At 43.6% G+C, this 72,089-nt stretch overlaps 4 protein-coding genes across 8 annotated transcripts in view; 3 read left to right on the forward strand and 1 right to left on the reverse strand.

Annotated features, from left to right (window-relative positions):
- Positions 1-23,819: 23,819 nt before the first annotated feature.
- Positions 23,820-31,439, forward strand: LOC127600278 (kelch-like protein 38). Its single transcript, XM_052064733.1, is given in 6 exon segments — positions 23,820-24,682; positions 24,684-25,037; positions 25,121-25,262; positions 28,364-28,383; positions 28,385-28,467; positions 30,281-31,439. Coding segments are annotated over 6 exon segments (1,752 nt in total). The 3' UTR covers positions 30,571-31,439.
- A 13,990-nt stretch (positions 31,440-45,429) lies between these two features.
- fbxo32 (F-box protein 32) lies at positions 45,430-54,782 on the forward strand. Its single transcript, XM_052064812.1, has 9 exons — positions 45,430-45,690; positions 46,301-46,419; positions 46,625-46,674; positions 46,793-46,885; positions 51,275-51,368; positions 52,397-52,581; positions 52,698-52,880; positions 53,504-53,647; positions 53,716-54,782. The coding sequence occupies exons 1-9, from the start codon at positions 45,584-45,586 to the stop codon at positions 53,803-53,805; spliced, it is 1,065 nt and encodes a 354-aa protein (XP_051920772.1). The 5' UTR covers positions 45,430-45,583; the 3' UTR covers positions 53,806-54,782.
- Positions 54,783-55,125: 343 nt separating this feature from the next.
- prelid3a (PRELI domain containing 3A) lies at positions 55,126-60,563 on the reverse strand. Of its 4 annotated transcripts, XM_052064876.1 has the most exons (8): positions 60,380-60,558; positions 59,815-59,897; positions 59,220-59,388; positions 59,040-59,129; positions 57,080-57,153; positions 56,427-56,529; positions 56,231-56,305; positions 55,126-56,000 (listed from the first exon to the last, which is right to left on the reverse strand). In XM_052064876.1, exons 3-7 carry the CDS (start codon positions 59,355-59,357, stop codon positions 56,246-56,248), a joined length of 465 nt encoding a protein of 154 aa, XP_051920836.1. In that variant the 5' UTR covers positions 59,358-59,388; positions 59,815-59,897; positions 60,380-60,558; the 3' UTR covers positions 55,126-56,000; positions 56,231-56,245. The 4 variants fall into 4 exon arrangements, with proteins under 4 accessions (XP_051920836.1, XP_051920834.1, XP_051920833.1 ...); XM_052064874.1 differs by lacking the exon at positions 59,815-59,897 and having other exon boundaries at positions 57,080-57,150; positions 60,380-60,563; XM_052064873.1 differs by lacking the exon at positions 59,815-59,897 and having other exon boundaries at positions 60,380-60,563.
- A 3,230-nt stretch (positions 60,564-63,793) lies between these two features.
- Positions 63,794-72,089, forward strand: part of LOC127600328 (elongation of very long chain fatty acids protein 4-like) — an 11,652-nt gene continuing 3,356 nt past the window's right edge. The window contains exons 1-5 of one of the 2 annotated variants that reach the window (XM_052064825.1): positions 63,794-64,079; positions 64,874-64,950; positions 70,853-71,040; positions 71,229-71,309; positions 71,975-72,089. The exon at positions 71,975-72,089 is cut by the window's right edge and continues 57 nt beyond it. In XM_052064825.1, the coding sequence (XP_051920785.1) occupies positions 64,884-64,950; positions 70,853-71,040; positions 71,229-71,309; positions 71,975-72,089 (451 nt within the window). In that variant the 5' untranslated portion in view covers positions 63,794-64,079; positions 64,874-64,883. Of the gene's footprint in view, positions 64,080-64,568; positions 64,631-64,873; positions 64,951-70,852; positions 71,041-71,228; positions 71,310-71,974 lie in introns of those variants that run through there. The other variant, XM_052064826.1, reaches the window with a different exon arrangement.

Here is a 72,089-nt window from a genome sequence, read left to right on the forward strand (position 1 = left end):
TACATAAAATAAATGTTCCAGAAAAAAGAACTGTACACTGTACATAATGCAATATAAAATATAGATACATGTATAAACATATATGCAACTGCATGTATGCTGTGTAAGGTGGCTGTGCTATTTACAATGTATGGATGGGGTGAGTCCAGGTTTTCATGTGTGTTTATTGAGCAGCCTGACAGCAGTCGGTAAGAATGAGCGGCGGTATCTCTCCTTCTTACAGCGCGGGTGTAACAGCCTCTGGCTGAAGGAGCTACCCAGTGCTGACAGGGTGTGTATATATATATATATATATATATATATATATATATATATATATATATATATATATATATATAATTATTATTATAGCAATAATATTAAATATTATTGATAAAATAATATTAAAATAAGATTATTACATCAAAATAAATTAACTAATCAATAAGGTTTTCCTGTCATTTAAATTTAACTAGGCAGTAGCCTTTGGAAGTGCTTAAATCCTACGCCAAGCTATATACACCAATTTGTCAAATAAGACAATCTTAAAAGGATTTGAATAACTGAAAAATGAATTTGTAAAGAAAGAATACCCAGTTTCCAATCAAACAGGCAAGCAAGTGTTGTTTTGTATTATTTTGTCATTTTTGACCCGCAGCGGCTCCTCTTGTTTTATGTTGTCTTGAGAGGGAAGAAATTTTATCTGTGCTGCATGTTACACATACAGCACATTTGACAATAAAGTTGTATCCAATACAATACAATACAATCCAATAGCTCGAAAACTGGAAACATGTGTATAATTCTAAACAGATCAGTCAGAGGTGGGAGGCGAAATATGCTGCGCGCCTTATCACGAACCAATTGAGTGTATTAAAGAGGAATGTAACGACAATTTTCTGGAAACCATAAATAACATCTAAAATGTGTACGCTGGTGGAATTTCTATTCAAAGATTGCCAATCACACCCAAATAGACAACTAAACCCAACATATTCTGGAAAGATGTCTTTAAGGCATTCAGAGACCTTAATGAACCGCATATTCAACAAAACCTGATAATAACATCTTGGAGGGTATGGCAAGACCACCAATTTACTGGAGTGCTTACAGCAGCAATCGCATGAATAACAAACAGGTGGTTTAAGACGCCTACACCCCGATCCCCCTACACATAATCTGGATTCTGAAAAAATGTGAATGTGGGTGTCAATGCCTGTTTGTATATACAGTATGTTTCCTGGCGACCAGTCCAGAGCATGAACATTACCCAATGTGTGTGTTCCAACAGTTTTCACATTTGACCCTTGTATACAAATGTAAATAATATGCTGTAAACTGAACTGTAAAACAGAACAAACTGTATTGAAAGATAAAGCACCCTTTTTTCCTTGAATCAGAATTCTTCATCTTCATAAGAAATTTTGAACAGTTTTGTGCTTCCAACTTCGTTTCAACAGTTCGGGGATCGCGTTCCTTCAGTTATCAGCATGACTGGGCCTAGTATCCCAAAAGGTGTGGTTGAATCAATGTGGTGTGGAAGAGCCCTGACCTCAACTCCATCAAACACCTGGGGAATGAACTGTGGGTCACTTATGTGCATTGTGTACATTCTGCGGTTAACTCCGGGTTGTCCAGCTTGCTCATACATCACAAAAGAATTTGTGTCGGGTTAATTAAATACTCTAATTCAGGGGTGGGCAATCCTAGTCCTGGAGGGCTGCTCTCCTGCATGTTTTCCAACTCTCCCTGTTGCAACTCACCTGATTCAAATGATCAGATCATCAGCAAGCAACCTGTTCAGGGTGTACCACACCTTTCCCCCCAAATCCCTTTCATCTTACTTGAAAGAGAACATGATTCAAAATCAAATCAGTCAAATCCCAGAAAATGCAAATGTCATGAAATTATTGCATATAAATACGAATGATTGAAATTGTTTCTCAGATAACACAGTTGACCAACTTTGGCTTTTATACTACATTAGGTTCACTCCCATACCACGTGTGTGGGTGCACCTACACATTGACATGCAACCTTGCAGGCACTAAAAGTCCAAATGCCAGGGCCGGGTTTTCTTGCCAGTCCAGCCCTGGTACTGAATTATGAGCAAATCCTAAAGTTTATAAAAATGCGTGCTTATGGTGTAATTTCATAATTTATTCATGTACCTCAAATATCACACTGAGGTGTTGTTATTCTGCTATGGGCGGGAAACACAGTGTGCTGGATGTTTGTGGTGATGTGCCGATAAATGCAAGGGGTGACGAGCATTCACCCCCTCCAGGCACTTTTATCCCTGACCTGAAAGCACCAAGCACATGGCCTAACAGTAGTCAGCGCGCTTGCCTGGATAACTGATGGCTACATTACAGGTTGAAGGTTGAGTATCCAAAGGAAGTGCGTCTGGCGACACGATGCCGATTGCCGAAACAAGCCAGACCTCACCCTCGCTCGAATAAAAATATATGTTTGGGCAATACGGAAAACACACTGATTATCAGAAAAAATGTGTCCGTCTGACTTCGAGCGTCATGTCGGCTGTCATATAATAGGCTATTATTATATGAGAAGTGCTTTATGAACGTTTGTACTGTACGTCATACTCCAGTTGATTGAGAGGTCCCGCCTATAAGGGGGAGTTCCAGAAAGTGACTGCAAGTGAGCACACCGCATGTTTGATGACTCTGCCACGTTGCTATTAAAAGTCACATAAAACGTAAACCTTGTCTGCTGACCATCATTACATCGGCTAGGCTAGTTTAGCTCTTGTCATAGTTCAAAGCTTAATATGTGGCGTGGGTTGGGTCGGTGCCGCGAGTACGTGCTCGCGCTCACAGCAGAGAGCAGCAGACTATCGACTGCTGAGACGCGTTTCACTCAAGTGACGTTGCTACAGTACGTGCATATTATGGAGCAGCTTCCGGACAAATACAAATTGTCCACCGTGTAGAGCCATTTTCATCTCCTTTTGCAGAATAAGGTATTCATTAAAAGCTCCTTGTCTCACCAAGTGCCTCTCGGATTTTTGACATGTCTTATTCCATTGTGTGTGTGTCTTCTCCACAACAGGGAGAAGTTAACAGGGGAAATAGCATGCATTAAATGCAACAGACTGAAATTTAAAACACTGGAGCATCTTATTTTTCTAAATCAAAATTTGTGAAGACAAAGCCCACAAGCATCCTCATTCACATGATTTTCACATTATTGAAACACATTGAATGATACAATATGAATGCATGGATGTGAATGATATTGTCAAGGGTCAATGTCATCTTTATTGTCAAAAATGCTTTATGTATGACATGCAGCACAGATAAAATTTCTTCCTCTCAATCCTCAGTGCATACATGCATGCAAACATGCTCTGCATTAAACACACACAGCTAAGAAAGGATAGCAGCTACACTGTATAAAAAAGACATGTAATCTGAACAGTATAGACAATATAAACAGCATAAACAACAACATAAACAATGGCGCTTGTGGCTCTTGTGGGTAGAGTGAGGTAGTGCATTGTATACATGTCATCATCAAATCAGTTTGTTCAGTCTGCCAAGTGGGTTGGCTGCAGGGATTTTGAAGGTTCAGCAGGTAGCAGTGGTCAGCGACACAGTATTAGTACAGTATCCACACAGTGTGTCATTGTGTCAACACGCCTCTTGAGGCCTCATGGACCCGACCAGGTCGGGTCATTCTGTCACGTTGCAACTTGGTGGTGGACCCCAAAAAGCAGGAGGGAGGGAGGAGCAGGGTAAACTTGACGAATTGTATTTAATAAAACACAGAGAAAACTGAATCCAAAACAAACAAAGTGCTAACAACCAAAACAAATCCAAAGTAGCAAAACAAAACCATAACTGTGGCTAAAAAAAAAAAAAAAAAAAAAAAACCTAACAGGAACAGAACCATGACAGAAACAAACAGTTGCAAGCAAACAAACAATGACCCGACACTGAGTGGTTGTGCCGGCAGTCCTTTTAAACAATTACATAACGACTTAATTACCAACAGGTGTGCAGCTGCAGGGAGAGTCCTACAGCGCCACCTGTTGGTCACAAGCGAAAAACATGACGTTTTGTAGACAATTTAAAATAATTCACAGGTATTTTTGTCATGTTCCTGTGTTCTGCGCCTGAGGGTGTTGTTTTTTTTCCAGGCCCTTAGCCTGGTGGTTGGGCAGAGCCTTCAGCTCATGCCTGCTTGGCATTTTAATCAGCTGGTGATTTAGGTGCTGGAAAAATGGAAGCTAGTCACCGGAATATTGTACCTATTTTCCTACATCTGTAGTTTGATTGTGTGCTGGTTTTTGCGTGACAAATCACTTGTTCTCACATTATCTCTCACACATAAGTAATTCATCCATCCATCCATTGATGATCAGATTTGCTTATCCTCATGAAGGTCGTGGGCATGCTGATGCCTCGTGTGATGGAAAAGTGGTTATGCCTGCATGACTGTCTGTATTTTATGTTATGTGTTGTGTTTATTGTTTTACTTGATGTTAACTGTTTTGTTAAGCGCTTTGTTGCAGCTGCCGCTGTTGTGAAAGCGCTATATAAATCAGCATGTATTGTATGTATCATAGCCGCCTTCGAGCAAAAGTTTTGTTTTTTTCCAAGATGGCGCCCGAGTAGGCAACCATCGGCAAGTGCTCTTCAAAGCCTTACTTTTTATGTTGTTGACTTTTTGTTTTGTCACATGGTGTTTGTTGTTACATCGTGTGGAACTAATGTGGATTGTTTTCAGCGTTTTTTGGCCACGATATTGGTTAGTGAAGAATCTGTGCTTGGTGGTTAGTTGTACGCGTGTACCAGCACTGATTTTGATTGGGAGGAATGTCGGCACCATTTGACTGTCGGTGCTGGACAGCCCCGGAGTGCTTGTCTTTTTTTCACCTGTGATGGGCAGCGGCTGTAACAGCCCCATTTTGTTCAGTGGAGATGTCGGCGCTGTTGGACAATCTGCGTTGGTGCGGCTGGATGGATGGATGGCTGCTGAAGTTGAGGACGAGGAGAGAGGAGCGTCTGTGCGGAGCGCCGATGCGTATTTGGAACTGAGAGTCGCCGCTTAGAATTGAAACGGATTGACATGGGACAGGAGAAGTGAACCAATCTCTCTTTTTTAATCAATGGACGCTACAGCTTCTTGTTGACTTGTAGCTAGTAGCTGACGTGTCCACATTTTGAGCATGACGTCTCTTATTCACTGGTGAAAGGACACTTTGATTCTCTCCTCTTTCATCTAGAACTGCTTCAAACAACAAAGCATGAGGGAAAAGTGGTTAGGACTGCACAACTGTCCGTGTTTTATGTTATGTGTTGTGTTTATTATTTTATGTTAACTGTTTTGTAAAGCGCTTTGTTACAGCTGCAGCTGTTGTGAAAGCGCTATATAAATCAGGATGCATTGCATTGTATTGTATTGTATTGTAAAAGTTGGGGCACACCCACAGCGGTTGCCAGCCAATCGCAGGGCACACATAGGCAGACATTTGTGCCCATAACCACACCAAGGGACAATTTAGAGTGTTCCATTAGCCCGACATGTAATGTGAGTACCGGGAGAAAACCCACGCAGGGACAGGGAGAACATGCAAACGCCACACATTAGTCTGACCGTAATAGTGAAAGTGTCAGAATGGTTTAAAAAATGTAGCTCTTCATTCTACAACATTAATATTCTGTTTTGGGAAGGATAGGGCCAGGATGACCCATTTTTCACTCAAAAATTGTTACTTTTTTTTATCAAGAAAAATGAAACTAGCTTGTATCACCTTTATCAGTTTGCTTTGGAGAAATAAGTAAATAATTGTAATAATTGTAAATTTCCCCAGTGTGGGACGAATAAGGATATCTTATCTTATCTTATTAATCTTGAAGCCACTATTTTTCATCAGCAATACATCACCCCCTCATATCTTGAGTTTGACGTCAGCAAAGGAACTGAATACAATTAGCAAATTATAAAACGTTTAACTTATGTCAGAAAACTATGCTCCATCGTCACAAAAATTTCTGTGGGCATTTTCACTTTTGCCCATTTTAACCTCATAAAATATCACAACGATAAAACAGCTCACTATAATCCTTTTCTTTGATCATAATAATAAAAGACATTTATATAGCAGGCGGCCCGGTAGTCCAGTGGTTAGCACGTCGGCTTCACAGTGCAGAGGTACCGGGTTCGATTCCAGCTCCGGCCTCCCTGTGTGGAGTTTGCATGTTCTCCCCGGGCCTGCGTGGGTTTTCTCCGGGTGCTCCGGTTTCCTCCCACATTCCAAAAACATGCGCGGCAGGCTGATTGAGCACTCTAAATTGTCCCTAGGTGCGAGTGTGAGCGCGGATGGTTGTTCGTCTCTGTGTGCCCTGTGATTGGCTGGCAACCGATTCAGGGTGTCCCCCGCCTACGGCCCGGAGACAGCTGGGATAGGCTCCAGCATCCCCCGCGACCCTCGTGAGGATCAAGCGGTACGGAAAATGAATGAATGAAAGGATTTATATAGCAGCCTTCAAGAACCCAGGGACACGTTTGCGTTCTGCCCCCATTGTGTGTCGACATGTATTTGTCAAGTCATTTCCAAACTCCCAGCAAAACATTTTATCTTCCAAGTGGGAATCATTGAAACGATCGTTGCAAATTACACTGCCCTGCTTGGTTCATTCCATTTGTTTTGTACTGCTTAATTCCTTGAGTTTCATGAGTAAACGTTACCCGGCAAACAAGTAAACTATAACATTTGTCTTCCATCGTTCCTGCATGAACATCATCAGGTTTATGACTTTTGGACATGCAGTCGGCATTTTTAAAACTGCTAAATACGGTCAGAAAATAAGCCAACTTATGTGGCAACTTGAGTGGCTGGGATTGATTGGCTGTCAACCAGTTTGGGGGGTACCCCGCCTGCTGCCTGAAGACAGCTGGCCCCACCATGGCTGCGGCCCTCGTGAGCATAAGCGGATTAGAACAAGGATGGATGGATGTTCGCTACTTTGTGTCCAAACCATCAAATTCTGCACTCTCTAACTTGGTCTCCAAACATCTAACCTAGGCTGCCAATTTGATGAGCTAATTTATCATCCAACCTCATCACTCCAAAACCAAACCTCAACATCTGCATTTCAGCCACCTCCAGCTTTGTTTGCTTTTGTGTCTTCAGCGCCACTGTCTCAAATCCATACATCATGACTGACCTCACCACCGTCGAATAAAAGTTCTCCTTTGTGGCGACGGTGCACCGTGAGGCGACCACGACAGCTTGACACCCCAGGCCGCCAGAAGGTAACTTTTTCCTCCTTTTTTTTTTCTCTGTTTGTCCTTCTCCATGGTGATGCAAGCATTCTGAGGCACACTGACCCGGTCCCAGTCTGGTTCTCTCTGTTGTACTCAGATTTTTATTACTTGTTAATCCATCTCCGTAGTGATGAGCTGCATCCTTGCAGTGGCCCAGAGAGCACTCTGAGGTGGCCTGACCAGCGTGTGTATGTGTGGCCATGTGTGAAAGCTTAAATTGATGAAGCTACACTCCTCAATAAGTGCTGGAACACAACACAATTCTGTTTCTGAAATGCTTAGAAATGTCTCCAAAAATGGGTTGAATCAGTTTATTCCTCTGAGGTGGGCAACTAAGGCAAAGTTTAGTTTTCAACAATACGCAGGTGCTTGGCTGCTGCTCCGCCATGTTACCTGAATTGAGTAGCCATATAGGAATCACAAACTAGACAGGGACTAGAATTGTGAGCGTTGAATCTACATCACGTTGTGAAAATCTGATCTGCTGGTTATTTAAACCCTTCACTTTTCATAGTTTATTGCAAACAATCAAACTGTGTAGATCCTAAATGTAAACCAAGTCACAGACATATTATGAATAAAACGTTGAGGGGAAAAAATTGATTTGTACGGCATGTTCACTGAACAGAACATTTTCTCATGGATTCATATTACAAGAATCTCTGTGTCCTTTTTCTATTTTTTTACCATGTCTGATCACATTCTTTTCGGTGGTACATCTGTGCTGTATGTTGCACATAGAGGATATTTGACAATTTAAACAACAACAACAAAAAACTTGACATGATTCATTTGTTTGTTTAAAGGTACTTGCTCAAAAGATATTCTCCCAGATTTATCTTCCAAAAAACCTCCTAGTTGTTAAATTTAATCTGCTGTTTTAGCATATTGTTATTGCCAAATGAAGAAATGGGTCAGCACAAGAAGCAGAAATGTACAAATATCAACATGAACTTTGAATGTGTGTCCCACACATTGATGTTTATTCCAGAGGATGACAATGAAGAGACTGTCTGGGATGCTGTTCTTATTGTGAGGGTACATCACAAGATATGAATTATGATTGACAAAAGGGCCGCCTGCACTGAGATCAAATCCAAAATGCCACTCGAGTTTGTGACTCAGCCAGTACTATATTGAGGATGTTTTTTTTCAATTCACAAAAAATTCTGACTGATGTTCAGAATTTTTTTCTGACCTGTGTCAATTTTTAATTATTTTATTCTTAAATGCATGTCTGTAAGGTTCACCTACAGCAAAAATGATGGTTGAAGTTTTTGTACCACGGATTGACTATCAGCTGTTCAGGATATGTTTTGTTTTGGCCAAGGCCAAGGACTTGCCTCCGAGGCCAAGGACTTGAGAAATGTTCCGAGGCCAAGGCCAAGGATCAAGGACTGATTTTGAAACTGAGGCCGAGCCGAGGATATGTATAAAACAATGCTATCATACCACTTGGCAGGTCTGCATGATTTGCAACACCCCTCCATCATAACCCCTTGTACTCCCTAACACTTCAATGAAATATTTTTATTCAAAGAGTAGAACAGTCAAGGTAGATGTTATTTATACTGAGAAAAACAAAAATAAAAGCATATATTATTTTGTATTTATTTTATTTTATATTTATTTTATCATATGATAGACAGTAAATTTATGAATTAATGTTTTAGTGCAGTAGTTTCTTAATAAGTAAATCAACACTCAACAGGCATGACATGGCACGGAGGACATGTTGAGAAATGACTGCATAGAAGTCAATCACTGACTGCAGAAAAAGCAGTAATCTCTGCATTTTTATATTTTGATTGATTTTGATAATCAAGAATTCCGAAACTCAAAAGTATAATGTTTCAAGAGTCAATGTTTGAAAACTATGCATTAACAATGAACATTACATCAGCAGCTGTGTACTCCCGGTTTATTCCCAAAAATAAATTGATCAAAAACTGGTGTACTCATGTGGCATGATTTTTGCGGTCCTCGGGCCCACTTTATAACCGTGGACAAAGGATTATAGGCTCAAATCCTTCGTTGTGTCCGAGGACCGGCAACCCAAGGACCAAGGACTTGACTTCGAGGCCAGGACCAAGGACCGACCTTTGGTCCTCTAGCCGGTCCTTGGCCTCGAGGACCGGCTTGAGGACCACATCACTGGTAATATGGCACATGCTATTAGTTGTGTAAGAGCGTTTTCATTTGTCAAAAGTCAAAGCCAACTCAACATCTTCATGGAGAAAACAGTTACATTGTTACAAAGAGTTCTCAAAAGCTGTCATTCTTTCTATATATTGAGTATTAGTAATAGTTTGAAGGAAAGCAAATCAACAGCAATTCGCACACGTTATGAGAATCATTTTTTAGAACTCAAAGGAAAAAGGTGAGCTAAAGTGGAATGAAGGAAGGCAGGACAGAGGCACAATCGGGTCACCACAGGAGAAGACAAATACACTCAAGAGTTTAAGAGCGATCAACATCAAAAGGGGTTGAAGTGAGGAAACACATGAAATGTCACTAGTATCAGGACGAGAATTTAAATATATATATATATGTGCAAGAAACAAATTCCAATTTCCAAATATTGTTTCAATTGCTACGTGGTCTTTGAACCGTTTTTCTCTGGTCAGAAAACAGGCAAAGAAATCTTGCTGAAATACACACACAGATCAAATTGTTTGTAACCCCCCATCATCGGTAATAAAATACCGGTGCATACAAAACACACAAAACACAACATACCGGTAAGTACAAAACACAATGTCAAATGTTTGTTGGTTTTAGTGTGTGTTGCAAGCAGCTAAAAAATGGATGGCTGTAGTTTGGGCATCCCTAAGTTATTCCATGCCAAAAACATTTGGCCCTCCCTTACAAAAAAAAGTAGGTAATGTGAAGTACTGTATACTTGAGTATAAATATCTGAAGTTTACTCTTTCATACTAAATTGGAACAGATTAAGTTTTAAAAGTACGATACAGTAAATATTCTCTAGTACGGACTCGTGTTTGCGCTGTCCAATTTGTCCTGATAACAGAAATTCCTCATTTGGGAAATGAGCATGGTAAATGTCCTTTATGAACCTGCAAGTATGTTGACAAAATGCACGTGTAACAACACAATCAATAAAATACAAAAATATACTGTCCAAAAACTGTTTATATAACAAAAACTGCAATATAGGTGTATCCCAAAAAAATCTCAACAGTAAAATACATACAGTATTTTTTTTTTCTGTCTTGGGAAAAAAAAGTGTATTTTGGATTGTTTTGTTGGATGCATTCTTTGGTTTATGATAATGTTTGCCTGCGTGTCATACAGTATTCTTGCTAGTTGCAAGTAACTGTCCCATTGATCACTGATGTCTGGTAATTCCTGTGCATACTGAAGGATTTTTGTCGCCATTTGCATTGCTTCCTTGCTGGATGGTGGCTTGTTATCAGGAGTTGAATCGATGCCTTGTTGTTTAAAGTTTCGTAGATTTGCGTCTTTCCGACTCCAAGTGTCTGCTGGCTCTTTTTAACTTTGTGTTCAGTCTTGCTCAAACGGATGCATTTCACTCGCTGCGCTCCAGTTGTTACAGTTCTTCTACATTTCGATGCGATGATCTTCATGATGTAAGTGAATAAAGTTAAACTCTTTCGCAATTACTGTAAAACGCACGCCAATAAAAAGTCGCTTACATGTCTTCGTTTCGAATCTGATGAATGAAAATGGCGAAGCGAACAGTTTCTTCGGTCTGCTTTTAAGAAGTGCCGCGTTCTCCAGGACGTAAGTGAATAAAGTTAAAATCATTCACAATTACAGTAAAACGCACGGCAATAAAAATTCACTTACACGTCGTTGTTTAGAATCCGATGATCAAAAAACGCGAAGTGAAAACTTGTTTCAGCGTCAGTATTTTCCGTCGCATCGGGTGGGCGTGTATTTAAACTCCCCCGGCATTACACCTCCATCCGGATTACGGGTAGTGGAATTTCCGCTTACGCAACTTCCGGTAATACGTAATATCGTAGTCAAAATGTTAATGCATAGGTTTTTATTCCGGGTGAAGGATATTCCTTTCTATAGAATTCCGGGATGAGTATATTTACTGTATATGAGAAGTATCTGTCTGTGTTTTCAGTACAAGCCAAGTAAGCATACTTCTAAGCTTATAAAAATGTAGTATTTAAAAGGTACACTTAAAGTACACTGTCTCCAATTTAGAATTTAAAAAAGTGTACTTAATAGTATATTTTAATAAACTACTTTTTGCTAGGTGCTGCCCCCTAGTAGAAACGATTCTCAATTACAATTGAGAATCGTTTGGAACCCGAAACAAAAACAAGGAACCAGATTTTCTTCTTTCTACCCACATTCTTGCTGCTGGAAGCTGTAAATTTCCCCAGTGTGGGACAAATGAAGGATATCTTATCTTGTTTTTTTTTCAGTAATGGTTTTAATCCAAAAGGTAGCCATTGGCCAACCATAATCAAAGATTCCAAAAGATACACTATAAGAAACACTCTAGAAATATCAGAATAAACTGAGGAGACCATCATGAGGATTGAGCCAATTGGACATCTATTGAAGGAGCTGAAACATTTACCGGTTCCCGAAAACCTGAGACACCATTCGATTGCAGTTATTTATTTATTTTTGCACTGCTAATCCCGTTCAGGATCACAGGACAACCATTCACATTCACACTCACACCGTAACTGACTTGCAATTCAACCCATTTCCCTGCACAGCAGTCAGCAGAGTAAACTACTACATCAATGACTGAAATGTCTGATATTCATTAGTTTTTAGACATTTTCATGCTCTTTCATGCTCTCACCATGCTTAGATTCAATTGTTTCAAGTCAGGCGGCACAGTGGGTGCCTGGTTAGCACGTCCGCCTCGCAGTGCAAAGGTGCAGGGGTCGATTCTGGCCCCGGTCTTCCTGCGTTGAGTTCGGATGTTCTCCCCGTGCCTGCGTGGGTTTTCTCCGGGTACTCTGGTTTCCTCCCATATTCCAAAAAAAGGCATGGCAGGCTGATTGAACGCTCAGAATTGTCCCTGGGTGTGAGTGTGAGCGCGGATAGTTGTTCAACTGTGTGTGCCCTGCGGTTGGCTGGCAACTGGTACAGGGTGTCCCCTGCCTACTGCTCCAAGACAGTTGGGATAGGCTCCAGCACGCCCGCGACCCTCGTAAAGTTTAAGCTGTTTCGGATCATTATCCGAATGATGCATGTGTCTCACGTCATTACAGCGACCAGTGACAGCTTTTGATCTTTAATAGAAAGGTACGAACATTTTTTCTCTATTTTATTACTACCGGTAATTCATTTTTGAGATGCCATTTCCTCCTTCGTGATACATTTTCCAATACAACAGAGAAAATAAAAGACTGACAAAACAGCAGAAAATAAATGTGAAATATAAGTCATATAATTGTTAAGTCAACACCTGAAAAGTAAAACCTATGAAAGAGTAAAATATTGAAGAAACACAGAACATTCAAATAGTGCCCAAAGAAATGTGAATAGGACACAGACTGTGCACTTCCTTCTGTTGGTTCCGGTTTACATTTCAAGCATATCAGTTGATCATTTCCATACACAAACACTGGCAATTAGTGGTAAGTGTAGTTGCATAATCTAATGAGCTCAAACAATAAGAAATGTGGTCTATTTTGTTCAACGACTCAAGGAAGTTTGTAACTGTTGCAAACTGCAACCATTTCTTGCTCTCCAAATCAATTCAGTTCTATGCAGGTTGATTGTGACACGAATGGTCAACGTTGCATGGGAGTTGAATTGTTGATAACTACTAAAATATATACAATTTCTGAACAAAGTATATGACTGACTAGGATGCAGAGAGGCCAGGCAAGCTGTATACACTTATGTTCAAGTCTTGGAACCATCACATCAACGTGGACCACATTAAACCACTAACAACACATTCATATGAAAGATGGCAAATAATTCTTACATAATTACAGAATATTTCTCATCAGCAAAGTCTTTGCACCTGAGAAGATCTTTGCACCTTTGATATAATTATGCTTTTAATAAAGATATGCTCACATTTATAATAAAGAATACTTAGTGCACTGTGTGACAGTTGAGGGCTACAACCACCTTTCTGAGAAAGTGGTTGTGAAGAGATAAGGTAATAAGACAAAACAAGAGCAAGGCCGGATGTGGGTGGAGCTGTCAACACCAGCTGCAACCAACTTATTTGGTGTTTTTGTAATTATTGCACATATGTATGTAATTTTTACTCACACACACACACACACACACACGCACACACACACACACACACACACACACACACACACATAGTCAAACAAGTTCAATGTGTCTTCAACAGCCCTCACCCTTTAGGTTGGAGACAGCCATGTATTAGATTCCCAATGAGAAATAAATGAGAGGGCGAGCGGGGAGATTCTTGGGTGATGTGCTGAGAACTGAAACCTAATGCTTCTCCTTGTTCCCCCCTCGAGCAATTGGTACCAGAATCCAGAGTGTCCTCTCCTCATTGGATCTTTATTGTGAATGTCTAATTGATAACTCTGACAATTAACATTGTAATCTTTGATGTCAGTATTTACTGGGTATCATTGGCTGAGCAAGTGAATTAAATGTTGAAGAAGGTGTGTGGGGTTATTTCATCTGTTAATGAATTGGCAAAGTTGTGTGAATCTTAAAGTGAAATTCATCCATTTTCTGATCCGCTCACAATCACACCGAGGGACAATTTAAAGTGTTCAATCAGCCTGCCATGCATGCTTTTGGAATGTGGGAGGAAACCGAAGTACCCGAAGAAAACCCACGCAGGCCCGGGAGAACATGCAAACTCCACACCGGTAGGCCACAGCCGGAATCTAACCCTGCAACTTATTTTTCACGAACACCCCTGCTGATTTCAGCAAGACAGCAAGGTCCCTATTCCCTGCAAACTCTGGCTAGGGGTTGTGTGGTGTCGGCAAGAAATATATTGTTAAAAAAAAACAAACAAAAAAAAATTTCTCTGTTTTGAATGACAGCTCTACCAAATCATCAAATTTCATTATAATGTGGAGATCGAGTAACGAGTAATAAATATTTACACCAAGTACTGCTCATTTATATACTTTGCAACCATTCTTTAATTTGTCTGCGGGCCTGATCCGACACGAGAGCTCTATGATCGACACCCCTGCCCGAGATGCAGTTCTCCTGTTGGATGCTGATGCGGATTTCAGAAGGAATCTGATTTGTCAAAGTAAGACTTTCATATGAATTTATTGCACGTCTTTTGCATTGTGCACTGCATTTGCTATCCTCACAATGATGATATTTTTCAGTGATCAGTATACAGTATTGTGAACCCCAAATTTAAAGTATGCATCCTCTGTATGTGTAGGAAAACCCCCCATCATAATAGCTCCCTTTTGAAGTCTGACTTGACAAATAAAGATGTAATGTATTGTAAATAAATAATGTGACAATGTTCAAAATAATAACTTTTCTGAAGAAAATCCACTTTAAACAAAATGTTTTTACTGTAATCATGTAAACATTAAAATCACAGGGATATTAATTTAACACAAGAAAAAAAATGTAATTTCAGTCTATTATGTTTATTTCTCCATGGTGCTTTTCTGTCTCCATATGAGAATTCAGATCTCCGACCAGCACCTTTGTTAGACATTGAAACATTTACGTGTGGGTTTTGCACACTGTTGCCTTTTTCGTGTGTCGATAGACCTGTTGCTGTCCTGTTAGTCAGGCAAACTGACAGCAGATGAAATTGGCTTGTTCAGCTCGTAAAATGTAATGCACCTTTCGGCACTGTGACTTCAACCATAGCGATGAAACGACGAATGTTGTCTTACTTTCTAAATAAACTGGGGCTTCATTCTGTCCAAACTCAGCAACAAGCAGTTTTAAGAGGACATGCGAGGGCAAAAGAGGACGTCAGGTCACACCCTAAACTCGTAAACGCTTTGTTGCTCAGCTGTGCATGCTCAATTGTTGTTCTTTATCTATTGAAAAGCCACCAAGTGACTTAAGTCTACCTGTCCCTGACACTGTGGGTTTATCAGGCAGAACACAGAATGACAACAGCTACCCTCAGAACCAAAATAATCTCAGCTCTAAGAATGCAAGACAAACACGTTCCATCACCCAATATTCCTTCTCTGGAGCACGTTGTACTTCCTCTCTGTCTCTTTTTATTTCTGTGTGTCCTCGTCTTGGCTCCTGTCATGCCCTCTGTCTTTCTCTCTATATTTTCTTTGTCCTCCTCACTTGGCCTCCTCTTCAGTCTGTACCACGCTGCACCTGACTACCTACTTAGGGTTGACACTTGAAACACTTCAACTTCGCTACAAGCGAAATACTAATATATTCTCTCACACACACACACCCACACACACACACACACACACACATACACACACGCGTAACACACACAGGTACCCAACTGTCTACATTTACCACAGTGAGCACACGCACATGGTGTCTCTGTGTGTTTCAGAGAAGACATACATGGAGATGGAGAGGGAAGGAGGCCAAAATGGAAGAGGGGGAAAATGACGCACACAGCAACAAAGCAGCGTTTTTTTCATCCCAAATAACACAAACTGCATGTGCTGCTTACGTCAAAGGAATTTTAAGCAGCTAACTATAAGCCCTTTAAGACCCCTTCTGTGTTTTCATATTCGTGCATGTACACACTCATGTGCACACATGGCTTCCCACCAAAAGCTCCTCAGTTGCCTTAGCCTCTGTAGGCCACCTCTCAAATCTCGTTGCCTCTCGTCCCCCTTACTTGTTGATTCACACATCCGATTTCACCATCAAAGACACATTAGAACGCTCAGTGTTGCCCAGCATGGATCTCCTTATGCCTCGGGGCAAATATTTCCCTGCACTCCAGGGATTATCACGTGATTCTCTTTGTGTGCATCCATTGTTTTTATGTGTTTTTATGTGACCGAAGTTCTTATTACATCACATCACATCACATCACATCACATCACATCACATCACATCACAGTGCATGAATGCATCATGTGAAGTTGTTTGTACATCATCTTTGTTCAATCTACATTGCCTGTATTGTGTGACTGCTGCAAAAGAAACGTTTTTTTTAAATACTTAGAAGACCTATGCGCGCGCGCACACACACACACACACACACACACACACACACACACACGCACGCACACACACACACACTGTCTGTATAGATTGATGAGTTGCGACGAGGTCTTACGGCCCGTGAGTGAGGTGTGGATGATAAAAGATGCATAAATGATGTAACAGGCGCACCATGTCAACTGAGTTGATGGTGATTTGATGGATTTATTGCGAAATAAATTAATGAATTGATTAAATCAATTATTGGTTTAACTTCCAGGAATAGGTAGCTACTCCAACTTGAATTTAAAAGTGATTTAAATTTTAATTTCCAAATTGAACGCTAGAGTGCGCTAAACCCAATTTTATGTCAGGACACAGTCCACAGTGGACTCCACACAAATTCAATGCATATGACGGAGATTGATATGCCAGAAAGCTTTATGAGGACTTGGTGGTATTAGAAAAACAATGTAAGAATTTGAAGATTTGTTATAATATATGGATTACACAAATGTTATGATGAGTGAACCATATTCACATGATATGATCTGTTATGGCCTGGCTTGTAGTAGAAGTATTGTGTTATTGCTGAACTAAGCATTACCATGGCTTGATTAAAGACAAGCAAATAGTCATTTAACACAACTATAAATGGACACGTGAATATGTTAGCACTAATAGAAAGCTTGGAACACTGCACAATAACCTACGCCAGGCTATCATTAGCGTATCCACAACACAAATAACATACGATACACCTTTAAACTAATGTTTTTCAAACACCATATTATTTAATTATTATTCATTATTTCATTCATTCATTCATCCTCCGAGCCGCTTGATCCTCACAAGGGTTGCGGGGGGTGTTGGAGCCGATCCCAGCCGTCTTCGGGCAGTAGGCGGGGGACATTCTGAACCAGTTGCCAGCCAATCGCAGGGGACACAGAGACAAACAACCATCCGCGCTCACACTCACACTGAGGGACAATTTAGGGTGTTCAATCAGCCTGCCATGCATGTTTTTGGAATGTGGGAGGAAACCGGAGTACCCGGAGAAACCCCACGCAGGCCCGGAGAGAACTTAGTCATTGCATAAAAACAATTAATCATGCAACATTGATGCAGACATTTATTCATGTCAATGCTGAAAGAAAACTCATCTAATAGTGCAGATAAGTGAGTTTATCATTGTGATCCCCAATGCCTCTCTTTGGGTTAATGTAACCTCTTCAGAAACAGAAATATAAAAGATGTAAATGTTTATACAGTCTTGTTTAACTTAGATTTCATTTTACAAAAGACAGGCCTTGTTATCAGAAATCACCCCTCCTCCTCCCGAGTCCTGACAAATAAAATGTGAAATGTCGGGTTTGCTTCGGGCTCGGGCCTGCAAATCAAGCGAAGTGATCGGGCTCGGGCCGGTCGGGCTTAAAAACCCTTGGGCCAGTTCGGGTCGGGCTTGATTTTTTTAGGACCGATCTTAGCTGGATTACACATACAGAACATTTGACAATAAAGCTTATCCTGTCCAATCCAATCCAATCCACTCATCTGCTATGTGTGGATGATCCTACAGTTCAGTAACCTCCAGCGAGGTCACAAGAGAGACAAATTTTTATTACTTTTCCTGAAATTTAGTGGATAGCAAGAAAAATGTTGCCCTGAAAACAAAGCCCCATTGACAGCTCAGATGTAAAGTATATTCTACAAAAATATCTTTACATGACACTAACTTGTGATTGTGACATTTACAACGCCACTCAACCACAAATTAAATGAGGGACTGTCACTGTCAAGAAAGTGACAGTGTGAATTTTTCTTGCAAAAAAAAAAAAAGTCAGGCATGATTTCCAAGGGGCGGCCCGGTAGTCCAGTGGTTAGCACGTTGGTTTCACAGTGTGGAGGTACCGGGTTCGATTCCAGCTCCGGCCTCCCTGTGTGGAGTTTGCATGTTCTCCCCGGGCCTGCGTGGGTTTTCTCCGGGTGCTCCGGTTTCCTCCCACATTCCAAAAACATGCGTGGCAGGCTGATTGAACACTCTAAATTGTCCCTAGGTGTGAGTGTGAGTGCGAATGGTTGTTCGTTTCTGTGTGCCCTGCGATTGGCTGGCAACCGATTCAGGGTGTCCCCCGCCTACTGCCCGAAGACAGCTGGGATAGGCTCCAGCACCCCCCGCAACCCTAGTGAGGATCAAGCGGCTCGGAGGATGAATGAATGAATGAATGAATGATTTCCAAGTTCTCGAGTGTGTTGGACCGTAAGACTTGTCAGAGCTGTAAAAGTCAACAAACCATGTCATGCATATAGAATTGGTGGCCCAGTGTGAGAAGAAATGTGAACAGACATCACAGAGTAACAAACTCCCACAATTCACATTCGTTTGAGTGCAGCTAGGAGTCGAAGTATATGGGGAAGTAAAAGCACAATTTAAAAAAATGTATTTTACCTTTATTTATCCCGGTACGGCAATTGAGAATGTATTCTCATTTGCAATGCTGACCTGAGAGCAGACAATGAAGTGGAAAAAAAAGGAAAATTAAAAAATGGTACGAGAAATTGAATGTAATTTAGTGCTGGACAATAGGATAATTCCAGATTTGGAAAACATTTTGCGTCCAGCCAATTTGTTTCATTGCTGTCTCTTTTAATTGTGGGAACACGTGTTTTAATAAACATATTTTCAATAATTATTACACTTCACGGCTGCCTGGTAGTCCAGCGGGTAGCGCGTCAACCTCACAGTGCAGAGGTTGTGGGTTTGATCCCGGCTCCGGCCTTCCTGTGTGGAGTTTACATGTTCTCCCCGGGCCTGCGTGGGTTTTCTCCCCGTCCTCCCGTTTCCTCTGACATTCCAAAAAACACGCATAGCAGATTAAAGGAACACTCCAAATTGTCCGGAGGTGTGAATGCAGATGGTCGTTTGTCTCTGTGTGCCATGCGATTGGCTGGCAACCGCTTCAGGGTATCCCCTGCCTACAGCCCGAAGACAGCTGGGATAGGCTCTAGAACCCCCGGTGACCCTTGTGAGGATAAAGTGATTCGGAAAATGGATGGCTTGATAGATATTATTATTCATGGTATGCTTGTTCATGCTGTCTTGACACTAGATGGTGCTATGTAACTCCCATGTTTCACAACTTCTCCAGGACTGCATGAGCTCACAATGCAAGTTTGGCTGTTTTCATTTCAGCATGACCAAAATTTCTTTTGATTTGTTTTGTAGAAGCAGAGACCTTCATCTTCACTTTTGACGGCAGGATGACAAAACAACCACACAGGTGGATGTGGAATTAAAGGTTTAAAGAGAGAAATGTGTTGCTTGGCTCAAATAACTCTCAAGTTCAAGACGATGTCATGAGTGAAATTGAAATAATTATTTGCTTTTCTGTTGAGGTATCCACCAGTTGTGAAGAGTCCAAGGAAAATGCAAAAATAATAACACTCCATGTGCTCTGGCTGGAGAGTATGGCACTGCAATGTCTACCTCTCATGTGCAGTTCATTTATGAGATGATTATACATTTCTTCTAGCCAACAAAACCAAGCATCTTGCCAAAGCAAATCTTTAAAAGGGCCCGCGATGACTTATGTGACATGAGTAGTTAGGGCTAGGACTGTTTGTTCCTTTTTATTCCTTTGTGTTTGTGCTTCTGCGGCACAAGATATCAACAAAGTCAGTGTTATCGATGATCCTTGCTATAACCAAGTTGCTGAAATCAAACCACACGGTGATTCAGTCTGGTGGATATTTAGAACGCTCTCCCTCAAGTCACATGTGAGTTTGCTACGGTGTTGCCAAACAGGCTCTATATTTAGAGCAGGAATGTACACAGAGACCTCGTGGTAGGGGATCATAATAACAAGCAGCATGCGGCCTGCTCTACAAAGAGACAGCCCCCTCTGGATCACAGAGTCACACAGCAGCAACACTAGAGCAAACCAGGAGAAAGTGCAAGAAAATTTGTAGCCGTCAGTTTTTCTGCTGAGTGCTTGCTGCTAATACATTGAAGGACAGAAGCCAGATATAGGGCCAAGAAGGTAAGCCTTGTCATTGGATGAAGCAGAGACTGCTCAATGGGTTTGGGAAATAGATACTGTTAGATTTGATTATTACTTCTTTGAATAAAATTTTTAAAAAGCACAGTGCTGTGTGGCTTTGCATTTGAAATCCCTATCTGTCCGGAAGTCACCATGTAATGTCTGTACACATTAGATTAGGAACACAAATTACATTTAATGAGAGCCGACGTAAAAAAAAAAAAATAGAGCTGAATTTAAATGATGATTAAGAGACTAATTGATCAGCTGAACAATATGTTTCTTATAGTAGCTTCTTGTGCTGTGGAATTGTACATCAGCATTTCATATTTTGCACCACATTTATGAGAAAAAGAAAGAAACAACAACAACAATGATCATAATACTAAATAAATACCTCTCGACATCCGCCCATCCATTTTACATTGTGATTGTAATCATTCATGGCTGAGAGGTAGGGTACACACAGGACTGGTCGGCAGTTACTCGCTCACCTCTAATCATCTAATTACTAATATTATTATTGTTGGAAAGGTTCATATTTCTTTTTAAATAAAACACACTGAGATTGGATCCTATGGAGCCAATAAGGTGACAAAAGACAAACTTTGCATTCCTTCACAAAGATTGTGAGATAACGTGAAATAGTTTAAAAATTAGTTTTTAATATGCATTTATTCTTCCAGGTCATTTTCCGGGTAAATGAAAGCAACTGAGATGGAGCGTTTTCATCTGTGAATTAATTTAATTGGATTATACTTTGAAATTGACTTGAAATACAAATACCGGTACATAAAATCTGTTCTTGATCTTAAGCATTGTTTCCAAATCAGTGAAAGATATCTGCAGCGTACTATTTTATCTCTAACAGCCGCGGGTTAGAGGCAATAGTAGCTAAATTGACTTGGAAGTACATAAATGTGCATTTAAAAACCATTCCCTTGCAACCCCCCCCCCCCCCAAAAAAAAAACAAAACAAAACAAAACAATCATTTAATCTCACTTTAGGTCAGGAGTGCCAAACTCATTTTTATCGCAGGCCTGATTTTAATTTCAGTTTCCCTTGGAGGGCCGTTATGACTGAAATCATATAAAGAAGTGAAGAATAAAGGTTTATTCACCTAGTGTTTAAGTTGCTGGAACAAGGGGTTTGGTAACAAGAAACTGCTTACAGTACCACTCTTATTTATTACAAAGGAGAATTTGAAATATTTAGTAGAGATTTTAGCAAGCACTACGAAAGTTGACATCTTTGATTTGCTTTTGAGGGCCACCGAACATGATGTAGTGGGCCAGATCTGGCCCCCGGGCCTTGAGTTTGACACTTGTGCCTTAGGGGCTCCAGATGTTCCTGATATGATGGAGAACTAGAGGAAAAAAATTAAACGAGAGATACGTAAAACACTGTCAGATGGTAGAGGCCACATGATGAGGAGATTAAATGTTCAGACAAGTCGTCAACCAAATGATAAGGCACGTACAAACAGCAGAGTGACATTGAACACTTCAAATCCGTGGTATTTATGTCAGTGAGGCACCTTTTTCATGAATATGTCAGGACTACTATTGATAATTGATAAACATTGTCAGTGTACATTATTGTGTCGGTGAATGGAATGAATGATTTGTGGAGATGGTGAATAATGCTTGATGCTGCGCAAGCCGATATGACTGCATGAAACAATGGAAAAGTCCATCCATCCATCCATACATCCATCCATCCCTCCATCCATCCAGACAGCCATTTTCTAGAACACTTATCCTCTCCAGCATCACAGGGAATTTCCTACCTATCCCAGATGACTTTCGGTGAAGGCTGACTACACCCTGGACCAGTCACCATTCAGTCAGGGCACATTTGATTTTTTTTAATGTTGTAAGTTTGAAATTCTTTAAAGCATTGTACAGCACTTTGAGTTGCATTTCTATGCATGAGAAGTGCTATATAAATAAAGTTTGATTGATTGCTCAATATAGAGACAGACAGTTCTCAAAATTCTCAAATTCACACCATCACTGAGAACTGAACTGAACAGGAACTGAACCCATGCTTTTTTTTTCTGCTTGGCTCTCGACGCTTTTTGCACAGCTCCCCTGCCCTCCCACCTTTTTTTTCCATGCTCGCCACTTAGTCTTTTGTGCTGTCTTTGTCCAAATTTTTTTCCCTAGCCTCCTACCGTGTTTTCATCCGAAGAACTAACCATGGAATTAGTTGGCTGGTCTCTTGATGTGATCGACAAAATTTTTTCCATGGAAAGAGCGGGCAGTGGGGAGCCTGCTTGCCCTCCGGGGACACTTGCTGCCGGATACGCCCTGGATCCATGGAGAAAGTGGATACTGGTGTGCCTGACAGTACTGTCCGTGGAGGATGTGGAAGACATCTACTTCATTGGCCTTTTGATAACAGGTATGCTGCTGTTTGCTGTTGGCAGCTTGCTGTTCTATCGCAAAATTCAACCGACGGGAGGGACTCTATTGGAAGTGAAGAAGCTGCCGGTCACTCTGAATGGCTTGGCGCGAATGTCCAACACTCAGACTCAAGCGGTGACTGAGCTCAACCGCAATATTGTTGCGACTTTTGCGACTTTGCGGTTTTGGAGCGACTCCACGCGATTTAAAATACCATGGAGACGTTGGAATCCACGCCGCGAAAGAATTTACGGATCTGAATGATTGCCGCCAGTGAGGAGATACCGACCAAGGACTCAAGGCTGTCTGGAATTGTTGGCGTCCGTTTCTCCAAAACAAACAACGCTATCTGGCCTTTCCCCTGGATGGAAATACGCATGGAGTCTAGTGCCCCCACCACCACCCCCCTCCTTCTCGGCCATGGACTGATAAGCCGGGACTGTCTTCATGATGAGCAGACCTCGACGAATCAGCTATGACCTGTACACGCATACACATACACGACTGGACAAGCACACGTGCATACACATCCTTGTTATCACCGTCTTCTTCGCTCCGATTCTTTTCGCCCGTGACGTGGTTCGATAATGCGGAGCGCAACGGCGACCGTGCAGCTGGTCATTTTTCGGTCATTTTACCCCCCCTCACCATTCCCATTCATCCTCCCCCTTATACATGTTATGTCTTGTGACTTGTTGTAACTGTCATATGCTTATTCCTGTACTAGGATCTTTTTTTATCCTGGACTTAAATTATCCTCGGAAGAGGATAGTTCGAGCGTGTTTTTTTTCCCTCTCCCTACCCAGCGTTTTTCCTTTCTGAATTCTGATTGTAATTTCCCCATTGCGGGACAAATAAAGGATATCTTAATCTTAAAAAGTCAGGTGAAAGAATCTGCTGAATTTGCTGCATGCACCATCAATGACGCGAATACACAGACAAAGTGAATTATTTTCTCCTTGACAATTGAGAATTTACGATGTGTATCTCCTCAGGATGAACTGACCAGCAATGGAGGTGTTCCACTACAAAGATAAAAAGCAGTCATCCAACCTCCTCCTCCAGCTCAATAGCCTCAGACATGAGAAAATTCTCACAGATGTTTTACTGTGTTCCGACAACACAGAGATCCCCTGCCACCGCAATGTCCTGGTCTCCAGCAGTCCCTACTTCAGAGCCATGTTCTGTAACAACTTCATAGAGAGGCGGCAGACCAGGATAAAGCTGCAGGGCCTAACGTCAGCCATCTTGAACACTATCATTGACTATGTTTACACCGGCCTGGCTCATATCAGCATGGATAATGTACTGCCTCTCATGCAGGCCACATCTATGCTGCAGTATGTTCGTCTTTTCAAGGCCTGCTCCAGTTTTCTTCAGAATCAGCTGAGCCCTGATGACTGCTTAAGCCTGATAAGGCTTTCGGAGATCATGAACTGTAACACTCTGAGAGAAAAGGCAAAGGATATGGCTATGAAGAGCTTCAGTGATGTGTTTCATTCGTAGGATCTGTGTGAGCTGTCCTTACCGGAGCTGATGGGCTACCTGGAGGATGATCGTCTCTGTGCAGAGGAGGAACAAGTCTTTGATACGCTTGTTGCTTGGATCCACCATGACCCCTTAACGAGATGCGGTGCCATCAATGCACTTTTCAAGAAAGTGCGCCTTCGCCATGTTCACCCCACCTACCTGTTCCAATTCATCGCTAACGACCCTCTGATCCAGTCATCCGCCCTCTGCATCAAGCTCATTGAATCAGTGCGACGTCTCATGTTTTCTGTCAGCATCAAATATTTGGGGGGTTTGACAGGTGACTTCGAATCTGTGTGGGTTGCACCGAGGCGCGGCACCAACCATGACACTGGTGGTGGTAGGAGGAAGGAAGAACAATGACCAAAGCTCAAGAGAAGCTTTGGTGTTTGATGAGAAGAGCCAGGAGTGGAAGCGTCTGGCCAAACTTCCTATCAGACTTTACAAAGCTTCCTATGCAGCCCTTCACAGTGTGGTGTATGTTACTGGAGGTCTGAATACCAATGCCAAATACTGCAAAGTCTGCACAACTCTCTACACCCTCTCACTCAAGACTAACGAGTGGCGGCTGGCCCAGCCCATTCTGGAGCCTCGTTTTAGCCACCAGAGTGTCTCCTACCTACACTTTATCTTTATCCTGGGGGGGCTCGGGTTCGACAGGCACCTAACAGACAGCGTGGAATGGTAACATGAGACGGGAGGATTTTGTGGCATTAAAAAGTTGGAGCAGCAACTCACAATATCATCACTTTTTACAATGCTTTTAGGTACAACAGCATGTTCAACCAATTGGAGTCTATGGCCCCCATGCCAGAAGCTGTTCTTCACCCTGCTGTGGCTGCCACCAACCAGAGGATCTACATGTTTGGAGGAGAAGATGCCATACAGAACCCAGTCCGACTTACTCAGGTAACGTTCACTTCAGAACTAAAAATAACTTTTTAAAAAATTGTAGAGCAAATCAATGACTCATTAAAATGACTCCGTGAAATGAAATCAATGCCTTCATTCGAGGAGTAACTTTCTAATCATTTTTTGAGAATTAATCCCAGGAACTTGAAGGAAAGATTTGATCAACAATACAGTATAACAAATTAGTTTTGTTTTTCTTTTAAATATTTTTTTGATTTTGTAAATTCACATTATGGATAGCAGCGAACTGCATTTTTTTGCTTGGAAACATTTTTAGTGGGGCAATTTCAAACACAAATATATACCGGTATTTCATTTAGTATTTCTGAATGGGTTTTATGGTCTTTTGCCAAGCTAAATTGATTTAAAAAAAAGAAGAAAGAAGAAGAAAAGATGATTAAAAGACTCAATCTACTGTGATATAATTTTCAGAACATTTATTATGCCGACCTCAAAAGTCAAAATCACAAGCCAGCACAGTAATCTGTTCATATTCAGACATAAGGAAGTCCGCGTGTGCATTTGCCACCAGTACACACTAGATTGCAGTTCGGTGCCCGGAGAATGTGGCCGCGTGTTTTAGACACCCAGGTTAAAAGGGGCGGAGCTGGTAATCAAACACCACCTGGTGGTGTGCTGGCTCCGATTTTCAGTCAAGATTCCGATTCAGTCTGGCAGACACAAACGATTTGTGTGGGTCTGCCGGGAATGTCTGTTGAGTCCCCTGTCTTCAGGAGTTTCAACTCCCAACTTTGGCAGAACTTCCCCCATGCCCGGGATGAGATGAGGCACATTGAGTCTGAGTGGACTATGTTCTGTTTTTTTGAAGCTGTTACCAAAACTGTTGGTGGACACGAGCGGAAAGGGATGCCCTCAAGCTGAAGGAGGAGTCCCATTGGGCCTTTTTGGGCTTGTGGGACTCCCGAAGCAGTTGATGGGTACCGGTTGACCAAGCAGAACACAGCTTTTGTGGTCACCGTGGCAGAAACCCGGGTGTGGAAGGAGTTTGGTAAAATGAAGATGATGGAAGTGGACCATGTCTCTTCATCCAAAAGCTAACCCCAGCCCAGACCACTGTACAGTGTTTGCTCCAGTCTAACTTCAAAGAAAGCGAATCACCAGGAAATCCCTGCAAATTGATTTGACAGGCCCATGCTAGATCCTCAAAAGGACAATTATATAGGCTCAAATCTAACTTTGTAATGTTAATGAACTGAGTATCAACTGAAATTTGAGCTGAGGAGCGCTTATTTTGCACAGCTGCCTTGAGTAGTTAAACGGTCTCCCCTTTTGTCCTCTCTGCGCTCTGACTCTCTCTCTACTACAAAATTCTCTCCAATCCCCAAGGTTGACTGAAAGGTCTCCAAAAAATCCCAGCACTCTGTTGCACATTTCTCTGACTACGTTCTCTGATGAAAGACCTCTTGCTTCCTGACAATTTTTATTTTAACATATTTTTTTGCTTTTTCGACTAGTTATTGGTTGCGCTTCAATAAGTGCTAAGTCCCGGACAAAACCACTGGCGATTGACTAACTTGAATTTGAGGTTCTTGACTGATCTACCCACCACACACGTGGCAGGTTTGCCATGACAATGACAAACCAGCTGTCGGGAGCACAAGCCAATGCTCGTGACCTGAAGGTCAGGAAAACCACTTTGTGTGTTCCTAACGGAGCTTTGAGCCCACACAGGGTCCAAGCCACTAGAACACAACCAAGGTTTTGTTTTCCTGCTTCCAGCTTCTTCCTTTTTCCTTTTTATTTCCTTATTTTTGTCTTCTCTGCAAACAAGTCAAAATCCCTTACGCCTGCTCATCATGTGAGACTCTGCTGACTGTATGTGCCGATTTTGCAACCCCCCCACCCCCGAAAAGAAAATATACAGACTTGTTTAAATCGGAAAAAGACGAAAGTAGCACAAGTAAAGTGGCCATGTTGCATTCACACAATGTACAGGAAGGGAAACTATGCAACATTCACTAGGCGCAGTTTCGTGCATCCAAATTTTAATGAATGCTCGCAAACTTAATCATCCATCCATCCATTTCCTGATTCGCTTTATCCTCACAAGTGTTGCGGGGAGTGCTGGAGCCTATCCCAGCTGTCTTCAGGCGGTAGGCGGTGGACACCCTGAACCGGTTTCCAGCCAATCGTAGGGTACACAGAGATAAACAACCAACCACACTCACCCTCGGACTTTGGGACAATTTGGAGTGTTCAATAAACCTGCCATGCATGTTTTTGGAATGTGGGAGGAAACCGGAGTACCCGGAGAGAAGCCACGCAGCCCCGGGGAGAACATGCAAACTCCACACAGGGAGGCCGAAGCTGGAATTGGACCCGGTACTTCTGCACTGTGAGGTCGATGCGCCAACCACTGGATCACCATGCCGCTGAACTTAATTATCTAAATTAAAATGAATTAATACTTGAAATGTATCAGTCTGTGTGGAATGAATAGATGCATTACACAAGTTTCACTTTTTGCATAGTATGAAAAAATTTGAATATCATGAAAAAAAAAACGTTTTCATGATATTCAAATTTTTTTACGAGCCCCCATACAGATCTGTGATCTGTGTTTTTGAAGTGTTAAAGATAGGTTTGAAAAAGGGCGGCCCGGTGGTCCAGCACGTCGACCTTACAGTGCAGAGGTCGTGGGTTCGATCCCGGCTCCGGCCTTCCTGTGTGGAGTTTGCATGTTCTCCCCCGTGCTTGTGTGGGGTTTTTTCCGGGTATTCCGGTTTCCTCGCACATTCCAAAAACATGCATGGCACGCTGATTCAACACTCTAAATTGTCCCAAAGTGTGACTGTGAGCGCGGATGGTTGTTCGTCTCTGTGTGCCCTGTGATTGGCTGACAACCGGTTCATGGTGTCCCCCGCCTACGGCCCGAAGACAGCTGGGACAGGCTTCAGCACCCCCCACGACCCTTGTGAGGATGAAAAGGATCGGAAAATTGAGAATGAAGGTTCGGAAAACAAAAATCCCACACAGGCACAGGCAGGGAAAATATACAAACTCCCAAGAATCAATAGTTATCGTTTGGGTTTTGATTCATATGGTCAGTTTCCTTTCATCCACTTCCACATCTGCAGGTGTACCATATCGCCAGGAACGTGGTGCAAGATGGAGAACAGAACAGTGAGGAACGTGTCCGCTCCTGCTGTTGTGATGGATGAAAAAATCTACATAGTCGGAGGTACTGGCCCATGTATTTATGAAAAATAAACATCTAAAATAATAATAAACGTATTTTTGCATTACCTTCTATCTATCTATCTATCTATCTATCTATCTATCTATCTATCTATCTATCTATCTATCTATCTATCTATCTATCTATCTATCTATCTATCTATCTATCTATCTATCTATCTATCTATCTATCTATCTATCTATCTATCTATCTATCTATCTATCTATCTATCTATCTATCTATCTATCTATCTATCTATCTATCTGTCTGTCTGTCTGTCTGTCTGGACAGTAAGGAGGTTCTCCTGACTATTATTACATTATTTTTGGCCATTATCTACAGCAGTCTGTCTTTGGATGTAGTTACATCACATATTAAAAATGCTGTAGTGCAAACTTGCTCAGAAAACCTGGCTTTGATCATGGTACGCTGTCAAATTTTAGACCTACTGTATTTTGTAGTTGCCTTTAATTTATTTTTCTTTTTTTGAAAAAAGTGTCAGGCGGCACGGTGATCAATTAGTACATCTGCCTCACAGTGCAGGGGTCAGGGATTTGATTCCAGCCCCAGAATTCCTGTGTGAAGTTTGCATGTTCTCCCTGTGCCAGTGTGGATTTTCTCCGGGTACATAGAGAGCATTCACCCAAGCAACAGCCTGAACCCTTGAGCCAACAGCAGCCCCTCCATGGCAGCGGCAGTCATACCACAGTGATTGCTCAATGCGTTTGTTAAACTGGGCCTGAGTTGAGATTTTGTTGTTTCTCCAACTGAAGTCACCTAATAATCAAACGAAAAAAATGTGGTCTTGCTCTGTTGACCTCAGTGTAGCCAAAGTCACCACTTAAATCTAAACTGTGTGGACCGGAGCTGGTTCCGACTCCTCTTCTTCGAGCCCCTTGCACACCATTCCTCTGTCAGCCCAGCGGAGGGTGTGTGATGTCCTTCCAAACACTGCAATCTTGGTTTTTCAGTTAAACCCCTGGATAGATGTATTCAAAATCGGTCTTGACTTTTTATGGCACAATCCTGCTGCTTAAAAAATATTTGGACAAAACAGTTGTACACCTTGTGTCTGCCATAGTGAGATGGACCTGGAGGTTGCTGTCCCTTGGTTAATTCAAGTGTGATGAACTGAAAATGGGCATGAGCATCAGGGGGGGAGAGCACCCACTCACCCATCAGGGTTCTCAAACTCTGGTCCTCGAGGACCGCTTTCCTGCATGTTTTCCATCTCTCCCTGCCAGAACACACCTGAACCCTTCCTTTGGCCAACTCGAATGCCCTCACTCCTGCTCTTAATTTTGAGAACTGTGCTGATTGCTTCAATTCTGTTGGGTGTTCAGGCATGCTGAGTAAGTAGGACCCCTTAGCAAGCGCAATCCACTTTTACGAAAATAACTTGATTCAACTATTTAACTTCCTTGTGGAGTTTCCATTTTTTTCCAGTAGCTGCGTGGGTTTTCTGCGGGTATTTCGTTTTCCTCCCACATTCCAAAAACATGCATGGTAGGTCATGACGCACTCTAAATTGTCCCTAGGTGTGAGGCACCACACAAGCAGACACTTTTATTTTATTTTTGTATTTATTTAGCTGCGTGTCAGGCTGACTCGGACCGAGTGTGTGTGTGTGTGTGTGTGTGTGTGTGTGTGTGTGTGTGTGTGTGTGTGTGTGCGTGCATATGTACATAAAGTCAAAAGTGCTTTCATGAAATGAAGAATACACAGGAGTGCCTCAATGTTTTTGTTCTCATTGTATAAATTGTTGATGCATCCCGTTTGAGACCACAGTCTCACATAAATGTCGTCCCTGTCCCAGGATACACCAGAAGGATGATTGCATATGACACGAATGCCAACCGCTTCGTCAAGTGTGCCAACTTGAAAGAGAGGTGCATGCATCATTCAGCTACGGTGGTCAATAACAAACTGTACATCACCGGCGGACGGTACATCAACAGCCATGATGTTATTGAGGACTCTGACAATTTTGAGTGCTACGGCCCAAAGACAGATGCTTGGACAACCAAAGGGATTCTGCCATATAAGCTCTTTGACCATGGCTGTCTTACGCTGATGTGTGTTTCACAGACATGGCCTAACTTATAGCTGAGAGAGGTATTTTTAATATGTATGAAGGCTATCTTTCTGCAGAAATAACTTACACCTTTTCAAAATGATAGAAATTGTGTTTTGAAGCACGTCTACTTTTTTGTTCTTTAGATGCAACAATGATGTACATTTAAAATAATTTATTTTGTGTATTAATTGAATGCATTGTACGTATGCTTTTGAATGGTGGTTATATCTACGTATGTATGTATGTATGTATGTAAATCTACATAAGACACAAAGTGCAACCTGCTCCAGCTTCTGTCATCACTCCCTGATCCACACTCTTTAAAAGCACACATCCAACACATGAATATTATAGTCATTACACTTCATAAAGGCATGTTGTTATCTTCACTTTTATGATATGTTCTTATGTTTTTATACAGAACAGTCCTATTGTTGTTTATTAAAGCATGTAATAAAAGTTGTCTTTTGTGCCTGATGATACGAAACGAGATTCTGAAAATACATTGTGGTCCTTCTTGATCACCGTGGCAGACCGGATATCGATTGCCCTTACTTCATCCATTGCAGAGGGAAACAATTTCTGGCTTTTATGATTACATTTTGGCCTTAGACAACCAGTCGGGCACTAAAATTAAGATGACGTGGAAAAAAGATGGGGACGCAAACAGATAATGACTTGAGAGCGTGCCAAACAGGATATGATTTCATTTGATTTAATTTTGATTGTGTGTTTATACATAGGTTTAGGCATTTTGAACATATTTGTACACTTTCAGTTAACAAATGCATCACTGTGTTTTGCATATTAACATGTTCCCAAACTTTGACTGTTTTGTATAATTTTTGTGGCAATAAAATCTTTTTTGGTGAAAAAAAACAAACAACAAAAAAAGAAATGTAATGTCTGCGGTCCAGTTGTCCAGTGGTTAGCACATCACGTCACCTCACAGTGCAGAGGTACCGGGTTCGATACCAGCTCCTGCCTTCCTGTGTGGAGTTTGCATGTTCTCCCCGTGCCTGCACAGGTTTTCTCTGGGTACTCTGGTTTCCTCCCACATTCCAAAAACATACAGGGTAGGTTAATGGTACACTCAAAATTGTCCCTAGGTATGAGTGTGAGTGCGGATGGTTGTTTGTCTATGTGTGCCCTGCGATTGATTGGCTGGCAACCAGTTCGGTGTGTACCCCGCATACTGCCTGAAGACACCTAACATAGATAGGCCCCACCATGGCTGCAGCCCTTGTGAGCATAAGGGGATTAGAAAAAGGATGGATGGACGTTCTCTCCTTTGATTGAGTTCAAACCATCAAAGTCTGCTCTCTCTAACTTGGTCTCCAAACATCTAACCTAGGCTGTCCATTTGATGAACTAATTTACTATCCAACCTCATCACTCCTCATCACTCTGCTGAAAAAAATGGAAGTAGGCTTGCGAAGGTGTGGTCTCTCCGAGGCAAATGTCAGACAGATGAAGCTCTCGAGTCCAAGTCAGATTTATTTGACTGAGAATTTTTTTCAAAGCAATAATAATCACATTTTCTGATATATATATCCTTCCGTTTTTCTGTATGCGGCCCCTAAATAAAAAAAGTTTGGATACCCTTGCAGTACACGATACAGTACTCCTAAAGCACTACGACTTCCCAATGCACACTCCTCTACAGAATAGACCTTACCAAGCAGGGTGAGGGGTGTGATCCTCCATGTTGTTGGAACACACCATTTGATATTGTCACGTCGCGTGCCCGCCAGCAGGTGGCGGGTTTTTTCCTCCGCCGGTTCTGCACACCTGTTCGTAATTTCGGACTGATTACCCTCCTTTATTAAGTGACTCCGGCAGTCCTCTCACTGCCGGAGAATTCCTTACCGTGCCATTGCTCTCTCTCGCTATTTCATCGTTCGAATTTACTCGCTGCCTTTTTGCCTTACGGCCACTACTATTGTTACTCGCGTTTCATCCAAATTGTTATAGCTCTAGATTACTGATCTCAATACTTCCTCGCTCTTTGTTTTTTCGCGAGCGTTTTCGGTTGTTTTTCCTTATTTCCTGGTCCTTATTTGACCAGCGTTTTCTGTTACCGTTTTCCCTGTCGGGCTCTTTCTGTTTGTATTAAAACCCTTTGTTTTTCATATAAGATCTTTTCGTGTCTGCTTTTTCCTGGGATCCACCGCGTTATTTTTGTTGTGCACGAGGCGATTTTTCATCGCCTCGGGCGCAACGTGACAGAATTCTCCGGCCACCATGGATCCCGCAGACATCGAAAAGATATTTTCCGCTCTTTCCCGACAAGAGCAACAAATGAGTCAGCACGGCCAAGCCATTACGGAACTCCGCGGCGCAGTCTCCATGCTGGCTCATCGGTTCGATGAATTCGAACCTCGCTTAGTTCGGGTGGAGGAACGGAGACCACCACCTCCCGGGGTTCGTCCTACCACCCTGGAAGCGCCCTCCTCATATCCCTCTATGTCGAGGGAGCCCTCGCTTCCACACCCCCCTCGTTACGGGGGTGAGCACGGGCAGTGTGGACACTTCCTACACCAGTGCTCTCTCGTATTTGACCAACAGCCGTCTGACTACGCTAATGACGCCGCCAAGGTGGCTTATGTCATGAGTCTGTTAACAGGTCCGGCGGTGTCGTGGGCGATTGCGACCAGTGACGCTAAGCCGAATCTCCGTTCATCATTGCCTGACTTCGTGGCAGCCTTTCGTCGGGTTTTCCAACATCCCGTGCGGGGCAGAGAGGCGCAGGGTCGGCTACTCGCCCTTCACCAGGGAAGGCGGTCGGTCGCGGACTACTCCATTGAGTTCCGGATCCTGGCCGCACAGAGTGGATACGGCGATCGAGCCCTGTGTGGACTGTTTCGCCGTGGCCTAAACTCGCTACTCAAGGACGAGCTGGCGACCCGCGACCACAGCACCGATTTGGAGGAGCTGATCGACCTCTCCCTCCTCATGGACAATCGCCTGAGGGAGCGAGGCCGGGAGCGTGGAGGTGATCGGTATCCGTCTCGACGCACCACGTACCGTGAGGAGCATCGTGGGTTCGGTGAGCACTCCCGGGGCCGGGAGACAGCAACCACGGAGGAACCGATGCAGCTGGGCAGCAAGGACGTTGGTGCGGAGGAAGGAAGGCGCCATCTCCGCGACCGTGCTACGACAGACAGCGCTCAACCACCTCCTCACGCCGCAACCAGCTATCCGGGGTCGTCTTTCCATGCCCACCCCGAGTACTGTGAGTTACGACCTCGCGCGTCACCCCCCGAGCCTAGGGGAGTCGACAACCGACCGGGACACCCCAACAGACTTGAGCTTGAGGGGGAGGTATTCGGTGGGTCCCGGTCAAGGCGGATTAGGGCCCTGGTAGATTCAGGAGCGGATGACTGTCTGATGGACACCAACCTCGCGTCCGAACTGGGTTGCTTTTTAGAGGAGTTGATTGAAAAGAAGCGGGTGCGGGATCTTGATGGGCGTCTCCTGGCGGTAGTAACGCATCGAACGGAGCCGCTAAAGCTTCTACTATCCGGAAATCATATTGAGCATCGCCGTTTTTATGTGATGCGGTCCCGCAACGTGTGTGTGTCTGTTAACAGGTCCGTCTGAATACCCTGGCTTCAGACGCATAACCCCGTGATTTCGTGGGTGCGCCCAGCAATCGATAGCTGGAGCCAATATTGTTATCAGCACTGCTTACAATCAGCCGTCGGGAAGCACGAACGCGTCGCGCCCCCCGAGGAGATCTGCCTTGACGGAGTGCCGGAGTTTAGCGAGGATCGCGCGCGCTCCTTGCCCCCACACCGCCCCTACGATTGCGCTATAGACCTGCAGGCGGGCGCCCCGTTGCCGACCTCGCGGCTGTATCAGGTATCCCAACCCGAGCGTGAGGCGTTAACGGAATACATCAACAGCTCGCTCGCTGCAGGTCTCATCAGACCATCACGCTCACCGTTAGGGGCGGGTTTTTTCTTCGTGGGGAAGAAGGATAAGACCCTGCGACCCTGCGTAGACTATCGGGGATTGAACGAGATCACGATCAAGAATAAATACCCCTTACCCTTGATAGACTCCGCCTTCGCCCCACTGCAATCTGCCACGGTCTTCTCGAAACTAGACTTGCGCAGCGCTTACCATTTGGTTCGCATCAGGGAGGGCGACGAATGGAAAACCGCGTTTAAGACCCCCCTGGGCCATTTCGAATATTTAGTTATGCCTTTTGGTCTCACAAACGCCCCTGCCGTATTCCAGAATCTTATTAATGACGTGTTACGGGACATGATTAACCTTTTCTGTTTCGTTTATCTTGACGACATTTTGATTTTTTCCCGTTCATTACATGAGCACCGGCAACATGTTAGGCTGGTGCTACAACGTTTACTGGAGAACCGGCTCTTCGTCAAGGCAGAGAAGTGTAAGTTCCATGTCCCCGTCATCTCCTTCCTGGGGTTCATTATAGAACAGGGCAGGCTACGAGCGGACCCCATTAAGACGCGTGCGGTCACTAACTGGCCGGTTCCTACCAGTCGCAAGGAACTGCAGCGCTTCTTGGGGTTCCCCAACTTCTACAGACGTTTTATCCGCGGATACAGCCAGATGGCGCTTCCCTTAACCCGTCTTACTTCTGTTAAGATCCCTTTTAAGTGGGACCCTACCGCGGATGTGGCGTTTGCTAACCTTAAGGTGGCGTTTACTAGTCCCCCTGTACTGCAACATCCTGACCCGGACTACCCTTTCATCGTAGAGGTGGACGCCTCGGATTCAGGGGTGGGTGCGGTGCTGTCCCAACGCTCTCCAGTCGACCAGAAGCTGCATCCCTGCGCCTTCTTCTCCCGTCGACTCAGTGCCGCCGAGTCCAACTACGACGTGGGCAACCGGGAACTGTTGGCAGTTGTGACCGCCTTACAGGAGTGGCGGCACTGGCTCGAGGGGGCAAAGGAGCCTTTTACCGTTTACACTGATCATAAAAACCTTGCTTATCTCCGCTCCGCCAAAAGACTAAACACCCGTCAGGCCCGGTGGGCCCTCTTCCTCACCAGGTTCGACTTCGTCCTCACCTACTCCCCCGGGTCTAAGAACACTAAGCCTGACGCCCTTTCCCGTCTCCACGAACCTGCGGGGAGGGACCGATCCCCGGAGACCATCCTCCCGACCCAGTGCATCGTGGGGGCCGTCCAGTGGGAGATTGAGCAGCGGATCCAGACAGCCCTGGAGGGGGTTCAGGTGCCGGCGGGGTGCCCAGCGGGGAGGCTGTTCGTACCTCCTGCCCTCCGATCGGAAGTCCTGCAGTGGGGACATGGATCCAAGGTGGCGTGTCATCCCGGCGTGAACCGGACTGTGCAACTCGTCGCCCAGCGTTTCTGGTGGCCGGAGCTCCGCCGCGACGTGACGGAGTTCATCAAGGCCTGCACCTCCTGCGCCTGCGGCAAGTCGTCCCATCAACCTCCGGCGGGACTGCTCCAGCCGTTGCCCATTACTCCTCGCCCGTGGTCCCACATCGCCCTGGACTTCGTCACGGGCCTCCCGCCTTCCCGGGGTCGGACGGTCGTGCTCACGATCGTGGACCGCTTCTCCAAGGCTGCTCACTTTGTGCCTTTGTCCAGGTTGCCGTCGGCGCTGGAGACCGCCAACCTCCTCATCAGACACGTTTTCCGTCTCCACGGCATTCCGGCGGACATTGTGTCGGATCGGGGGCCCCAGTTTGTGTCTCGCGTCTGGAAGCGGTTCTGCCGGTCCCTCGGAGCTACGGCCAGCCTGACCTCGGGATACCACCCCCAGTCCAATGGACAGGCTGAGCGCGCCAATCAGGATCTGGGGGCGGCCCTCCGCTGTGTGTGCCTCCACCGTCCCGCATCCTGGGTCGACCACTTACCCTGGGTAGAATATGCTCACAACACCCTCGTGTCCTCCGCCACAGGCAGATCACCGTTCATGACGGCTTACGGGTACCAGCCACCGTTGTTTCCGTCCCAGGAGGGGCAGGTGGAGGTCCCTTCTGTACAGCACCACCTTAAGCGGGCCCATCACGTGTGGAAGGAGGCCCAGGCTGCGTTGTCCCGCACTGCGTCCCGGAACCGGCAGATCGCAGATCGTCGTCGGCGCCCGGCGCCCTCATATGTGGTGGGACAGAAGGTGTGGCTGGCAACGAGGGATCTTCGCCTGGCCGGCACGTCTGCCAAACTGGGACCCCGATTCACTGGACCATTCGAGGTCGAGGCCGTCATCAGCCCCGTCGCGGTCAGGCTCCGGCTACCGGCCTCCATGAAAGTTCACCCCGTGTTCCACGTCTCCCTGCTCAAGCCTGTGTCTTCCAGCGCCTTGGCGCCTCCTCCCGCTCCGCCGCCGCCTCCGCGGGTGGTCGATGGTGGTCCGGTGTACGCGGTGCGTGCCATCCTGGAATCTCGGCGCAGGGGCAGGGGTTTCCAGTACCTGGTCGACTGGCAGGGCTACGGGCCGGAGGAGCGGCAATGGGTGCCACGCTCCTGGATCCTTGATCCGTCCCTTTTGCGCGACTTCCACACTGCTCATCCATCCAAACCAGGTAGTCCGCCGTCACGTCGCGTGCCCGCCAGCAGGTGGCGGGTTTTTTCCTCCGCCGGTTCTGCACACCTGTTCGTAATTTCGGACTGATTACCCTCCTTTATTAAGTGACTCCGGCAGTCCTCTCACTGCCGGAGAATTCCTTACCGTGCCATTGCTCTCTCTCGCTATTTCATCGTTCGAATTTACTCGCTGCCTTTTTGCCTTACGGCCACTACTATTGTTACTCGCGTTTCATCCAAATTGTTATAGCTCTAGATTACTGATCTCAATACTTCCTCGCTCTTTGTTTTTTCGCGAGCGTTTTCGGTTGTTTTTCCTTATTTCCTGGTCCTTATTTGACCAGCGTTTTCTGTTACCGTTTTCCCTGTCGGGCTCTTTCTGTTTGTATTAAAACCCTTTGTTTTTCATATAAGATCTTTTCGTGTCTGCTTTTTCCTGGGATCCACCGCGTTATTTTTGTTGTGCACGAGGCGATTTTTCATCGCCTCGGGCGCAACGTGACAGATATTTAGACTGACAAATGTTCTTAACACCTTGAAAATGCTTTAAAAAAATGAAAATGCGTGATTGGCCTTTGAATAGAACACGAAAGAAATCCTCTGTTCGATTTATATTTCATGAAAATTTAATTGACTCTTAACACGTAAATTAAAAACATCTTGAGTTATTTTGCCAAGTCATCATCACTGAATAAGATAACATTTCGAGAATGCCATGCCAGCTGTTAAGTTAGTGCAATGTGACCAGCAGATATTACTTTGGCGTGTATTTCATTGAAAGTCATTGGGTCGGACGTTGCAGTTGAAGGCTGCCAGCAAATGAAGTTCAGGGGGCAGTGGGTGGAGAGAAAGCGTGACTGTTTGTCAGGGGTGTTGGAAAAATATAGGTGAGCCGGTGTTATTTTGAGACACAAAGAAGAGGGCAACTGCGACACCATGTGAGTCATGTGGGCTGGCAGATGTGAGGGGGGGGCAGCAATTGAGGTTTCACAAGAGAGAGCGTGATCGAGTGATGAAACCCATCCGGGAGCAACAGCGACAGGTGTTGTGCATGAGAAGGGGTGGTCAGGATGGAGCAGCTGTCTCGTCTGCTCACAACATCTCATCAAAAACAGACATGATGGTTTGAATCGAGGGAGGAGAGTTCACGATTGAGGAGCATTCAAGACCTCCACGAACATCACATATGTGTCTGTTTAATAGTACCGTAATCAATGTCTGGTCGATGGTTGCAGTGTTTCCCTGTTTTTTTTACTGATGGGTGGACCGTGTTAGGTTTGAAAAAAACTGAAAAAGCCTTAGGATCCCAGAAATGCGGACACAGAAAAAATGTAATATCAAAAATGTTTATCCAAAACGCAAAACTGACAAAGTTCAAAACAGAAAACGCTGGTCACAGGGGAAAATGAGGAATCAACAAAAAGGCACTTGCAAAAGGTAAGGTAATGGAACACCAAGAATACAAACGAAATGACAAGAGTTCAATTTATACGACAAACAAAAGGAAGATCAAAATAATGACTAAACAATGACTGTACAGTGCTTACAAAATGTGAAACTTAGGGAACAAGAATGACTATAACGAGATCAAAAGGTGTAGAAAAACAACACTTCAGCAAGAGCAGCAACAAGGTCAATAATCCGACAGAGACATGGGATCTTGGCAGTCCTTAAATACATGTATTAATCATGATGATCAGATTGGAAGCAGGTGTGCATGCTGGAGTAAAAGTCCTCCGCTGCCACCTGCTGCAGACACACAAGAACAGGATCATGACGTATCGATCCAAATACTGATTGTCAGTCTAAATATCAAATGGTGTGTTCCAACAACATGGAGGATCACACCCCTCACCCTGCTTGGTAAGGTCTATTCTGGAGAGGAGTGTGCATTGGGAAGTCGTAGTGCTTTGGGAGTACTGTATCGTGTACTGCAAGGGTGTCCAAACGTTTTTATTTAGGGGCCGCATACAGAAAAACGGAAGGATGAAAGGGCCACTGTGAAATCCTTCAACTTTTTGAAACACGCTAAAGTCAGTCAAGGAAGCACTTATATATTGATCGTATTGTCTGGTTAATTTCATCAGCTTTCTGTGGAGGTGTTAAGGAAAATAGTTAAGGATTTTGTTGGGGGGTGGCCTGGCCATCTATCTCTTTGGGTAGGTCCATCTCTGCAGTAAACAGCAGCCGAATCCCATCTCCAAATTCAGAACCCAAAAATGAACAAACTGTAGTAAAGTGACCATTTTCCAAACAGTTACATGTACTTGAGGATCATTACTGTAATGTAATGCCTTCATAAATCAGCAATCAAGCACCAAGTGGAAATAACTATTTTTACATCTAAAATTGAATTATCGTCATTCACTAAAGTGTTTTGAAGATAAATTGTCACCCCTTTCATCATAAATGTTTTGTTTTTATCTTTGATGACAGAGAAAAGTTCTACTGTATCTAAACAAAAGCATGAGTAGGAATGGCACCTATTTTTCTGACCGCCTCCATTCACCTTTTTTATAACCAATCTTGGAGCCAACGTCAAATGTCATTTTAGTTGGGTTTTTTTTGTCATGTAGTGGGCCGCTGAAATGGATTGTGGGCATAAATGACCCCACGCCATAGTTTGGACACCCCTGGTGTACTGGATCCCTTGATACAGGCTGTTTGGCCCCTGTACGACTGGTGAAGAGTTTGGTTTGCATTGCTGCCAGTAAGTCTGATGCGTTATCACTAAGGGTTGGACTCCGACTCTGCCAAGGCTGCCCTTTGTTAGTGATTCTGTTTCTAACTTTTATGGACAGAATTTCTAGGCGCAGCCCGAGGCATTGAGAAGTTCCGGTTTGGTGACTTCAATATTACATCTTTGTGTTTTGCAGAGGATGTGAATCTGTTCCCTTCATCAAGCCACGATCTTCAACTTTTGCAGGAGCAGTTTCCAGCTGAGCGGTTGGACTGAGAATTCGGACCTTGAAAATCTGGAGCCGTGGTCCTCATCGGAAAAGGTGAAGTGCTTTCTTCAGTTCTGAAAGAACAAAATTGTGTATACCAGCGGCCAGAAAGAGATCCCTTAGACATAAGGTGAGAAGTTCAGTCATTAGTGAGGGGCTCAGAGTCCAGCCCCTTCTTATCTACGTTGAGAGGAGCTGGATGAGGTGGCTCAGGTATCTGATTAGGATGGCTCCTGGCACCTCTCTGATGAGGGATTCTGGGCATGTCCTACCGGGAGGAGGACCCAGACATGACCCAGAACATGCCGGACTGTCGATGTCTCCTAGCTGGTCTCACCAGAACTGGACCAAGAGGCTAGGGAGAGGGAAGTCTGGCCTCACCCTGCTTAAGCTGCTGCACCCACAACCCAAACCCAGATAAGCGTAAGAAAATAGGGTGAACATTTGCCTCTTTTTCAAAAAATCTTTATTGAACAAATGAAATAATTAAATACAAGCCAGGATTTTCCTTCGGTTACCAGCGGACTGAACTTTTGTCAGAACTTTCTGTGGCATCTTGTCATTTGGTCTACGACTGAAATGGCAGCAATGGCACACGAGAGGATCATTCACCTCCCCATTTTACACCATAGTGTGCATGCACTAATAGAGCTCCATTATTTAAACACATTATTTTAATAATTAGCCAGTATTTCCTAATGGCTGTCAAAATTGGTGCCCTTTGCCACAATCATTGTGAAATAAATGCCCAAGTTAGTGTCTGCATATGTTGTTGAATACAAGAATAAAACATGTGTGTGTGACCTTTTGCCTACTTCAGGATGTTGCACGATCCACCACACACTCTAAGATGTAGAAGCAACCTCTCCAAAAACATCACAGGAGTAAAAATACATTACCCGTCAAACACTGAGCATCAAATGATACATTTTCACACATATTGTGCCTTTGCCACAACATTTTCAGGACTACGAGAAGTCTTCAGTGGTGAGTTATACATGAACAGAAACGCCAGTGCAACAAACACTGCCTACATAAACATGAGATTATCTTCTTCTAAGAAGAAGACGGTGTTGAACGCCATGTGCTGTTGCTGGTCACGTTTTGAAGGATTGTATAGTGTTACGAATTATGAGGACACTTAAAATGTCCTTCTCGCAATATATGCATGTAAAAAAAAAACAACAACTGCTTTACACTCAAGCTCATGGGCTCACACACACTATATGTGTACAGTATCTGTACCTTCTTCCCCACCCACACTACCCCCTCCCCACTGCTCTATGCTTATCATGCTGCAGGACATTAAGGAAATGAACTTTACATGAGCAGACAGACATGTGATATCACGAATCGGAGTTTGTGGACTGAAGCAAATAGGGCTGACCTCGTGCTCCAGACAACTTTTCTTTTATGGCACTATCCAAAGAGTGGAAAAGCTTTGAGTCTATCCTCACAAGGATCAATTGTTGTTGCTTTGGAATAATTGAAATACAAAGTTCTCACTCACTCCTTACAGGATAAACAACCACACACAATACACAATGTAATCCAATAGTCACATCGAATGAGGAGGACAACTTGATCTATTTATATTACCAGGAGTGGCTAAGGATCATGGGACTACACTGCCATGCTTCCTTGTTACATTTCTGAATATTTTGTTCTTGTAAGGACAGGAATACATTAGCCCCCCCAAAAATATCTCTTAAAATTGGTTTGTGTGTTCACAATATATGGCATGATCAATCACTTCCCACAAATGGTGTCAAAATATAACATTCATTCATTTGTAATTAGTGTCAAAATGTATCTTTAGATTCTGATTATGTCAATAGATCTTTTGTGTAGTTTAGTTTGAATAATATTGTCACTTTCAGCTCATCCCATCACTGGGTCACTGCAGTGAATCACTCACAAGAGTTGTTGTTCCAAATAACCTCTGTTTTTACTTTCTAATGTCAAGTCAAGTCAAGTCAACAGTATTTATAGAGCACTTTCGAACAGCCATCGCTGCATACAAAGTGCTGTACATGGAGCGATTTAACATACACAATAAACAGTAAGACGAATCGGTAATAAAGGCGGTGGAAAGCACCAAGCAGTAAAATCAAGAACAAATCTAAGTCATGCTGAGTCGAACGCCAAAGAATACAAGTGAGTTTTGAGGAGGGCCTTAAAGATGGGCAGCGAGGAGGCTTGCCGAATGTTCAGTGGGAGGTCATTCCAGAGAGAGGGACCAGCAACAGAAAAGGCTCGATCCCCTCTGAGCCTCAGTTTAGCTCTTGGTACCTCTAACAAAGACTGGTCCACAGACCTGAGGCGCCGGGCAGGTGTGTAGGGGCGGATGAGCTCAGAGAGGTAAGGTGGCGCGAGATTATTCAGAGATTTGAAAACAAAGAGGAGGATCTTGAAAATAACTCTAAAATGAATGGGGAGCCAGTGAAGGGATGCCAGAGTGGGAGTTATATGCTCCCTCTTACGAGTACCAGTCAAGAGGCGAGCAGCGGCATTCTGGACCAGCTGAAGGCGCTTAACGGAGGACTGGCTGACTCCAAAGTACAAGGCATTGCAGTAATCCAGCCGGGATGTGACAAAGGCATGAATTACTGTCTCAAAGTGTTCATGTGAGAGGAGAGGTTTTATTTTGGCCAGCTGTCTAAGGTGAAAGAAGCTTGATTTAACAACGGCACCAATTTGCCGATCGAGTTTGAAATCACTGTCCAGTTTAAGGCCGTTGATTTCAGTAAAGGAGACAGGGGGCCCAAGTCTACAGGATGGAATGTACAAGGGCCACTGGGACCAAACAATATCACCTCTGTCTTCTTTTCGTTGAATTTCAAGAAATTTTGTGCCATCCAGGTTTCGATTTCTTTCAGACAGGATAGGAGTGGCCTTAATGAGAAGGTGTCTTTCTTGCTCAGTGGGACATAGATCTGGCAGTCATCTGCATAGCAGTGGAACGGAATACCATGTTTCCTTAAGATGGAACCCAATAGGAGCAGATACAGCGAGAACAGCAAAGGCCCCAGAATTGAGCCCTGTGGAGCAGCCAAGGCTGACACAAAAGGTCCTGTCAGCTAGATAGGACCTAAACCACTCAAGAGCACTGCCGCCAATGCCCACCAAGTGCTGCAAACGAGTCAGCAGAACACTGTGATCCACCGTATCAAATGCTGCAGTTAAGTCCAATAAAACCCGACACACGTGGTGGTCTCCAGAGTCATTTGCCAGGAGGATGTCATTAGAAACGCGTAATAGGGCTGACTCCGCGCTATGCATCGTCTTGAAACCTGACTGGAAGACCTCCAAGATGTTATGTTCATCCAAGAAAGGTTTCAACTGCATGTGCACCACTTTTTCCAGAATTTTGGAAATGAAAGGCAGTTTGGAAATGGGCCTGTAACTTGACAGCACAACTGGATCAAGACCAGGTTTCTTAAGATTAAGAAAACCTTTATTAGTCTCGCAATGGAGAAATTCCAGATTCACAGCAGCAAAGTTATGAAAGGAAGAAGTAGAACAACAAAAAAATAGGAGCTGCTGGAAAGGCAGCCACTCTTGCGGCGCCATTTTGAAGTCGAAAATAACAAAAATAACACAAGACAACACATAGGACAGAGACAGTCGTGCAATCTTCAACACTTTTCCGCATACACTTTGTTGTCTGAAGCAGTTATAGATGAAAGAGGAGAGGATCAAAGTGTCCTTTCACCAGTGGATCAGAGACATCATGCTGAAAAATGTGCACACGTCTGCTACAAGCAAAGTTTTGAAAGCAAACACGAAGCTGTAGCGTCCAATGACGAAAAGAGATTAGTTCACTTCTCCTGTCCCACATAATCCGCTTCAAACTCCAAGCCGCGATTCCCAGTTCAACATCCGCATCAGCGCTCCGCGCTAACGCTCCTTTCTTCTCATCGTCGGCTCCTCAAGACCTCCATCCATCCAGCCGCAGACCGTTCAACAGCACCGATCTCTCCGCTGAACAAAGCGGGGCTGTGAAAAATGCTGCCCATTACAGGCGCAAGACACAAGCGCCCCGGGACTGTCCAGCAACGACAGTCAAATGGCGCCGACATTCCTCCAGTCAAAAACAGTGCTGGTATACCCATGCTGCCGAGAAGGCGCAACCACCAAGCACAGAGTCTCCTCCTTGATGAATGTCGTGGCCAAAAAATGCTGAAAAAGGTCCACATCAAGTCCACACGACGTAACAACAAACACAAAGTGACAAAAGAAACACAAGAACAACAAAAAAAGCAAGGCTCATGAGAACACTTGCTGACGGCTGCCTACTCGGGCGCCATCTTGACTTCAAAGTCAAGGGTTGGACCACAGCATGTTTAAACTGTTGGGGAACTACACCAGAAGAAAGGCTGCTGTTGATGATATCCAAGACCGATGCACCAACACTCGGGAGAACCTCCTGAAAGAAGCGTGGGGGAAGAGAGTCGCAAGGGGAGCCAGATGGCTTCGTCTGGCGAACTAAATCCTCCAAAAGCGCCAAGGACACAGTATCAAAAGAATTTAGTACAGCTGAACATGGAACATGGACAGAGGGGTCAGATGCGGTATTTGAGATATATTTGTAACAAAATATATCAGTGAACAATTGTTTTTGTTCCTGACATTTTGGCTGGTTATGTTTACTAAAATGGTTACTTATTCATGTCCAGAACGAACCAAGGATCTGCTGAGCCCCCCGACTATGATATTCAGTACCCCACTTAGTGCTTCATCCCTCGGAATGTTTAAGTCAAACCGTCGCCTCTTGTGTGTTTTTCATTACATATTTTTTTTACATTGACTACACTTATTATAATCCCTCGGGGAGACATTCAACAGTGATCGATCAGTTGTTTTGTTATCGGATAAATAGAGGTCCCCAAAATCCCACATTGCCATATCGGCTCTGTTTGTACCACATGAACTCTAAGCACGTGTTGGGACACTTCCGCCCGTGTCGTCAGCAATACTTCAAAACACCTGGCCCAGGGTTCATATCGTATTCTATCCGCCTGTGAAGCGTCTCAATGAAGGGATTGATTTTCAATGAAAACGTTTACTGGAATAAAAAAAGGATATATGTGAGTAAGTGTGTTTTCATGGAGTGTCTTCGAGGTTCAATAATAATTGCTCGCTTCTGTTCTCAGCGGCTGGAGACGCTTACGTAATGGTCTCTCAAGGCAGCGCAAGTACAAAAACATTCGTTCAGGCGTCTTTATGAACACTACTATTTATAAACACGCGCATGTCGTGTCATCAAAGCGTTCGTGTGTGATGTTGCGTTTCAGTGTGCGTTTCTTTTCCGCGGCGTTTTGCAACGCACAAGTAGATAAACAAAGCCACGTGCTGCGCGGAAGTTTCCAAGGTGGGCGGGGTCAACATACTTCCGGGAGCATATAAGAAGCTGCGCAATGACGACACAGCAGGAACAATAACATGCCGAAGAACGAGTGGCTCACAAAGAGGGAGTTATATTAACGCGTCCGTGTTTTGTTTGCCCATTTGTTTATTTATTTTAGCATATATATTCCACCCCAAAAAAGTAAAGAATGCCTTTCCTCGGACAGGACTGGAGGTCGCCCGGACAATGTTGGGTTAAAACCGAGGATGGATGGAAAAAGACAGTGGACGACAAAAACATGATCTCCGTGGAGAGGTTTGTCATCAATATGCCTAACAACGAAACGTCAATAGGCTTCAAAAATACGACGGAAATGGAGGTGACATTTTGCATACCGTAATACTAAATACACGACCCACAAAAAACAACAACAACTAAGTTGATGCTTTTGTTCCCATCCCCTTTTTGGGCTAATCGCCCATCTATTAATAACCAACCGTACAAGTGCGCGGATTACCAGCGGGTGAGTCACTTTATAAACCGAGTTGACGTTTTGTCACGAACAATTTGTCTTCAACGTGACAACATTCAGAATGCAATCCAGACGTTTTCGTCCGTGTAAATTAGGAATGTTGTTCTAAGACTGAATTGATGTTAACCATGAGGCTATGAGCCTTGGCACATATTTTGCTCAAGTTAACTCAGGCACAAGAAGAGGACGCATACACAACCTTCTTCCCGATTTGAAGAACATGTAATGTTCTTCTTTTCAGTATACGTCACTGGCATCTCAGATTAAGACAATATTTGTAGTAAAGAAGTCATTTTCTGATTAATCAAGTGGAATTCATGCAATGTCCTGCACCACACCCTTGTTGGGAAACACTGGTGTAATGATGAACATGTCTCCTTCATCGTTTTGTAGCTTCTGTGAAACTGCGCAGGAGTGTTACAACAAGGAAAACTTGTTGCTTTCTCTTGGCTATGAAATGGCTGCCAAGAAGAGGAAAAAAGACATCATGAACAACAACACCAAGGCCCCATGTGAGTCACTCGCCACCATCTGACTGATTGTATCGTGGATCAGTGTCGCTTATGGTTGAATATGGATTTCTGAATGATCTAATTAAAAACTCCAAGATAGCTTCCGATCACAGATCTATGCTCAAAATTTTTGGGGGGATTTATTGCCCTCGCTGTCCCAAACTCTACTTCAGGCCACTAATACAAACAATGTGCTTTCTCACAGATTTCCACAGGGAAAAATGGATTTATGTTCATAAAGGAAGCACCAAGGAGGTAATGCATAACCTTCGCTACCAAAAACTGTTGTCATTGCTTATGCCAACATACTGAGAAAACTCATTCATCCTGCAGACGATTGTAAACTAATCGCCCGTTAATTAAATTCTCTCAGCGCCACGGATATTGCACCCTGGGTGAAGCCTTCAACCGCTTGGATTTCTGTAGCGCCATCAAGGACACAAGGAGGTTCAATTATGTCGTCAGAGTGAGTAGTCCTTCTTTTGTCTCTCTATCTTCTCTCCCTCTGCCATCTTCATTGTTTGTTGATGTTTGGTTTAGCCATGCTGAAGAGGTCACAGTTTCATGAGGGTGTGTTTCACTTATCAATGCTCTGCAGACAGTGCTGATGATTTTGACTATGATCGTGCCTGTTTGCGTGTATGAGTCATAGCAATTGACTCTAATTGTGGATGGGTTGTGTGTGCGTGTGGTATGTGTGTGTGTGTGTGGGTAGGCGGGGTTGAATAATGTCTCCCCAAAGCAGGACATCATCCGAAAAGAGTTGGTGCCACTTAACAACAATACTTTTTGAAAGTTTGTATACAGTACATTGTTCATTTCAAAATTATAAAAATAATGTTAAAAACTAACGGTACTGCCATACTTCAATTTATTTGTACTATAGATTTTCATGACAAATTGCTACCCTTGGTTAACTGTCAAAATGGAGCCATACTGTGAAGAGTTGTACCTGACAAGAATGTGATTGTTGCAGTTCGTACAATTCAGAATCTAATTCATTCTTAACAAATTTCAAACAATAAATTGCATAGAAACCTTCACACGCTTATAATACAATAGCACCAAATATCCTTTTTGTTCCCCACAAAGCCTCAGCCCACTGATCTAAAAACATTTCCACATGTGAACCCATGTGAGCTGCAGATGGGCTGGTGTGGGAAGGCTTAACTGCGCAGTGCGGTGAGACCGCTCCTCAGAGGCCTCATGAAAGTAGACTTGGTTTAGTCAGGTGATTATGACTCTCCTCCATCCTAATTGCCAGACACATGCACTTTGTAAGTCACACCCTCCGTGTCTTGCTCTTACTGCCAACATTCCCTGTGTTTTCTCTGTCCAAAAATAAATGCATTATTTTGTAATGTATCATAACAATAGTCGCAGGTACTTTACTTGCCATTTTGACTTTCAATCATTAAATTGAGCTTCCTGCAGATAGGAGGTTATGTGTTTCGGAATGACCTTTCAATGTAGCCTCCAGAGCTAACACTTACGGTCCAGTGCAATAAGCCAGTACAACAATATGTCTGTGTAACTCCATCGTTGAGTCTGAACACAGCAGTCTGGGTCACCGCTTTCCTCTGTCTGTGCCTGATTACTTCATTTCACTCTGACTCACTTTCATAGATCAGGTTCGTTGCTGAGAGACATTCGGTCGGTCCGTCTTGTGCTGAGAGATGGGGAGAGAGAATTTTCAAATCACATTTCGCGCAGCTATGTAAAAAAAAAAGAAGAGAATACCCACCTCCACTGCTGTTGCTTCTCCCATGACTGGTTAAAAAAAAAAATATATATATATATACCGGTATATATATCTTCGTTCCACTCCCTCTCCCAGTCTGTCTCATGATCTGCAGTGCAGTTTAATGTAAGACAATTACCATTACATTCATGCTCCTAATCAGACTTAACAAAGATGCTCTTTTCGCATCTTCTCTAGCACCATTGATATCAAAAGATCCTAGTTTCATATCACGTTTTGTGTAGGGTTATACTCTTGGCCACGTAATATCAAGCAGATGAAAAATAAAACATACTAAAAATACTTATCCATCATGGGCTATTTACGCTCAAAGCTTTAGTAACATTTTCTTGATCCTAAAAATCCTCTTTTCAGTGAAAGAAGCTTGCCCCAAAGTACGGTTAGTTTTCCAAAAGTAATTGATAGCGTCAGGAAACGGGCACAAGTCTGGAAAATATAATCTTCTATTATCACATCCCTTCGACCTTTATTTTCTTTTTGAAAATCTCTTACTCTTTGAAAAGAGGAATCACTTTGTATATCATTCACCACGTTGCCATATTCACAGTCACTCTCCATATTGCTGCATAAATTACTGCATGTGTCGTGTGCGACATGCACTTTGTGATGAGTGTGCGAGCTGTGTGTTGTGTGTGTCATGAGTGAGGTAGGTGTCCTGTGTGAATTGTTTGTCTAATTGAGAAGAGGGTGGGGCAATCTGTATTTTTCTTAGCCACTCTAGGATTTTAACATGGTTATCGTTTGCTTTAATGCCTTTCCTTTTAACAGCTAACTTGAGCAAATCTTCCTCCACCATATTTATTTACCTCATCCAGGATTGACTCAGCTACCCAAGTAGCGGTGTGTAGAGTCTGCTCTTTTAAGTTGAAATGAGCGGCACTGGGCAGTATCAATGTGAACGTTAAGTGAGGTGTTCAATTTGTCAGCCTTCTCTCCACCCTCCTAACTGCGTCCAAACTGTTTTGTATATTTGGTGTGTCATCTCGTGCATCTGATTTGTCATTCTGCGTGTTTATCCTAACGTTTTGTATGCCCAGTGTAATATTCAAATTGTTCTGTTATTTTGCGCGACACTTAGACGAGTAGACTGTGCGTCGGAAAGCCCCACATCCAAAACTCTTCAGGATATCTAACGTGATGAACAAACGATAATCAAAATATTCTATACGGTTACTATTCAGCTCCTTGTTTCCCTTTAAAATCATGAAAACCTGTCTCCTGAAGGACATGACTTGTTTCAGCTGTGGTGATTTTCAATCCAAGGGGGATCATCTTAGTACAGGAGTGGGCAATTATTTTTTGCATAGGGCCACATGAGAACCAGAAAATATTATGGAGGGCCGGATCAAAAGCCTGAACTAAATTCGACTTAATATTAATTGGCTTTCTTTATTTAAAAAACAGTATTTTGCATTTTTTGGCACGTTTTTCAGACTTTAAGAGTACATTATTCCGTCGTATCGAACGGGATTTGCTTGACTTGGCGCTACTCAGGGCTTCCATATCGTCTCCCCCTTCCTCCCTATGCTCTGCAACTTCAAGTAACTGTGCCACCTGGCGTTGAAATGCCTTTCATTACAAGTTCAAATGAAATGAATGCAGTCACTGACATTGAACCTTAATTGTGGACCAACCTTCGGCGGGCCGGATTAAAAAGACCGACGGGCCGGATTTGGCCCGCGGGCGTAGTTTGCCCACCACCGTTTAGTAGGTGACACTCGTTGCCCATGCCGGGCTAATTCCTTTTGCAATAATTTTCATTTCTCAAGAAAGGGGGTCCATTGGAAATCACAAAAAAATCAGACGATTATCCTTTTTGACACTATCCAAAAAAAAAAATTTTTTTTAATCACAATGGCCCTGTTGATGCCTTAGGCAGATTTAATACTGCCTAACCAACACCAGAAGCCACTGCCAAACTGCATCCTCCACTGAAATGCCTGCACCAGGACAAAGTTTGACGGCATGGCGGCGAGTTAACTTCTCTAACTCGGAAACACCATTCACTTCCGTTCTGAATTGAACGTAGTTGGCGGCAGCAGCTGAACAGTAGCCGGCAAAACCTTGAAAAATGATATTTACACTAACCCTGACATTGAAGAAAGAGTAACATCCAACTGTCAATCGGCGTAAACACAAGAGCGAAAGGGGTTGAAAGAACCGAACACACTTCTGCCACAGATGGCTCGCGCATGGGAGGGAGGGAGGAGGGAGGGAGAGAGAAATTTTCAAATCACATTAAGGTGTAGCTCTCCTGGTATTGTATACCGGTAATAGCAAGCGGTCTTTCGAATACCATCTAAGTTTGTGGAAAAATGTCAAATGAGCAGCAGACTATGAAGTGCAGTTTCGTGAGCCGCAGGAGCTTACAATAGATACGGAAATGCACATTGTTCTGCCCGGCTGCTCTACAAAGCGCGGAGCACTCGGTGAGCTGTGAAAAGACCAATGTCATTAGTTTGGGCTGAAGGAATGCAGCTGGAAGGAATGGAAAAAGGAAGAAGGTACAAGCAAACAAGCGAAGATGCGGGCACAAGGAGTGATGACGAAGAACCACTCCATACAGTGCTTTATATACAATGTGTTTTCATGTAATTCAGGTCACGCTTAGTAGTTTTTCCTTTGCTCCTGGACCTTCTGTCTTTTGTCATCCAAGGTCAAACATGTTGTTCCATGATGTCACAGCACGTGGTCCATGCCAGCTGGCTTCGTAGGCTAATAATGATGACAACAACTTGCGCGCGCGCGCACACACACACACACACAGATAAATGGTTCACTAAATTCACTTGAGAGGATCAGCAGGCAAGTGATTAAAGCTTGTTTTGCAAAGGTATCTGGCTTTCTCGGCTGTGGTACAAATGCTTCCCAGCAGCTTCTTACCCTTGAAAAACACTCAATAAGTTCCAGCCCAGGTGGCCTGCAACCATACTGTTTTCACCAGGAGCGTGCACATGTGTGTGGGGCGGGGGGGTCTTAAGAACTCGTATTTACTTAAGAGATTTGTACAGTATACATACTTGTGCCAAATCAGTCTCTCAGATGCCAGTATTCACTTTATGCTCCTTTCCCCCATTTTTCTTTCTGTTGAAGCTGCTGGAGCTTATCGCCAAGTCACAGCTCCCCTCACTCAGCGGCGTGGCTCAGAAGAACTACATGAATATTTTGGAGAGAGTGGTGCAGAAAGGTGAGCCTTGTGACACTTCTCATCAAATTAATTTAACACAGCGGTTCCCGACCTCTCTTGAGCCTGGGCCCATATTTCACAGAGGAATAAAAAATGTCACAGCACACCACTTAGCGAAAACAATTAACAAAAGTGGTACATGGGTTAAGTGTGTTCCTTCAGTCATTTGGTGGAAGAGCATTTGATATTTTTTGCCTCTTATCTGTTGTTGGCATAGATAAATTATCTTTTTTTACTCAAATTTTTTTGGGGTAGGATCAAAATAATCTAGATAGGATAATTTCCCGCCGCTCATTTGAGCACACTGGTTGGGAATCACTGATTAAACATACTCTAGGTCTGCATTTAAGGTTTTTTTTTTTTTTTTGACCAATGACCTTTTGTAATTTCACTAATATTCCTAGCAGGGATGCGTTAGATCCATGAAAGCAGTGTTTCCCCATCAGGGGTGAGCACATGGCACGGGTCCGTGGAAACATGAAATAATTTATTTCCAAGAAGTCAACATTTTCAGTCATTTCATAAGCCTGTCAATAAAATGGAATATGTGTGCTGCAATACGTTTCCCTGGGAGATGATAACTCGTGGCGAAGACGTGTCGGGTGAAGTTTCTCATTAAAGCTCAGACGACTGATTTAAAAAGGAAGTAAAACTGCTAAAGTGGGTCTGAATATTATTCTTGAATATTATTTTTTGTTATTGTTGTTGTTTTTTTGGTACATGATATTCAAGAGTTTAAATGCTTGTTTAAGTGGATTTATTCAAAGGTGCTGTTTCTTGTGATCAAAAGTTATTTAGGAAAAAAAGGCAGGTTGATGAGTTATTTAGATTTTGAGACGGACTGTATTTTTACCTTTCGTATCTTTAAATTTCTTGCGTAAAAAGAGGCAATAGTTTCCTGTAAAGATGTTTCATATTTTGTATGAAGAGACGTTCGTAAGTAGAGGTACCACTGTATTTCTGAGCTCCTGAGCAAATGTTTAAATTGTCTTTAGTGAGAAATCTGTCTCTCATCACTCCTGCCGCAGTGCTCGACGACCAGCAGAACGTGCGTCCCATCAAGGAGCTGCTCCAAATGCTCCATCTCTCCCTGTGCAGTCTGGTTCAGGACATGGGCAAGTCGGTCCTTGTGGGGAACATCAACATGTGGGTGCACCGCATGGACAACATCCTGCAGTGGCAGCAGCAGCTAAACAACATTGAGATCAACAGGGTGAGACAGGAAAAATGAACGCTCTGCTTTGTATTCCCAGTGGTGATTATGTAAGTAAAAAAAAAAAATAAGCACCAACCTTTTTTTTTTTTTTTTTTTTTTAACGGCCCTCCCAGCCAACATCAACGGGCATGACGCTAATGGAGCTGCCTGCCAGCCTGCAGCTGAATATCATGCAGCGACTGTCGGATGGCAGGGACTTGGTCTGCCTGGGCCAAGTCTGTCCAGAATTGGGGGGCCTTGCTGAGGACCGCCTACTCTGGAAAAGACTCTGCCAGTACCACTTCACAGACAGACAGGCATGTGCATATTCAGTACATCTGTCAACCAACTATTTCACTGGGCGTGGAATTTCATCCTAAATCATGAAATTTGAGTCACCAGACATTATACTGTACTAGGTACAATATTGCAGATATTCTGCATTTCTAAATACCGAATAACAATGTTTACTTTTGAAGTGTTTATTATTGTAGCGGTGGTTCGGCGTTTATCAAGAACTAACTGCAGTTCCAGCACACACCTTCCGACTGACATGTCTGTTTTATGAAAACACAGCGACGTCCAAACTGATAAAAGACACATGGTGCTTGCCCACGAAAGCAACATGAAGCGTTTTGGTTGTTTTAGCACTGCATTGCATCATGATGAGGTGTTTCTGCTACTTCTGTTGTCCTGTATAATATTTTTAATGTAAAAGTATGTGGGTGTGTGTTGGCACTGCAGTGACTTCACACCCTGCTCACACAAATGCACTTGATAAGGTACTAAGCTACTACGTAAAGTGGCTCATAGTGTTTGGCAAAAAAAATTAAAACAACAACAACGTTGTGATAGGGGAGCAAAAACTAAAACCGAACTGCTGTTTCTTTGATTTGTTGTTGTTTGAGTAATTTCTTAAAAAGGGTTCTCCTTCTATTAGATCCGAAAGCGCCTGATGGTGTCAGACAAAGGTCACCTGGAATGGAAGAAGATGTACTTCAAGCTCAGCCGCTGTTATCCGCGGCGAGAGCAGTACAGCGACACTCTGCACTTCTGCTCACACTGTCACATCCTTTTCTGGAAGGTACACACATTTTGTGTTTTGAGATTACACTTAAAATGTATTTCAAGTGTCGTCGTTTGCACCCACAGGACACAAATCATCCCTGCACTGCCAACAACCCAGAAAGCTGCACCATGGCCCTGTCCCCGCAAGACTTCATCAACCTTTTTAAATTCTGATGCCAGCCACACTCGGTGAAATACATTGAAAGAAAGTGTACATACTGTATGTAAACATGTGTTTTATTTCATCTAGTCTGGCATGTATATATTCAGATGATGTGACTCGATGGCAATCAGGCAGTGGGACAAATATGCAATTTGAGATTTAGGTTTGTCACTTTGAAATGAGTGAGAGTTACGGAATGTTGAACAATAATCCTTCTGCAGGAAGTGGGAGCAGTAGAAGTGAGGAAATGCAAACGTATGAATTTGTTGGTTGTCGTTTATTTCAACAGGCTGTGATCATGAAGCGGCTAGTACCCTGCGTTGTGGTCGCAGCAATCCTGGCTCAAATCCTGGTCATGGCATGTGCCAAGACCATACTTGACTTCTTGCCGTGCGATTGGCTGGCAACCGGTTCAGGGTTTCCCTCGCCTCCTGCCCAAACACAGCTGGGATAGGCACCCCCGCGATCCTTGTGAGGATCAACATAGGAATTTGGAAGAGTAGTCGGGTATGACTCAATCTGTAAAATTATTTGTTTTTACTAACTGTGACCACGTTGGGGGTACAATGTTTAAAACTCAGAGGGTATTCTTGGGTTTGGCACTGCTGGTATAAGAGGCTTCAGTACTGAAAAGAAGTCAAATGTAAGCAACCGGGTGTAAGCACCCATATCGTTATTATTTTTTTACTTTTTCACTTTTATAAGGATTTGATACCTTTTTTTAAATGTGTTTATTTTCTGCCGTGGCTGCTATTGCAATTATTTATGGCTGATATATGTACAATTTGGTGTGCCTTACTTAATTAAAACTTGAAATCAGTGCAGTGGTCATTTTTCCAGATCTGGATTCGGTTTTATGAACACAATCAGGTATATTTTTGGATAGCAAACTGTGTGTGGAACATCGTGTTTTTCTAAGGCTCCTGCATGCTAAAGTACCATGCTGTGTATTTATTACAATTCTGGTTCGTAGCTCAGCTTGTTTCAATTGGATTCGAAATAACTGCAAGAATCGGATGCAGGCTTTCTGTTTGCACTGCTCAACCCATTGATGTACATATATTTGTAATGCATTCTATAAACGCTCTGGTTGTGAAAATTCGTTAACTTTAAGAAGCAATGTGTATTTATTGAGCAGACGTGTTTTTAACGCCCTCCCCAACTTTCTCGGGCATGAGCAAAGGTGAATGGAGCCCTCTTCTGGATAAATTGAGAACTGCAAGAGTCAGTTTAATTTCTGAAAACCGAAACAGAAATTAGTGTGCAGTTTAAAACCCCCAGTGCATCTGGATTACGTCAGCCTGCCATTTCCGTTTGAAAGAAAATAACCATAGAAAAAATGTCTGCTTCAGTAAACATATCGTTGATGTAGTCATGACTGCAAATGTTACACCAAATAATTTGTTGCACTAATCATACAAATAAACTCATTCGCAAAGGATGTGTATCATGTCACAATTCACTGCTTGTACACGTTGTAATAAAATCTTGACACTTATTCGGTATTAAGCATTTTCTGCTCTGTAATACTGTTCATCAATAATCACTTGGTTGGACTGCAGTGTAGTTCTTAAACATATACAAAGGCATGAGGGTCCAGTGATCACACACTCACTCAGACAGGCAGTGTTATGAGGCCAAGCAGTTTGCAGGCTGCACCCTCCCTCTCAAAGGGGGTTTTCACCCATGATCTCAGTTGCAAAGCGTTTGAGGTACCACTGCCTGACGATGCGTTAAAAACGAGCTGGTGTTCTGTCATGTGAACACAAAAAAAAAAAAAACATTGCCATCTGAGAATACAAACCCGGCAATCATCGTACTTATTTCCTCATACCTTCATCGTGCCAAATTGATGTAGATTTTAAATATGTCAAAAGCAGCTTTTTTTCTGAGGACTCTTCACCTGCGAGAGTGTTACAATCACTTATTATTCATGATTGTATCTCCACATCACATCCATATGGTCATCCTGATCAAGGTTACCGGTATTCAAAATAAGAGGAATGCTCTTTTCCGTCATTAATTTTGTTGCACACAAAGTCCTTTGCTATTGGAACAGAAGTTGGTCATATTGGAACCGCACCTCCACCAGTATCACTCTTCGGGTATGTACTCCACAGGTAAGCCCGTTTGCAGTGTGAGAAGTCCACAAAGACTCCTCCATGTATTAGTCTGAAGCACTTGCTCTAGTTATGGTGTGGCGGTCCTGCAAATGTCAATGGTTAACAATTAGATGAGCATTAAACAAGTAATGCTACATGACATGTTTTTACAAAGGACTGCACGACTGTCCGTGTTTTATGTTGTGTTGTGTTTATTTATTTTACTTTATGTTAACTGTTTTGTTAAGCACTTTGTTACAGCTGCAGCTGTTGTGAAAGCGCTATATAAATCGGCATGTATTGTATTGTATAAAGGAGAAGACATTTGAGTTACCAGAGGTAGTAGATGTCAAAGAGTAATATTTTCTCTTTCAGAGTTCTGAATAATCCATTCAATAGCATCCCAACCCTAGAGAGAAAAAGAAGAGAAAGGACAAACGTCATACGTGGTAAAGCCTAAGATGAAGTCAAGCAAAAGACCTTTACACAAAGAAAAGTCATGCAATGATGTGAATGTGTGTGAGTGTTACCTTCCTGGCATTAGCAGACATCCTCCTTGCCATCATGCCCTCTAGGTAGCTACTCAAACTCGCTCCCTTCACTGTAATGATGGCCTCCTGTGTCAGGATGGTGCTGTGGGGCACAGGAAAGGTTAATCAAAAGAAGAACTCCCCTGCCCCAAAAAATTATATACACAGCGATCCCTCACTTAACATGGCTAACGGAGACCAGAACCCCCCGCGAAAGAGGAAAATCCACGAGGTATGTACCCCCTGCCGTACAAGTATATGTATGCGTGCGTGTATGAGTATATAAAATATATATAAGGTCAAATTTAATGGTATACATGCATGTAGAAGTAAATGTTTGTAGTAATATTACTTAATGCTAAATACTAATATACACACACATACACACACACACAAGATGTATAAGTTAGGTTAGATCAGTGCATAAATAACAAAATACAGTAAACATAAACATGAAATATACATGTAGTACTGTATAAGTTGCTCTATGTGACTCGCTGATGTTTTGTTGACTTTTGCTGCCTCTCACGGACACATGGGATTTTCGCTTTTCAAAATTTTTTTTAATGAATATTTTTGAAAAATCTGCGATGCACTGAACTGCGATAAGTGAACCGCAAAGGAGCAAGGGATAGGGATAGAAATAAACTTACACCTCAGGGTTGTCTGGGTGAGGTGTGTATCGGAGCTTCTCATTCACTGAGATCAGGTTGGTAAGCGTAATCTGCTGGACAAAGCAACACTCACTTAAATCTCAATACGTGGAATCATTTAAATGACAGTATTTCCTCCTGCATTTTACTGTATAACAGATTGTCATCCCCCAATTACTTGCCGGGTGGCATGTCCATTAGAACAAATAAGATCTGCATCTTAAAGTCAAGCTTTAGCACAACACAGAACACCACACAGTGCAGAGATTGCATCTGCATACCTGAAGTAGAGGAGGCCTAAAAAGAGATGGTGCTGATGTACGTAGCACTGCTCCATAATTCTAAAAGGCTTTCCCCAACAGACCTTTTCAGACTGCTTATAAACCATAGACATAATACCCAAAAATATTTACGTTTTTTTCTTTGATTTACACAAAAAATGAAATCCAAATCAATCTGTGAATGAGGAAGAAAAATTGAGTGAATAAAATGATCTTGACCTTGGCTGTATTAATGGTGGAGCGTGAATTGATCCCTGACAGCTGCAGTGGCATTAGCCTGTTAGCTGAGGTGGGCTCATGGCTGCCTGCACTTTATATACAGCAGTGGTTGTTTTAAGATGCTCTCAACACAGTTGAGTTGGGTTGAGAATACACACAATTAAGGTAGAATCGATTCAAGACATATTTAGACAACAATCCAGATTTCCTGGAACTGGTCTCTGTAAAACCTATATGGACCGGACCATTGCCAAATATCATTGCTCACACCTGCGTCTTGATTTACTAATGAGTTACTGTTTAACCACATCAAAATGACGGATATTTATTTTAATGTGATCATTTCTCCGTTTTTAGTTGGCTAGGGCTTAGTTCTACTGGGCGACAGAGATGTGTGCCACACACTGTAAATTGGCGCAGTGACTACTTGCAGTATGTGCATAATAACTCAATATCACATCATGGAGCCAAAACTATCATCTATTTACAGTATAGTGACTGGAAGAACAATAAAATGCTCCTCCTACTAGATGGCAGAAGGGCCAATTAAATTGAGTATCCACCTATTGCCTGTCAGAAAACTTGAGTAAGAATCGTAATACAAGAATAGTTTTGTGTTCACCTAAACAGTCATAGATATTCTGAGAAATTACTTTTGTGAGTAAATCGAGGAGAAAAAAAACATCCGTATTTCTGTGAATAAACAGGTTGTTTTTGTTTGGTGTTGTGCCATTACATTTTTCGAATGTAATACATATGCCTTACTGCAGGCATGTCCAGCTCCGGGCCTGGGCTGCCACTTTACTGCCTGTTTTCTAGCTCTCCCAGCTGCAACACACCTGATTCAGCTCATCAGCCAGCTCTGAAGCAGCATTAGAACGATCCTGATTCAGGAAGATTTGATTCAGGTGTGTTGCTCCTGGGAGAGCTGGAAAACAGGCAGGACAGCAGCCCTTGAGGACCAACTTTGGACACCCCTGCCTTACTGTATGTCAATCAAGGTTGAAGAAATGGTTCTTTGCCCACTAAAGAGTTGAAATATTCACAATGTTAGAGTACGGCTCTTTTGCACAGAAGTAGAGAGGTGATTTGAGGCAGTTTTGTCGCTGTGAGTCTGGCTCGGCATCTTGCTATCTGTCTGTACCCATACACACAATTCTAGTTGGAACCAATAAAGGTTGTGGATTCACACAATGTCAGATGGGTGAAGTAGAGCCGCCTTCCTGTGTTGGGGCGGCTCAGGTAGTACAGTATATAAATGGGAAATATTTTGCACAGATTAGACCTTGGCAGAAAAAGGCTCCACAGCCACGTCTTGATCCTTCTGGCATTCATTAAATAGTTTAACTGAGAATATAGAGTCATCTGGTAGTTACTGTTCGTACAATATTGCAAGCATCACAGATAAAAGGGCCAGGTGGAAGTTCCCTCAACATTTTTCAAAATGCCAACGATCTTACATTTGTTGAGCACAACTCCATCTTTTTCTCCTCAGGGTCGACTATGGAGTGCTCTTTCACGTATGTTTGCAGGTGGTTGGTTCCCAGTATCTACGAAAACAAGAATAAGAAATGACAACAAGCACATGTCTCAGAGTAGCTATAGAGTGAACAGAGCATCATGATAGCGTGCCCACTGACCGCTCGTACGATCGCAGGAAGGCCCCATTCTGTGCTGAGGAGTCGGTGGCTGTGCAGGCGTCCTTCTGCATCCAGGCGGCGGTCCAGCACGTCCACGCCCACCACGTGCGGATTCATGGGGTTAGGGTACTTTCTCATTGCGGCCTTGATCACCGTCTCCCATGGGTAACTTCACACAAGCAAGTACAACATGGAAACAAACATTTCCTCAAACCTGCTTTAAAAGCGGGCCACTTAAACTCCCTTTAAGGGAATGAGGTGAACGGGCCGGAGAGGTATTCATTTGACAATATGCTTACTGTTGTAATTGTACTTCGTTGGGCTGTTTCTAATTTGTAATATTTTGGTTGGTTCATCAAACCACATGATTGGGGCAGAATATTAAAATATGCACTTTCCATACCACAGACGTTATCCATTTGCTGCAAGAAGTGAGCTGGAGTGAATCGAGCTGACTCTAGGGATGAGGGGTTCCCGCTTAACTGGTCACCCGCCAATCAAAGGGCATATACAGTATAGGTAAACATTCAAACTCACATTCACATTCATGATTAATTCAGACACATATAGATAAAACGATCACTGGCACGCATACCTTTGAACAATTTGGAGTCCCTGGTAGACCAAACATGCATGTTTTTGAAATGTGCTCAGGAAACTGTAGTACCTGGAGAAAACCTACACACGCATGGGAAGACAATGCAAAATACTCGCCGGAAGTCCTGCGTCGCGATTCAAACATAAATCGCACTGCGAGATAAACGTGCTCAATTCTATACTAGTACACCATACGGTGCTAATAATAAACAATTGAGTTCAATCTGGCCAGTGAGTTTACTTTCAAATCAATTCAAACAAAACTGGACAAGTTGTCATTTACTTTATGTTCTATTGTATGTTCATATATCGTTGCTATCCTGTGAAACCTCCCCCACCCACCTATTTCGATTTTTGTCTTTTTTTTAAGTGAATGGAATGTCTGAAACGCGGACACCCCATTAACGTAGTTTTAAAAAATGACAAAAAAGGACGTGTATTTCGCATTTTGTTAGTTTCCACTTATTTCATACGAATCTTATCAACCCTCACAGATCTTATAGCACCAGTGAGCGGTCTCACGAGGAAATCTTAAAAAATAATCAAAACAACAAAAACAGTACCTGAAAACATGCTCCGTGCTCCAAATCTTCATGTTTTGTTTTGTTTTGTTTTTAATTAACAAAGTGACCTTGTCTCTTCAGAACACCCTCTTTGGCTTGACTGAGTTCAGCAGACCATATCAGGCGACGGTATATTCAGCAAGTATACTGGGCCCTGTGACCACCGCCATCAGTTCAGTGCATCCAGATAAGATAAGATATCCTTTATTCGTCCCACACATGCTCGTTTCCTTCCGGTGAAGAAGAAGAACCACTTGCAAACGGATCACTCCGTTCCTCAAGAGACTGGAACAGGAGGGAAAATGTGCTACAGTATGTGCTACAAGGAGGAGGAAAACGAGGAGAAAAGCCGGCCCAGCGTTATTGCCATCAAACGTAAAGTTAGCCTGAGCGATATGCTCAAGTGACGTTGGGATTTTCCAAATAAAACGTCGTGGGCCCCACACAGGTTTTGCCGTGAGACCCATTGATTATAATAATGTGGCATGCATGATGTGGTGAATTTTATTTACAGCAGCAAACCCAGTGTCAATGCTTTCTACCTCACAGTTGTGAGGTGATGTGATGGTGTATGTGTAAAATACCTGTAGTTTATTTTGATAATTAAATAATTGTGTTATTTGTTGAAATAAAAACCACAGATTGTTTTGTAAAATAAGTATGTTACATTTTTTTATTTTACTAATGCCATCCATCCATCCATCCATCATCTACCGCTTATCCGGGGCCGGGTCGCGGGGGCAACAGCTTTAACAGGGAAGCCCAGACTTCCCTCTCCCTAGCTACTTCTTCCAGCTCTCCCCGGGGGATCCCGAGTCGTTCCCAGGCAAGCTGGGTGACATAGTCTCTCCAGCGTGTCCTGGGTCTTCCTCGGGGTCTCCTCCCGGTGGGACATGACCGGAACACCTCACCGGGGAGGCGCTCAGGAGGCATCCGAATCAGATGCCCAAGCCACCTCATCTGGCTCCTCTCGATGTGGAGGAGAAGCGGCTCGACTCTGAGCCTCTCCCGGATGACTGAGCTTCTCACCTTATCTCTAAGGGAGAGCCCGGACACCCTGCGGAGAAAACTCATTTCAGCCGCTTGTATCCGGGATCTCGTTCTTTCGGTCACGACCCATAGCTCGTGACCATAGGTGAGGGTTGGGACGTAGATCGACCGGTAAATTGAGAGCTTCGCACTTTGGCTCAGCTCCTTCTTCACCACGACAGACCGATACAACGTCCGCATCACAGCAGACGCTGCACCGATCCGCCTGTCGATCTCCCGCTCCCTCCTACCCCCACTCGTGAACAAGACCCCAAGATACTTGAACTCCTCCACTTGGGGTAAGATCTCCTCCCCGACCCGGAGGGGGCACTCCACCCTTTTCCGACTGAGGACCATGGTTTCAGATTTGGAGGTGCTGATTTTCATCCCAACCGCTTCACACTCGGCTGCGAAACGCTCCAGTGAGAGTTGGAGAGCCCCGTTTGAAGGAGCCAACAGCACCACATCATCTGCAAAAAGCAGGGATGTAATACTGAGGCCCCCAAAACGGACCCCCTCAACGCTTCGGCTGCGCCTAGAAATTCTGTCCATAAAGGTTATGAACAGAATCGGCGACAAAGGGCAGCCTTGGCGGAGTCCTACCCTCACTGGAAACGATTCCGACTTACTGCCGGCAATGCGAACCAAACTCTGACATCGGTGGTATAGTGACCGAACAGCCCGTATCAGGGGGTTCGGTACCCCATACCCACGAAGCACCCCCCACAGAACTCCCCGAGGGACACGGTCAAACGCCTTCTCCAAGTCCACAAAACACATGTAGACTGGTTGGGCGAATTCCCACATACCCTCAAGGACCCTGCTAAGGGTGTAGAGCTGGTCCACTGTTCCACGGCCGGGACGAAAACCACACTGCTCCTCCTCAATCTGAGGCTCGACTTCCTGACGGACCCTCCTCTCCAGCACCCCTGAATAGACCTTGCCAGGGAGGCTGAGGAGTGTGATCCCTCTGTAGTTGGAACACACCCTCCGGTCCCCCTTTTTAAAAAGAGGGACTACCACCCCGGTCTGCCAATCCAGAGGCACTCTCCCCGTTGACCACGCGATGTTGCAGAGGCGTGTCAACCAGGACAGCCCCACAACATCCAGAGCCTTGAGGAACTCCGGGCGGATCTCATCCACCCCCGGGGCCTTGCCACCGAGGAGCTTTTTAACCACATCGGTGACTTCAACCACAGAGATAGGAGAGCCCACCTCAGAGTCCCCAGGCTCTGCTTCCTCAAAGGAAGGCGTGTTGGTGGAGTTGAGGAGGTCTTCGAAGTACTCTGCCCACCGGTTCACAACGTCCCGAGTCAAAGTCAGCAGCGCCCCATCCCCACTGTACACAGTGTTAGTGGTGCACTGCTTCCCCCTCCTGAGACGTCGGATGGTGGACCAGAATTTCCTCGAAGCCGTCCGGAAGTCGGCTTCCATGGCCTCACCGAACTCTTCCCACGCTCGGGTTTTTGCCTCGGCGACCACCGAAGCCGCGGTCCGCTTGGCCAGTCGATACCCGTCAGCTGCCTCTGGGGTCCCACAGGCCATAAAGGCTCGATAGGACTCCTTCTTCAGCTTGACGGCATCCCTTACTGCTGGTGTCCACCAGCGAGTACGAGGATTGCCGCCACGACAGGCATCAACCACCTTACGGCCACTAATGCGTTTTATTTTATTCACAATAATTAAAACTCTTTTGACAAACAAACAATAATCACCAAATTATTTGATACTTTAATGAATGCAACCAATTATACATTATTCCAAAAAAAATAAACACTCGGATTAAAGAACATGAACTGGAGTTTTCAATGAATCACAATCACATGTGTTACTCTAGCACTGATTAAAGTTGCACGCACGCACGCACACACGCACACGCCCACACACGCACACACGCGCGCACACACACACACACACACGTGAAGTGTACTGGGCTGTGTTTTTCGGGAAATAATTTTGGTAAGTATCGAAAAATTTCCCGTCTTACGTGGTTGAAACACCACATTTCGACTTTGTGTTGGATTAATTGCGTCTGTGGCCTGTTCGGCATAGAAGAAACGTGTAATTTCATTTTGATGGCACAACAGCCGTATTTCCTGTTGTGATTAGTTATGGTTGACGATGTCACCAAGGCACTTGTTCTGCATTCGCTTCCTATTGTGCGCATGCTCAAAGCATCTTTCCACCATCCTCACACCGTATACTGTCTATGTCCATGCCTCACGCACCCAGTTTGAGCCGAATCAAGCGCCACATAATAACAGATACACAAAAACCGGAAATCAATGAATATTTGCAAAAATAAATTTATATATTACAGCATATATCTCTGTACGTTCATGTTTCAGATTATTACTTTATTTTGAAATGTGGATAGCATAGTTAAATAGTGTGATTTTCCACGTGTGAGGAGGTAACTAGACTGAACTGCTGCGAATGTTCAGGAGAATTGTTAGGCAAACCGACTGCAGAGGGAGGCTACAGCTGGACGCCACATTCAGGCCATCGTCATTTAAGTCACGGCGGATGCTGAGCAAGTGATATTCTGAAAAAAAAATTGAAAAAGAAGAAAGTAAATCGCTCAACGGCTGATTGGGAGGCGGGACCATTTTTACGTCGCATGACCTTGCATTGAATGTCATCATAGACGGATAAAAAACAACACACACAGGTAATGGGTATCCTTTCTTGTGGAGAGGGTGAGATAGAATGACATTTTGTGTTATTCGTGTTGGACACCACGGTTGTAACGACAGTTTTGAATTTGAAGCCGGAAATATCTTCACGGTTATGAGTCAATAATTAGAGAAACGTTCATGAGGTAAAGGCCTGAGTGTATGCCGCAGAGTTGCCGATGTTTATCATATTACATTCAGTGATGTGCTTTATAATCATTGGAGAATTGGGGTTTATTGGGAAGCGTTGAAGCAATAAGAGGCCGATGACAGATGCTGCAACAAGATGCTGCCTGGGGTGTTAGTGATGGGGTCATTGGGGGTGGGTGTCACCTTAAGCACTTCGGATAATGGGTGGATGGATGAATCAGGACAAGTGAATCTTCAATTTTGTCCATGTTCTTTCTTCTTCTCCTCCTCCTCCCCGCTCCTCCTCCTCTTTCTCCTCCTGCCCAGGTCACTCCTCCGCCTATTCCTCTTCCTACTCGTGTCTGCTGCCTGTGGTCGTGTTCTATCCGAAAAAATTGCTGACACACGCTCTGTCACGGCACGTGCTCACCGCCTTTGTGCGCATTCAAGCCTATAGAATAGTTACTGTATAGTATCCGTCGTGGTTGGCCCGTGGCCTGTCTGTGGCGTGGCCTGCTCACTAATCATTCAGAAGCAGACACAGTTAGCAAGCATAATTTCCGGACCATTCTGTATCAATATTAACCCATTAAGTGCGTAGTATTCATGTTCCATATCATTAGTTAAAAATTCAATATTGCTCTGTTTGTTTTCATTTTAGGTCATCGGTCATGGAGATTGTAACACACCTTATCAATGACACCATACAATTCTACAAATGGACCTTAACCATCGCAGGTAATTATGAGGGTTTTTTTTTCATATAATCCAAACTGAGAAAATTGTAAATTTTTCCAATAATCATAATAAATCATTGATAATGTAGCGGTCTACTCGCCTGACTTGTGTGTTCGAGCAGCATGGGATCGGTTCCCACTCACTGACAGTTTGAATGTGCGTGTGTATGGTTGTTCTTGACGTGCCCTGCGACTGACTGGCGACCAATTCAGGGTGTAGTCCGCCTTTCGCCTGAAGTCAGCGGGGATAGCAGCCATCTCGTTACCTCTGCGTCCCGCGTCATAGACGCACAATTTTCCCGTGGGATGCACAGTTCCAAATAATTTGCGTTTTTTGGAACGCAAGGAAATGTCTCAGTCAAAAAAAAACTACGACAGACACACACACACACACACACACACACACACCACACACACGCACACACACACACGCCAGCAATCCCGCCGCTGTGCAGCAGACGTGTTCATGATTCGTCAATTAAAGATGATTAGTCAATTAAGAATGGAAGAGACCTGCTTTTGTTCTTATAAACCTCCTCTCTCTCTTTCTCTCTCTCTGTCTCTCTCTTTCTCTCTCTCTCTCTCTCTCTCTCTCTCTCTCTCTCTCTCTCTCTCAGCCACACGCACACGCGCACACACAAGCACACACACTAGCACACACAAGCGCACACACACAAGCACACACACACACACACACACTAGCACGCATCGTTAACAACAGACACCGAGTAAAGATCAAAGAGTAACCCACGTGATAAGACAGAAAGAAGATGCACAGTCAATCAACATGGCTTTGCTGCATCTTCTCACTCCCCCCCACCCCACCCCACATACTGTATATGTTGCTCTATGTGACTCACTGTTGTTTTGCTGACTTTCGCTGCTCTTTGCGGACCGTTTGCGGACTTCCAGAAAAAAAGAAGTTTTTTTTATGAATCTGTTTGAAAAAATCCGTGATGCACTGAAGCCGCGATAAACGAACCGCAAAATAGCGATGGATCACTGTATAGCGATCACTATGAAAAATATTATGAAACAGTGTTGGTTATTATTTTATTTACTGGTTTGTAGCATGGTAACTTTAGGAATAAAACATTCATCACAAGGTGTAGTAATGCTAACGTTAACTGTTGGTAGAACGAATGATGACGTGTTGGATTCTTTCGTCAAATTGATCGTAGATTACACATGAATTGTCTTGGGAAGAGGATGTCAAACCACATCAATACTTACCTGTAAAAAATACTAAGATTTTGTGGGATGCTGTATTCATGATGCCACATGAGTATACCAGTTTCATTCATTCATTCATTCATTCATTCATTCATTCATTCATTCATTCATTCATCTTCCTAACCGCTTGATCCTCACAAGGGTCGCGGGGGGTGCTGGAGCCTATCCCAGCTGTCCCCGGGCAGTAGGTGGGGGACACCCTGAATTGGTTGCCAGCCAATCGCAGGGCACACAGAGACGAACAACCATTCGCACTCACACTCACACCTAGGGACAATTTAGAGTGTTCAATCAGCCTGCCATGCATATTTTTGGAATGTGGGAGGAAACCGGAGCACCCGGAGAAAACCCACGCAGGCCCGGGGAGAACATGAAAACTCCACACAAGGAGGCCGGAGCAGGAATCGAACCCGGTACCTCTGCACTGTGCAGCCGACGTGCTAACCACTGGACTACCGGGCCGCCATTTATTTTATTGAACAAACCTGGAGTACACAGCTACTGATGGAATGTTCATTGTTAATGCATAGTTTTCAAACATTTACCCTTGAAACATTATACTTTTGAGTTTCAGAATTCTTGATTATGAATATCAGTCAAAATAGAAAAATGGTTTCCCATGATGAACGTTTATGGAACCCAAAATTGGTTACCGTGGTTTCCCATTGGGTAATCCCACGGAACCGAAAAAGTGAATTTCCGAAATCCGACGTGCTAACCACTGGACTACCGGGCCGCCTACTACTGCAACTGAATTATTTAAAGTTTTGCAGCGTTTATTTATAATTGTATGTATATGTTTTCGTTTGTATTATTATCATATGATATGAATTGGATAAGTAGACCATTTCAAAATTCGAAATTTGGGACTCTCGAAATGCAAAATGGGACTCGTACTTTTCTGATCAGCAAGTCCCTGGGACTCGCTGGTGGTAAACTGTAAAATTATAACTGGATAGGCTCCAGCAACCCCGCAACGCTGTTCAGAAAAGATAATATAATACAACCTTTATTAGTCCCACGTTAGGGAAATTTGCAGTCTACAGCAGCAACATGGGGGGGGGGGGGGGGGGGGGAACAAAGTGTTGTATGCACAAAATAAATAAATGTTTCAGAAAACTGTACACAGTATAAATATACTGAAAGTTGCATATATGCATCTTATGCATACATAAGGTTTTTGTGCTATGTGCAATGGTTACAGGTTTTCACGCATATTTATTCACGTGTCAAATTCTTGGCCTGGGGGCCAGATCCGGCCTGCCACGTCATTTTCTGTGACCCCCCCCCCCCCCCCCCCCCCCGCGCCCCCCACCTGTAAGAAAATCACGTGTGACTTTACATCACATGTTTTCCATTATTTTATAATCTGAATTTAGAGTGTTGCTGCCATGCATGTTTTTGGAATGTGTGAGGAAACGGAATACCCAGAGAAAACCCATACAGGCATGGGGAGAACACCTCTGAACTGTGGGGCGGACATGCAAACCAGTTGGCTCCCGTGCCGTCCTATATGTTATGCTGTTAAAATTATTGAGGGGATATAAATTAAACAGGAAACCGCGAAGAATGGATTCCTTGGGAATACCACAGATGGCAATGAAAACGGTATGATCAGTCATCAAAAGTCGCACTGATGTCGAGCAGAGCCAGAATAGAATTGAAATAATCGTCGGAATTCTTTCTAAGATCGTTGACAACCCAAATAAAAGAAGTTTCTGTCCTGTGATTGATTTTAAAGGGTCTACATGATGCAATTTCAACTTTTTTGATCTTTTAGCTATGTTAAGATTATAATTCCTCATCAAAAGCACCCCAAAGTGGTGTTTTCCTCCACTCGCCCATCTCTGTGCATTCCTGCTCTGTAAACATCACCTTCACCGTATAAATCGATGAAATGCTATTTCACATTCATACCATACCTCCCATTCATACCACATGAGTATAAAAAGTAGTTAACCAGTTTTACGTAAATAACTCTTTCAAACAACAAGGCGTATGCAGGAATAGTTGTTAGGATTGCTTGACTGTTTTATGTTATGTGTTCTGTTATATTATTTTGTTATTTGATGTTAACTGTTCTGTAAAGCGCTTTGTTACAGCTGCAGCTGTTGTGAAAGCGCAATGTCAATAAATATGTATTGTATTGTATCTACACCAAAAGACACCCCTATCTTTGATGCATATGGTAACACCAAAGTGTGTTTTGCTCTTGTAACTTTTGCTAATATTCCTGTTTTTGCCCTTCACACGTTCATCTTCTGTTGATGCTGTTGCTTCTTCTGAATAATTGTCAACAAAAAGACACAGAGGCAGTACTCAACTCAACTCTACTCTCAACTGAACTGTATTTATAGAGCACTTTCAAACAGCCATCGCTGCATACAAAGTGTTGTACATGGAGCAACTATCATATATACAACAATAAAGCAATAAATCAGTAACAAGGACGGTAGAAAGGACCAAACAGTAAAACTAAGATAAAGTCTGAGTCATGCTGAGTAAATGCCAAAGAATACAAGTGAGTTTTGAGGCCGGTTTTAAAGATGGGCAGTGAGGGGGCTTGCTGAAGGTTCAGTGGGAGGTCATTCCAGAGAGAGGGACCAGCAACGGAAAAGGCACAATCCCCTGTGAGCCTTTGTTTGGTTCTTGGTACTTCTAACAATGTCTGGTCCGCAGACCTGAGGCGCCTGGAGGGTGTGTAGGGGCGGATGAGCTCAGAGACGTACGGTGGCCTGAGGCCATTTAAAAATTTGAAAACAAATAATAGGATAAATAACGTAAAAATAACTCTAAAATGTATAGGGAGCCAGTGAAGGGATGCCAGAGCAGGAGTTATGTGCTCCCTCTTATGAGTACCAGTCAAGAGGCGAGCAGCAGCATTTTGGACCAGCTGGATTGGCTGACTCGAAAGTAAAGTGCATTACAGTAATCGAGCCACAATGTGACAAAGGCCTGAATTATTGTCTCAAGGTGCTCATGAGAAAGGAGAGGTTTTACTTTAGCCAGCTGCCTAAGATGAAAGGAGATGGATTTAACAACGACACCAATTTGCCGGTTAGTTTAAAATCACTGTCCAGTTCGAGACCCAAGGGCCACTGGGACCAAACATTATCACTTGTGTCTTCTTCTCATTGAAATTCAAGAAATGTTGTGCCATCTAGGTTTTGATTTCCACCAGGCAGGATAAAAGTGGCCTTAATGAGAAGGTGTCTTTTTTGCTCAGTGGGACATAGATCTGACAGTCATCCGCATAGCAGTGGAAGGAAATACCATGTTTCCTTACGATGGAACCATATGGGAGCAGGTACAGTGAGAACAGCAGAGGCCCCAGAATAGAGCCCTGTGGAACACCACTTGACAGTGGAGCAGTACGTGACTCAGAGCAAACAAGGCTGACACAAAAGGTTCTGTCAGCTAAAGAGGACCTAAACCACTCAAGATCGCTACCGCCAATGCCCACCAGGTGCTGCAAACGAGCCAACAAAATACTGGGATCCACTGTATCAAATGCTGCAGTTAAATCCAATAAAACCAGACACACATAGTGTCCAGTGTCATTTGCCAGGTGGATGTTATTAAAAATGCGTAAAAGTGCTGACTCTGTGCTGTGCATCGTTTTGAAACCTGACTGGAAGACCTCCAAGATGTTATGTTCATCCAAGAAAGCACCACTTTTCCCAGATTTTCTTAAATGAAAGGCATTCTGGAAATGGGGCTAAAATTTGACAGCACATCTTGATCAAGACCAGGTTTCTTGATCAAGGGTCTGACCACAGCATGTTTAAACTGTTGGGGAACTATACCAGAAGAAAGGCTGCTGTTGATAATGGCCAAGACCAATGTACCAATACTCGGGAGAACCTCCTTAAAGAAGTGTGGGAGGAGAGAGTCACACGGGGAGCCAGATGGCTTAGTCTGCCGAACCACATCCTCTAAAAGAGTCGAGGACACAGCTTCAAAAGAATTTAACACACCTGAACACGGATGATGGACAGAGGGGTCAAATGTGGTATTTGAAACAGGAGTCCTAGCTGTAGAAACCTTATCAATGAAAAACTGAAGGAATCTGTTGCACATCTCGGGTGAAGATTCCGAGCAAGTAGGCTGAGGGGTTTGAGTACAGAGTCCATGGTTTTAAATAGTACACGTGGGTTGTGACGGTTAGCCTGAATAAGGTCCGATAAATATTATTTTTTGGTCTCTTTTACTGTGATCTGATAGTTACGCCAGTAGTCTTTCCAGATTTGATAGGAGACCTGCAATTTGTCTTTTTTCCACTTACATTCAGCTTTATGACACCCCTGCCTAGCTGCGCGAGTTTTGTCGTTAAACCAAGGCTTGGGTTTCGGTTTTGGGAGCACAGTTTTTGAAGGAGCCACTGAATCCAGGATGACACGGCTTACTCGCTTAATATGTTGCGTCTACTAATTCAGAAAAAGCAGAGCACTCCGAGTGAATCCCTTGATACTTGTTTCGCTATAATTTGAGACAACTGAAACGTACAACTTTACAGGCATATTTTTCCTGAAAATGTTGAGCCATAATAGGATGTACAACATCGGGGGCATTTTGTATTTTTAAGTACTCGCCCAACTCACAACTTTTTCAAAAAGCAGCACTACAGTACAGTACAGTGGCCAGTTCAATGTTCAAAATGTTTCTTGCAGACACGCGAGTGGAGAAATGGCCCCTAATGGACAACCCCCTGGTCACTTTAGCCATCAGTGCATCCTACCTGTTGTTTCTCTGGCTGGGGCCCAAATATATGAAGAACAGGGAGCCCTTCCAGCTTCGCAAAACGCTCATTGTCTACAACTTCAGTATGGTCTTCCTCAACCTCTTCATCTTTAAAGAGGTAAGGATACCTTTTTTTAAATATGCATTTAACTCATCAGATTCCATCTTGATGACAGATTTAGATAAGCCTCATGAGCGTATCCGTCTTTGTTTGGATGCTTTGCCTCCAGTCCCTGGAGTGTCTGTTTCTGCTAAGTCAAACAACTGGGAGGGACTCAGATAATATCTCAAATGTTGTTCCACTAGCTGTTTATGGCAGCCCGGGCAGCAAGCTACAGCTACATTTGTCAACGCGTGGACTACTCAGACGACCCCAATGAAGTCAGGGTGAGTGCAAAGAGCCAATCTGTAGAATTCTGTATAATGCAAGTGATGTCAATATATTTACCATGTTCTTTTATTGAACCAAATTTTTAAAGGGGTTCATGGAAGGGATATTCTAAAACAGGGGTGTCCAAATTCGGTCCTCAAGGGCCGCTGTCCTGCCTGTTTTTCAGCTTTCCCAGGAGCAACACACCTGATTCAAATAATCAGGATCGTTCTAATACTGCTTCAGAGCTGGCTGATGATCTGATCATCTGAATCAGGTGTGTTGCAGCCCAGAGAGATGGAAAACAGGCAAGACAGTGGCCCTCCAGGACAGGAGCTGGACATGCCTGTTCTAAAACAAGTACCGGTACGCTTCACCCTAAAAATAACTGGGAACAAAGAACAAAAAAATGGGTAACATAGGATGTGAAGTTTCAGTTATCTCTCTCCATGATGTAACAATACATGAAACAAAAGAAGCCAAAGTGCAGGTGATGTAGTTATAGAACAATGTTGAACAATGCACACATGACAGACAGGCCACAAGTAGACAGATCTGTAAAGTCACTCTTCTGGTTCATGTCAAAAGCTTTTGATGGGGTTGAGGGTACGGGCTTTCAGGTCTTTCCACACCAAAGTAATCTAGTCATACATTTTTGAGTCTTTTACTGTACCCCGCTCAGGTGGCAGGCGCATTGTGGTGGTATTTCATCTCCAAAGGCATCGAATACCTGGACACAGTGTTTTTCATCCTGAGGAAAAAGTTCAGCCAGGTCACCTTTCTGCACGTTTACCACC

The sequence above is a fragment of the Hippocampus zosterae genome, chromosome 5, assembly GCF_025434085.1.
Source record: "Hippocampus zosterae strain Florida chromosome 5, ASM2543408v3, whole genome shotgun sequence".
Taxonomy (NCBI): Eukaryota; Metazoa; Chordata; class Actinopteri; order Syngnathiformes; family Syngnathidae; genus Hippocampus; species Hippocampus zosterae.

Coding starts and splice junctions, on each gene's coding strand:
- fbxo32 (XM_052064812.1), top strand. CDS start 45,584: ATGCCTTTCCTCGGACAGGACTGGAGGTCGCCCGGACAATGTTGGGTT. Junction 52,582..52,697: donor ACAACATTGAGATCAACAGG/GTGAGACAGGAA, acceptor CGGCCCTCCCAG/CCAACATCAACGGGCATGAC. Junction 52,881..53,503: donor ACCACTTCACAGACAGACAG/GCATGTGCATAT, acceptor TCCTTCTATTAG/ATCCGAAAGCGCCTGATGGT.
- prelid3a (XM_052064873.1), bottom strand. CDS start 60,411: ATGAAGATTTGGAGCACGGAGCATGTTTTCAG. Junction 59,389..60,379: donor AGCACGGAGCATGTTTTCAG/GTACTGTTTTTG, acceptor GCTTGTGTGAAG/TTACCCATGGGAGACGGTGA. Junction 56,306..56,426: donor TGTCTGCTAATGCCAGGAAG/GTAACACTCACA, acceptor TTTTCTCTCTAG/GGTTGGGATGCTATTGAATG.